The sequence below is a fragment of the Stegodyphus dumicola genome, chromosome 6, assembly GCF_044657685.1.
Source record: "Stegodyphus dumicola isolate Sdum_Otavi_A_Nest chromosome 6, ASM4465768v1".
In the NCBI taxonomy this organism is placed as follows: domain Eukaryota; kingdom Metazoa; phylum Arthropoda; class Arachnida; order Araneae; family Eresidae; genus Stegodyphus; species Stegodyphus dumicola.
The window spans coordinates 89,398,934-89,466,633 of NC_140773.1; the positions used below are offsets into that span (position 1 = coordinate 89,398,934).

A 67,700-nucleotide genomic window follows, 5' to 3' on the forward strand; every position below is an offset into this window, starting at 1 on the left:
TTCCGCTCCGCAGGCGCATATGTCCGTGGTTGTTATGCCATGTCTATTGAAGTAGGTCGGGAATGGGCCGTGTCCCGTAATATAAGCCGTAAGAGGAGCTATTGCAATGTTGCGTTCAGTGCTGACTTTCGGGAGGTAGCTGTATGTACGTCTTCCAGTTGTGCAGTGCGTCCAGTCTTCCTGCCAAAGATTTAGGCCTTGACCCCGTAATAGCCCTTTGAGGTAGGAAGGAGGGGCTGGGATTGTGATTTTTTCAGCTTCTGGATCAGTGGCTGCTTGCTTGGCCAGGCTATCAGCTGCTTCATTCCCCTAATTTTCTGCATGTGCCTTGATCCATGTTAAGGAGAGATGTTTCTGCGGGTTGCGCTGTAAAAGTTGTTGTAATTTGATGATCAAGGGCGAGGTGTGGTTGTGATTATCTAGTGCTAGAAGCGTTGACATACTGTCAGTGAAAATTTTCGCCCGTTCTATATTATTATTGAAAATGTAATCTACCGCGGTTATAATTGCTTGCACCTCCACCTGGAACACACTGTTGTTTAAGTCAAGGCGTCCTTTCCATACATGGATGATTCTGCCTTTGTCATAGTGTGCAAAAGCGCTGCCTACTCCATCTTCCTGCTTAGAGCCGTCGGTGTATATTTGCGTATCCCTTGAAAGTCGCGTCATTGACAGTGGCTGTATCCGTGAGATGTTAATTCTTATTCCTGTGCCTTTACGTGCAGGATGAGTGTGAAGAGTGTTACCTGGGCTTTGAAATTGCAGAGGGCTGTATGTTATGTTGCCAAATGTTGCATCTTTGCGGAGGTATATGAGGGTGGTGTACACTGCCTCTTGTTCTGCCCGTATGTGGAGTGGAATGAGCCCTGCAAGGACTGTCGCTGAGCTGGTGGCTGTGGTGCGGTACACTTTACAGAGATTCAGGGCGAATGGTCGTTGAAGAGACGTAAGATGTTTGATCTTTCGTCCTCCCATCGGTTGGGCCCATACAGCAGCAGCATACAAGACTATTTTTTCAGCTACCACATGGTAGAGGATCTTCTGAATATGATGATTCTGACCCCAGTTTTTACCTTGGAAGGCGCGGGCCTTTCTGGCTATAGCTGATGTTTTGTTTTTTAGTTCTTGGATGTGAGGGATCCAGGTTAGTTTTTTATCCCAGATTACACCTAGGTATTTTAGCGTTTGGACAACCTTTATGTTGGCTCCTTGTAGTTTGATGCAGGGGCGGCGCGTTGGATTCGTGCCTGCTTTGGGTATTATTATTGCTGATGACTTTGCGGTAGAGATTGTAAGCTTTAAGTTGCTGCAGATATTGGCGAGGAGGGAGCAGACTTCGGTGCCGTTTTTCTCAAGCTCCGCAAGAGTGCGACCTTTGACAAGAAGAGTTGCGTCGTCTGCGTAGGCGATGACACTTGTATGTCGTGGCCAGTTTGCATCCAGTACAGAGTTGAATGTTAAATTCCAGAGAATCGGTCCAGCACAAGAGCCTTGGGGACATCCTCTTTCTTGCACTTTGAAGGTAGTGTCGTTGTTGATGGCTATGAGAAGACTACGATTCTCTAGATAACTACTAAAAACGCTGAAGAGGTTGGATGGACACTGTGCGTCTCGGAGGGCCTGTCTTATCGCTGGCCACCAGAGTGTGTCAAACGCACTCTGGAGGTCAATGGATATGAAAGCTGTATGGAAACCTGTGGTGCTATTGCGTTGAATTGTTTCACGAATTTTGCAGAGGGCATGCGTAGTGGACAGACCAGTGCGAAAGCCATACTGCCTGGGGCTGAGATGATTGTTGCTATGGAGATGATATTTTAGTCTGTTAACAATTAATTTCTCGTAAATTTTGCCCAGGGTTGGCAAAAGGCATATCGGGCGAAAAGAGCGCGGGTCTTGCAGGCTTTTATTCTTTTTCAGGAATAGGACATCTTGTCCTTTCTTGAATGCCTGCGGGAATATTTGGTTGTCAAACAGTTGGTTAAAGAATTTGTAGAAGAAGGAGGGACGTGCTTTGTAGGCAACTTTGATGATGCTATAGTCCAAGCCGTCTGGACCGGGGGCCTTTTTCAGGGGTAGGTTTTGGAAAATTTGCTTGACTTCCTTGTCACTAAATGGTATAGCGATGAATCAGCCGTTGTAACAACTGATCTGATAATCGCTCTGTCTTCCCGATCTGTTGTGGCCCTGAGTCGGCCGCTACCATCATAAAGCTGAAATCTGCCACTGTCCACCCATTCTTGCCAGCATCTTCTAAACGCCGCATCGCTTCGACTCATTTGACAAGCGATTCTCCGATTTACTCAACCTGCTTATTTCAATCCAGTGATAAGACCTCTTTCAAACTCTGATAGTTGCTCGTAATGAGCTCGAATCCTACGGCGAGGCATTTTTTCAGTCATTGAAATGTATTCTAAATTGCAATGCAACAGAAATTTTTAACAACAGTTCAAGAACAGCTCTTTATATACATCTGCTGGATGCGCAGTTCCGATGCGCTGGAGATCGCACTATTTACTCAGTCGACACCAAATTTTAATCATTTTCATATTTGGTCAAAACATTTATGCATATGGAATTTCAAAGCAATCGGACGATTCCTTCTTAATGTGAAGATATTTGTTGTTATAAACTGCATATAGATGTTTGAACTAATTTCTACGAGTAATATTCCAGGTGGTTTCAGACTTATTGAAATTTGATATACTTGATGACTTATATCCTAATCAAATCTACTGCCTAGCTGAAAGCTAAATATCTGACCTGCCGTTCTCTCATTTTTTTAATCAACGCATGTGATGTTTAATTAATTAATTTTGTAAGCCCATGTTGTATATTTATGGTACATCGGGTATTTATATGCATTTAAATTAAAACAAATATCAGTGCTTTTGTGACTGAATAACGGATATACGGTTTTGACATACTATTTTTATATTGTTGGCACTATTTTCAATTTTTATTTATTTAGTACATTTTGCATGCTAGTTTTATGTTTATTGATAGTTTATTTTCTTAAGTTTCGAATTTTTGCGCCTGAATATGTTTTTCAGCGCTTATTTCAGGTATAACATCGTAATTATCTTGACTCTGAGCTATCTGACGTTGAAATGGACTATTTCAAATATAACGAGTTACTTGCCATATTAGCTCAGCACTCATGAAGCAAAGCAACGATTTCGATCTCGGTTTCATAAACGTAGCCATTAATTCTCTGCTAATTATTGTCTATTGGAATATTTTTCTTACTATCTAGATTCTATGAAGGTTAGTTTGATCAATGTCGCATTGATAAATTCTTTAATTTTAATAGCTTTAAAAGCAATTAATTTTTGAAAGCAATGCTTTTCTTCTTAAGGAATAAAATGAGTGGTCATTTAACAGCAATGTCAAAACGGAAGAGGGCAGTTTTTGAGAATATTTTTAAATTGCTTTCGTCATTTCCAAGCGAACGATTTGTGACGCAAGTAGACGTCAATCCTCAGGTTTAACAACCAACAACGGAGTTTCATCTAACAGAAGTATTAACTGAATAATGACGGATATTTCTCGGAGGTCAAAGATGGTGTGATTCCGCCTGGGAATATACATTTATTGAACTTCCCGTTTAAGGAAAACCTCCTTGTATAAAAGAAATTTTCGCTTCCAAGTAAGTCACTTTTGAAGTTGACTAGATCTAAAAATGTGCACTGCAGTCTGTGTTTGGGCTTTTTTGCTTCTGTCTTGCGTAACAGTCAACGCTGGCTTGATAGCAGGTGAGTATGAAAATTTTTACACTGTGATTAGCGAATTTTTACACTATGACTATGATTAGTGACTATCAGTCTGAAGACACATAATTTTCGCTTGTTTTCATGTAATTAATTATCTCCTAACTATCTCAAAAATGATTATTTTACCAAAGCAAATACGATAAATGTGATATGTTTGTCATGGCAAATAATTATATAAATAATATTTCGGTCTGTGTTCTGTACAGGAAAAAAAATATTTATCTCAAATTTCAAACAATGTTTTACTATTATCTACAAGCACATCGGTTTCTTTTAGTTTAGGCGATACCAAATGAGAATTTTCTTTTAGAGAATACATAGAATACATAGTATACATATGTAGAATATATAGTCTTTTGAGAATATATATAATAGTATATATCTGAAAGGGTTATGAGTAATAGCCATATAATCAAACTTTGATAAAATGATTTGTTAGAATCTATAATGAGTATATATTGGTATCTCGATACCCAAAAAACCTGAAAAGCATTTCGAAACTGGCAGGCTGAAATTTCTGGCAGGTTGCACTATGCTGCCAAATATTCCAGGCTATATTATATACTATTATTGCTTAAGAGAAATAATTTATTTCACATAATTATTGCTCACTGAAAATTCATCCTCTCATTTATAAAAAAATCAGGGAAGGTGTGATTAATAATTGTTACTAATAAAAGTTAATAATGGCAGAAAATGCATTGCTGATGTCTATAGTCGTCAGCAATAATTTTAAAACTGTTTTTTATTATCCTCAGAGAAGACCGTAGCCCTTTCATGCATGTAAAAGTTTTGCTAATGTTGAATTTTCTTGCTGTGTTATTTTAACACTGATATTTGTATATTAGAAAAAGGTCACTATTTTATTATTAATTTTTTGAATGTTCAAGATCTATTTACGATATTCATTTTTTCTTTAATTAGTCATTTTTTGATTATGGAAACAGCATAAAAGTTTCTACATTTTCCGACACTTGGTTGCTGTTTTAAGAATATATCAATATTTTTAGTCCTTAAAATCAATGAAAACCATTTTTTAGAAGTAGCTGATGTACGGCATCATTTTGAATATCATTAATAAATTTCGTAATAATCTTCATCGTTTACAACGCGGATTATATCTTGATTTGTTGCCCATCTGTCGCACTTCACATCTGGAGACTTTTTATTTCAAGCATGTGCTAAATGCTTATGATCCTTAGTTGCTGGATATTTTCCATTTAAGAAACGTGAATTTTTTAAATGTGGAGAAAGTGTGAATTTTTTCATCGCAATTATCTTTGCTAAAGAGCATTTCATCCGTTAAATGAACGCATAACACATCAAATGAATAATAATTGAGACAAGAACTATTATCGAAAACTGCATAAAGCTGAACTAAGACGTATGGACAGCAGAAACAGCATTTCTGAACGAAAAAGTCACACATGCCTTTGTACAATATCTTTTCTCATTTCCAGCTAATGTGGATGATTTCTGCACCTCGAAACTTCAAGTAGCTTGATAATAAAAGAATCAGATTTCAAGTCTGGAGATCCGTTTGACAATTTCCTACATTTTAACAAAAAGTTGAAAGCAAGAATGAAGTCTCCACTCTACAGAATGGTCATAAAATCCCCTTCAGTACTAAACAAATCAGAAATACGCTTTCATAAAAGGCCTAACAGAACTTAGGTAACTTAAAAAGAAGAGCATATTCAAAATTTCAAAGTAAACACTATCTGTGGGATGTGATTGTAATTAAAAATGCATATAATAAGATTTCTTATCTTTCAGTAGTTTTATGCATATTTGTCCCAATTGCATTATCACGTATTGCAAAGTCACTGAAATGCAATTTAAAAAACAATTGAGCACTTTTTTCGTATTTTTTGATTGATTTTTGGATCATTTTGTCTATATATAAATTAAAAATCGTAGGAAATCTTAAAAAAAAAAAAAAAAAAAAAAAAAAAAAAAAAAAAAAAATATTGTATATTTCGTCACCTTTAATGTCTCAGCTCTTTTTGATCTTCATTCTCCATTTCTTCTTCCTGTAATGCATTGATTGTTTGATTATTTACATTTGATTAATTACTTACATTTAATTTTATAACATGGTTTATTAGTATTTTATTTTATAAGGAAATTTTACTACATGTCCCTAAAGCTTAAAATTCTTAATTTTTGTCTTTTAAAAACCAAAGCCTTTTTCAATGAGGTATTTCACATTTAGTGTTCAACGGATTGCAAATATTTTCAACACTCATTTTACAGATTTCGACGAATATAAATCAGAAAGGGAGCTCAGAAAATACCTCTTTGATGAATATGATAAACTTGTCAGACCTGTTATGATACCTTCCAGAAAGGTCAACGTTTCTGCGGGACTTGCGCTATTGTTTCTACGAGAACTGGTAAAGTTTATTTCGCTATTAATTAAGAACTTTGCATGTTTAGTAAGTTAATAGTACTATGACCTGAACAGTTAGTAATACTATGAACTGAATGCATACAAATTTGACGAAGACGCATAATTTAGATTTGGGAAATGTGCTCCAAAGTACTGATATAAAATCTTTATGTAATTGCTTGTAAATAATTACTTATTTTGCCATATATATTACTTTATTTCAATGTAGTAATTTGTATATGCGATTGTATAAATTCTTATATAGCTGTAAAATATAAAAATACGTTTGGTTCTTTAACAATTAAAATTAATAACGCACGCGAATAAAAGTCATAAAGCTTATAACAGTTCATAAGTATGGTAATATGGTCTTCACACATATGCAAGAAAAATACTATGAGGAGCATCACTTACCATGTTTGCTATGTGTACCCCAGATTTTTGACTTAAATTAGGCTGTGGCCTATTCTTGAGATAGTAATTCTAAAGCAACTTACTGGTATTAATTGTCTTTACACAACTTAGGACTGTAAAAACTGTAATCAAAATTTTCATGTGAAATTAACAGCTGTTGTTTTTATTCTTCATTTGAAATTTTATTGCCAGTATCAGCACCACTCGAGCCACCCATGTTTCTTCGAGTATTTGTTTAATGCGAGACATAATGCCTTGTCTTCTGTTCCTCAGATGATGGGAGGTATACACGTGTTCTTTTAAGTCGTTCTTCATGTTGAAAATAAACGTGACTGAAACTTCTGTTTGTTCTAGTACTAATTTTCATAAAGGCTCAAAAGCAATCAACACGGATCGCCCATGTAATAATGCACCTGTATGCCGAAACCACATTCACCTCTATCAATCCTTCGAATATTGTTCTGTCATCCACACTTGAATCTGAGTTCGTATAGGCGGAAATATTTTTTCAGTAAAGTTTTGCATTTAAAAAAGACGTTAGCTGCAGTTTGTTTCTATCTTCAGGGTATTAAGATAAAACTTTGATATTTTACATTTTGCTGTTTGAATCAGAATTTTTTTAAATCTGTCTCATTGCTTGTAGTATCACTTGCAATATCAAAGAAGATAAGAGTTTTATCTACTTTGCTAGTTGTTTCCAAGTCGTTCCTTTCCTATGTTGAGGGCAATATTTCTCAAAAACGAGTAGTTTCAGTTGCACTTGTTATGAAGTTGCTATGCCATTGAATTTTTTCGCCGAATCACGATTTCATGTCTTTCCACGAAACATTTTGATCAGCCGTAACTACCTTTAAATTCACTTTTGAGAATTTACATATTTTAGGTAATGCTTTGGGCTCCGGTTTTCTCATGTGCAGCGAGTATACGAGCCACTTTTCCTTAGACAGGTCTTCACGAAGGCATCCCTCCTCTTAAGCATATAACCCTCGAGTACTTTGTCGTAATTAAGTAAATCAAACCAAACTAGTCCTTCTGGCTCTGAACCATATCATTTCAACGGACGCAGAAAATCCATTTACCCGATGTAGCGAAGCGGTATCTTAACTTTAAATTAATAAACTTAAGAATACATCACTTTCGAACACAACACAGCGCAAAAGTAAAGCGACAGAGTTACAATTAGCGGTTTTAAGAATGCAAGAACAAAATGCGAGCTACGCATACAATCTGCGCATTGCGAAATGATATCTCACAGACAGGCAGAGAGCTCTGGTGTCCGAAACATTCCGCCCGGCGTTGAAACATCATTTCAAACTAAATAACTTTTACAAAATGAAATTATCATAACAATATTAAATTATGCAAAAATGTATCATTAAAATATTCACAAGAAAACATATTATGAAATTATGAAATGAAACTAAATTGTTCTCAAAACAGATGCACACAAGCCTTGATACAATTCAGGAACTTAATTATAGCTAAAGTAAAGTACAATGTTATAATGCTTTATGGAAAAAAAAAAAAACTTAATCATTGATAGGCAAAACACTAAGTTTGTGAATTGGCCTTTTGAAAACTCCGTTAGCAGTTTTGATCTTCACGATACGCAAAATATTATCTGAGCTAGGAAAAACTTCCAGCAGTCTTCCTAATTTCCATCGTAGCGGGGGTAAATTGTCTTCCTTTATGATAACTAAATCATTAACCTTTAAATTAGGTTGCACTTTCAACCATTTTGAACGTCGTTGCAAATTAGAAATGTATTCATTGGACCATCTTTTCCGAAAGCTTTGAAACATTTTCTCAACAAGCTTCTAGCGTTGCAATATAGGAATTTTTTGATCGTGTAAACTTTCTTCTGGTAAGGCAGTTAGCGGGGTACCAATTAAAAAATGGCCTGGCGTAAGTGTAGAAAATTCTGATGGATCTTCAGGCAGTGGACACAACGGTCGCGAATTTAAACAAGCTTCAATTTGAGCTAGCAATGTCATAAATTCTTCTTGCGTTAGACGTTGTTCACCTATGGTTCGCTTGAGATGTAACTTTGTAGATTTGACTGCAGCTTCCCATAATCCTCCAAAATGTGGCGCTGCGGGAGGATTAAATATCCACTTAATACATTCAGTAGAGCAATATTTATTAACCAATTCATTTTCATTCAAGGAGTTTATTACTCTTTTCAATTCCTTATCTGCAGCAATAAAATTTGTGCCACAATCGCTATGCACTTCTATTGGTTTTCCTCTTCGAGATACAAAGCGCTTCAAAGCGACAATAAATGATTCTGATGTAAGATTACCTACTAATTCAATATGTATAGCTTTTGTAGTAAAACACACGAATACACAAATGTAGCATTTCATTGGTTTTACTCCTCGACCTTGCCTGGGTTTCACTTGAAATGGCCCGGCGTAGTCAATTCCAACTTTGGAGAAAACCTTTGACGGAACGACTCTAGACGATGGTAAATCAGACATTATCTGGGTAGATGTTTTAGCTCGTACACGATGACATTTCACACATTTCCAAATCTGTTGTCTTACAACTGACCTAGCGTAGATTATCCAATATTCTCTTCTAATTACTGATAGCAATAGCAGGGGGCCTGCATGAAGATGGGATACATGAAAATGATTCACTATAATATGTGTTATGTGATGTTTCTTGGGCAACAAAATAGGATATTTTCTGTCCTGCGCGATGTTGGATTGTCTTAATCTTTTTCCAACGCGTATAAGTCCATTCTTATCGATAAACGGGTTCAAAGAAAGGATCTTACTATTTGAGTTTAACGGTTGATTCTTTTTCAGAAGATTATATTCATTAGAAAACTCATCCATTTGAACTACTCTAACAATTGCATTTCTAGCGTATTGCAATTCTTCGGTTTTAAGGTAACCCTTAATCCTTGTTGCGGTAGATTTAGCTGAATTATTCGCAAACCGAAAACACCATGCGATGATTCTTTTAAGTTTCAAGAATGATGAAACTTCATTAAGGACTGGAATTTGCGAAGCGACTGTTCCAATTGAACAAGAAATATTTTTACGTTGTTCCCTTAAAGACTCTTCTGAAAATGTTAAGTTGATAGAGAACGGAATATTATTTGAATTAAGCCAATGAGGACCTGTCCACCACAAGTCATGAGTAGAAATATCTGAAAGCAAAAGACCTCTTGATGCGCAATCAGCTGGATTCTCCTTTCCTTTTATGTGATTCCAATGCGATGAAGGTAAGACTGATTGAATTTCTGAAACGCGGTTAGCTACGAAGGTTTGCCAGCGTGTTGGTTCTGATTGTATCCAGGACAAAACTATCATTGAATCACTCCATGCGTAAATATCGTCAACATGAATTTGCAATGAATTCTGCACAGTTTGAACCAAATGCACTAATAGAACTGCAGAGCAGAGTTCTAAACGAGGAATAGAGATTACTTTCAGGGGAGCTACGCGAGTTTTTGATGTTAGTAGCTGCACCGAAATTGAAGAATGATTTGAAGACTTTAAATAAATCACTGCTGCGTAAGCTTTCTCTGATGCGTCACAGAAACAATGAAGTTCTACATTTGTAGATTTGGGCAATAATACTCTCCTAGGAATATGAATGCATTCAAGATTTGCGATATCTTCTCAATAGATTTTTCCATCTTTGATTGATTTCATCTGGTAAGAGATCATCCCACGAGATTTGTAGTTTCCATATATTTTGAAGCAATATTTTTGCTGCAACTATGAAAGGTGTTAACCAACCAAGTGCATCAAACATTTTCGAAATGAAAGACAAATCATTCTTTTAGTAGAATGCTCTTGTTCTCAAGATTTTCAAAGTGACAAGTAAACTCGTCTTGTGTTGGATACCACTCCAAACCCAATAATTTTATTGATTTAGTATCAAAAATTGTGCATGAAGAATTAGCATTCTGAGCACTCAAAGCAGTTTCCAAAATCGAGCGATCATTTGTACACCATTTATGTAATTGAAAACACCTTTTTTGTGAAAGTTCACTCAGTTGTGAAATTAACTCTACTGCGTCTTCTACTGTGTCTGAACCAAATAGGACATCATCAATATAGCAATTGTGTAATATTATTTCAGCTGCCTTTGGGAATTTAGCTCCTTCGTCAATTGTTAGTTGTTTGAGTACGCGAATAGCCAGGTATGAAGCTGAAGTAGTGCCGTACGTAACTGTGCACAACCTGTAAGTTTTAATCGGCTTCGATGGATCATCTCTCCAAAATATTTTTTGGAAATCGCGGTCTTCATCATGAATTTGAACTTGTCGATACATTTTCAATAAGCCGCTAGTAATGGCTATGGGATAGCATCTAAACCTCAAAATAATAGTAAATAAGTCGTCTTGCACCTTGGGACCAGTCATTAGCGTGTCATTAAGCGATATCCCTGATGTAGGTTTGGCACTAGCATTGAAAACGATGCGTAGTTTTGTGGTAAGACTGGATTCTTTTAGCACGTGATGATGAGGTATATAATAATGAAAATTTACTTTATCTAAATTATCATCGGATAATTCTTCCATGTGTCCAAGTGATAAATATTCGGACATGAAGTCTTTATACTGTTTATATACTTCAGGAGTTTTTATTAATTTTTGTTCTAGACTAAGAAAGTTGCGAAAGGCTGATGGTCTGGAATTACCCAACTCATTTTTTTTAGGCTTGAATGGCAATTTTACTGAGTAACGACCATTTTCACTAGGCACGTGATTTTCCACGAAATGATTTTCACACAATCTTTTCTCTTTAGTTAAAGGTTTCGATGTGGGAATTTGTTCCAAATCCCAAAATGATTTAACTAATTCCTCCGTGTTTAACGTAGTAACTGAAACCTGCTTACGGTTTGGGAATTCAAAATGTGTAGTTCCAGCAATTACCCATCCTAACTTAGAACAACATGCAAATGGAAGATTTTTGCCCCTTTTAATTACCTCGCCATTGATTAAAGTAAGGAATACATTAACTCCAAGTAAAATATCAATTTATCCCTATTCATGAAATGTAGGATCTGCTAAAGTTAAATTTTCGAATCTTTCATATAAATTCAAAGGTAATGTTACACTTGGAATGTTTCCTGTAATTTTGTCTATTATGTAAGCGGACGTTGAAATTCTGTAATTAGTATTAAAATGAGGTGTAAACAACAACTCAACTTCTCCAGTAGTAGTTATATTGAAAGTACCTAAGCATGACACTAATATCTTCGAATCCTTTATGCTCAATCCTAAATTGATAGCTGTTTTACGACGAATGAATGATTTTTCACTACCTGAATATAGTAAACATCTACAATTTATGAATTCATTTTTTGAGTTTTGAACCTTAATTAAAGCAGTACACAAAAGTACATGACTACGTTTACCATTAGCATGAGCTCCAAAATATTTATTTTCATAGTTGTTTGCCCAAACAGTTGGAGAAACCTCACTCAAGTTGTTTTCTGGTTTAATTTGCGATTTCGGAACAAATACTTGTGCTTCCGGTGAAGGGAAGCTAGATGCATTTTTTGGTATGAAATTATTTTCTAAATGCAAAATGCTATGATGATGCTTAAAACAATGCTTGCAGGTATTTACACTCTTACACATTTTAACTTTATGGACATTAGACAAACAATTAAAACAAAGTTTATTAGTCTTAACAAATTCTATTCGTTTTTGCACTGGTAAATTTAAAAAATTAGAACACCTGTATAAAAAATGATCTTCTTTTCAAAATAAGCAGGTAGAATTAGTAATCAGAGAAGTAACCCTATTATACACTGGTTTATCTGATTTATGCGTTTTACTAATTAAAGGTTTACTGTTCTGTAATGTTCTAGCGTAATTCTTCAAAAATTCTATCAAGTCATTCAACTTTGGTATTTCGTCTGTTTTTAATTGACGCTCCCACCACAACTTTGTCGAAACGTCAAGTTTTTGCAAAATAATATACAACAACAAAGTATCACTAAAATGATCTATTCTTTGATCTAATATTTCCAATGAGCGAGTTATTTCGTTTACGTTATCTACTAAACTTAATATCGATGATGCAGATTCCGTTTGTATTTGTGAAACGTTAAGAATTCTTTTAATAAAAGCAAATATCTGTTCTCTCTTATTAGAAAATCTCTCTTCTAGTAAATTCCAAGCAATACTGAAATTTTGATCAGCTATGGGAATTGACTGAATAATACGATAAGCATCATTTTTCAAAGAACTCTTTAAATATTGTAATTTTTGAGCTCCAGAAAGATTTGGATTGTTGCGAACACTAGCGTTAAATAAATATTTAAATGTTATCCATTCAGTTATCATTCTCGCTAAATGTGGGTAAAGATAATTTCGGTAACTTTAAACTTTCAGAGACTGATTCAGGTACGACAGGTTTGTCGCCATTTGCATTTACGACCTTGTAAATTTTTAACTTACGAATAATTTTTAAGTGAACATCCTCAATTTTCTCTAAAATCATCTCTTCTTCCTCAATGAAAGTGTCTATTTTGTCATCATCACAATTTGTATAAATTTCTCTAAATAGAGATTTAAAATCTTCCTTAAAGATTTTACATTTTTCTAAGATTAATTCAGCTTCAGCATTATCTAAGTTATCATAATCTATTCTCTCGATGAATTTAGTTAACTGTGTTTTCAAAATTTTCTTTCGCTTTTTTTCTATATCTGATATTTTGAAAATATTCTAAATTCTCGATTTTACTAATACTTTAATCACAAAAATAGTAGCAATAATGAAATCTCAAATGCAATTAAAATGCGTTAACTATTTCACTCACCTCGAACACTGTATCCATTGCGTAACTCTTGAGAATTCTAAACCGAAATTGCATTATCAACACCAATACGAATACGTAGAATACTTATTCACAAGCGCGGGTTTTTCTCGAAGCTCCGGCGTAGGACGACCAAATAATGTAGCGAAGCGGTATCTTAACTTTAAATTAATAAACCTAAGAATACATCACTGCGAGTGGACTGTAAAATTAACCTTTATTCGGCAGTTTTAACTTTCGAACACAACACAGCGCAAAAGCAAAGCAACAGAGTTACAATTAGCGGTTTTAAGAATGCAAGAACAAAATGCGAGCTACGCATACAATCTGCGCATTGCGAAATAATATCTCACAGACAGGCAGAGAGCTCTGGTGTCCGAAACACCCGAGTTTCAAGGATATAGCGGAAAGAATTTGCCTGCATGTTGATATATTTTGCAGGATTTTCCGAAACAGTTGTGATTTCGTGGTGTTTTCTCAAAAGTGTCCTTTATTTGGAATCATTTTAGTGCATTTTTTAAAATTTACATGAAACTTCTTTCGTATTGCTCACTTTTAATTTTCTTTCTTTAATTATTCATCACCTTGCAGTTATCGACTCATGTTTAAAACGATCTAAACAGGCATTCAACAGCAAGCATTAACTGTCACTTTATTTTGTCTGGAATATTCGATGCTGGTTATATTTCTCCTGCCTGATTCTCCTGTCTCTACTTTCAACCCTCTGCTAAAGCTTAAAATTTTAAATTTCATTTTAGTACATGTTATGAAACTTGAAGCTCTTGGTCATGCCTTCGACCGCAGGTTACATGATTAAAGTTGCATTAGTAAATGAGAAAACAGTCATAAAATATTTTTGATTTTCGAGTTTTTATGTCTTCAGTATAGTAGTCAGTCAGAAGTAGAATCTTTCGTTTGTCAGGCCAACAGGCTTCCTCTTACTTCAACAGCTCTTTTTCAAGCTGTTTCGATGTCATCTATGACTGCGATTAGTTTTACAAGAAAAAGGAAAAAGTTTCATATTTTTTAAACATGCTTTTAACTCACATTTTTAAATTTTTCCATCCACCAAAAGCCTACAACTTTTAATGCTATTCATATAGCCCACACAAGAACTATGATTTGCACTTTTGGACAGTTTTCCGCGGTGGATCTTTAGGGTTTAAATTTCAACATCATTTTTCTTCAGGAAAAGACTGCTGAAAAGACTTTCTTTTTCCTTTTTTTTCTTTGAAAATGTCTCTTCTTTTGCAGTGGTGAGAGACACTAACATTTTTCTTCTATTTTTCGGCCGCAAATTTTTAAACACTCTTATTCTATCGCAGTTTTCGGGGAAAAATACTGTTATCCTTCTTGGGCGTAACCAACCAATCATTTTAGCGTTAAAAGGCAGTCTTTTCAGAGGTTTCAGCAAATTCATTGTGTTTTGCCTGAGGCATTGTCCAACTATCGGCATACTACGGCTTCTGTAAACAGTAAATTATTTCAGAAATACTTCTTCAGCATTCTCATGCCTTTCTCAACTTTTTTCTCATGCCCAAAGTTTTTCTGTGAGTAGAAATTATCGACTCACGATTTTTTCACGCTGTACCAAGTATAGATGTGGATAAATTCTGGATCTGGAAAACTTTCGACAAATGTTCATCTTACCTTTAATGCAGAACACTTTATAGTAAGCCATACGGGAGAATTTTTTACAAAGAAAATTACCACTAATATAGAATAAAAAAGTTGAAAGAAAAACTGAAGATTCGCCCATTTCGAAGAGTTGAAACGGGAATGTAATTTTTCACTAATCTATTCCATATAATGTATAATGAGAACGCACTGATTTTCTCCGATACGTATACCTGCAAAGCAAAGGTGCAACAACCCTAATAATGCATATCCGATTAATTTTGCAAAAGACTTAATGAATGAAAACCTCTCTCATTCAGAAGAAAGCAACTGCAGATGTTTAAAGTGTTTTCACACCTCCAGTGATCAATACTTTATGCAATATTTGTCCTAGGAATAAGCTAATGTATACCCATATGTTTCAAGAATTGGGTGGAGTGTCTGCCTCGCTTAGCCTTTGTTTATAACACAGAAAAAAGTAGAGCTAAAGATAAAACGTAAAGTAACGTAAGGGTGGTTATCCCTTTCTTAATAACTTAAACACCGAAAACTTTAAAGGTTTGTAATTTTTAGTGAAAACTTTTAAAAATTCTGGTAAAAAAATTATGAAAAATGCAAAAATGTTTCAGTCGAAAGTATTAATAAAGTTCTTTATACTCGACTTTTATATGTTTTTTAAGGTTTTTTATAGCCGCTTAAAATTTTATTAAATGTATAGGAAATTGAACAAGATAAAAATGTTCATTCGTTATAAATCATAGACGTCTAAAGTGCGGTCCAAAATTCTTTAAAATGCGGCCCAAGCGCAAATTATGAAAGTATTTAAATTTACACATTTTTATTAAAAAAGTAAATGTTTGAATTTGATTCATATATAATCGATTCGTTGACATTTATTTTAAAATAAAAAGTTAAATAAAAACATCTTAGTATATCATAATGTATTAAAGCCCTCCGCGTACGGCTCCCGCGATTCTCATGGGGTGTGAAATTCGTCTCGTAATACGGGTCGCGTAAAAATAGGGTGCGTATGTTTATTTCTCTTATTTTCAATCTTAGACTTAATCACAGACAATTTCAAGATTTTCTTAAGGTAATGAGCACTGAATTTGCAGATGTTATTTATTATACAGAAATGAGATGGCCCAGTAAGGTGAAAATGCTCAAAAGATTCTACGATTTAAGAACTGAAATAAAAATATTTATGAAAACAAAAGCGAAACCTGCACTGTAAAAAAAAAGTTCGCTCTTTACAGGCAAAAGTTTTGTAAAGTTACAGAAATCAAAAAGTTACACAAAAATTTCCTGTAATGGTAACAGGTTGAAAGCAAACTGTGGCTGGTACAGCTAATTTGCCTGTAACGTTACAGATAATGTTTCAGTAGCCGCGCGGAAGAATCACGTGACTGACTGGAAATTAGCCAATCAGAAGAAAAGTGTTTGAAAGCTAGTTGCAGAAAAAAACATGGCTGAATGCATGTTGGTTGTATAGCGCAGGTAAGTAAGAAAATGTTTACAATTATGTTTGAAATATTTTTTGTTCATTTTATGCAGATTATTCTCATGCACTTTGCACTGTTATATGTAGTGAGTAAGTATTTAAACGTTTAAGCTTTGCGATTAATTAATATCAGTGTTCGTAATGTCTAATGAGTTGAAAGAGTGCAGAATATTTATTCCAAATGCAGATCTAATAGTAGTATTTTGTCATTGTGCATCCGATAAATTACGCCTTAAATTGTCCGTATTATTATTTATAACTAATTATTCCAAAATTTAATCACTGTTGTGGTATTTAATTGAAACGGTAATGTGGTTGTTGAAAACAAAATTAATCATGTTAGCGTTCGTTTGCAATCGTCTGAACAAAGAACGTTTGACATCTTTTTCCCGGCAGGCCTTGCGAGAAAAGTTTATGTAAACATTTAGAATTCTGAATGCAATGTATATATTTTTTGCTTACTAGGTTTAGTTTATTCTTTTTCTAGGATTACCTAATTAATTATACTTGGTTTATAATTCAGTCTAATATGTTTATGTACGAGTGTGTTCTGAAGTAAAATTACAAAAACTTGAACAACGCGGTCGAGAATCTCGTTTATTCTTTAGTGTTATAATATTATTTTTTTCAATGGCATTAATTTCTTACGAAAATGTTATAATTCCAAAATGAAGTAATTATATTGATTAAAAATATGTCGCATCATACTTTTCGTAATGTTTTGTTTTACTAACTAGATGCAACTTAATTATTCCATATATTTTAATATACCAATATCAACAGGGAAAAGATGGAAATGATCTAAAATATTTTTCTAAAAATTCGCTAAACTAGTTATAAAAGAAAACTAAAATTTTGTACATTATTTCCAAAAATATCATTTAATTAATATTTTATAAATTACAAAATTTATTGTATTGTATATATAACTACCATTGCATACTTATAAGTTTTTAAACATTTAATGTAGAATTTATGTTGATTTTATTTTGCCCAATTTTAGTACAGTTTTGAAGTATGATAGTCTTGTTAGCATGAATCTGCTAATACAAATTTAATATATTTCTTGACAAATGTTTCTCTTATTCATGTAATATAATATATAAATCATAAAACAAGTTGGGCCCACCAGCGGCCGAGTGGTAAAGTCGCTGAACACTGGTAGTTCGGTCCGAGGTTCGAATCCCGCGAACGGGCCGGCTGCATGGGTGCCTTCGTGGCCTTCCCCGTGTGTAACGTGTATACGAGCCAGTTTCCCTTAGAAAGTCCTCCACGAAGGCATCCCTCCCCTTAGGCAGAATAGCCCTAGTGTGCTTTGCCGTAATTAAATGCACCACCACCACACCACCATAAAATAAGTCTTCTTAAAAATAAATTATGATTGTGTATGGAATTTAAAACAATTCTGTATCTGTATGTTAGTATTAAAAATAAAATAATAATAAATTTTTAATGAAGCATTGATTTTAGCATTAACAATTGTAAATATATATAATACACACACATGAATAAATGGAAATACAAGTTACTTTTCCTTACAAAGCCGTCCATGAATATATACTTCCCTTTAGACTGATAGCCTTTGCATGCTTTGCCATATTCTATCAATGCAAATATGCAGAAAATTTTACTTTCTTTGAAAGTTAATGCAGGAAATCAAATTCAGTGCATTTGTAAACTACATTAGTTCTCTTATAGCTTGGTATTTAATTGTCCAATGATTTACTAGTCCAAACTAAAGCAGAATTCAGATATTGTTCAAATAAAAGAAAATTAATAAGGTCTGATTGTTAGACGTATATATGAAGATTTATTTTTTTAAATATTATTTTAAGTCAACTCAATTAATTTCAAATTTAAGTAAGTATTCATGCCTTTCAGTAGCATTATTTTTGGAAATCTTAAATTAAATAACTGAATGCAATATTTCTTGTTAATAGAAGAAAAGCAATGTTATGAAAGACTAGCGAAGTGGATTTGCAAGTTCTAATTACGAAAGGTCCCATGCTCTAAGGGGTCAATTTTAAAAATACTTAATTAAAAAATGTATTTAACGTAAAACTTCCAGCTTCACACCATGTGGAATATTAATTCTATATATTTTATCTCATTTTATTGATTAATTTCATAGCATTTCGTGTGACACTAGTAGAAATTATTTATTAAATTTTATGCAGTTTCTGATCTATGTTTTGATTTGGTTATTAATTACGTTAGGTTACATAAGATTTAAAATTATGTAAGGTACAAAAACCTTCTGCATCTATTAATATATGCTGGTGTGAATGAAATTATGCCAGTGAAATTTTTTAAAATCAAAAACAAATTTCTGTGGAAAATTAAAGTTATAAATTCTAAATGCAAACAAAGGAGTGAATTTGAAAGTTATCAAATAAGCCAAAGTGTTGGTAATTTTTGCAGTTTTGCAGAAGAATTTTTATGTTGTGCAGAATGGGAATCTGATGTTTGGTTTTGTTAGTACAGTCAAAAGTCGTTAATCCGGACTCGTCGGGACTTCGGCAATTCCGGATTACAGATCATCAGTTTAAATCTGGTAAGATGGCATGCAGAAATTATAAAATTAAAAATATGAAACCGTAATTTATGAAATAAAGAACAATTATGATCTAAAGTGTATCAAAATTTACAAAAAAAAAAAAAAAAAAAAAAAAAGCTTAATATTTATTTGTTTACTTTATTAAACATTTCTTTCAATGTAAGTTGTTTAAGTTGCTTCATTTTATGTGATAATACTTTCTCTTTAATTCTATAAACAGCCATAATTTCTTCTTCAGTTACAAAGTTCCGCTGTTGAAGTCCTATAATTGCTATGTCGAGAATACCGACTAATTTGTCAATCGAAATTTTTTCGTTTTCAGTAACCTTTCTTCACTGTCGGAAGCGAATTATAATGACGAGGAATTTGATTTAAATCATAAACAAGACGGAGTACATCGAGATGAAATACTACATTTAGTAAGGAATTATAAGCCAAATAAAATAAAAACATCTGCCCTGAAGATAAGGATTGCTGACAGATCAACATCCAATACATTGCGCGCCACGGCGCCCCCCCCCCCCCCCCCCCCGCCGTAGAGCAGCGTGAAATTGATAAACAGCAGATTTCTGAATGGTCAGATAAACAAATGATTATGCCTTTATCCATTTTTTTGCAGCAATTCCACTTTTTGTTTAATGGACTTCGAAACATACTTTCGCTTTGTAGATCCTTTACATATTAGTAAATATATATCGGAAATTCTATTTGACATAATTGAAAGTTCAAGCTTACTTTTATAAAATTGCTCTAACAGGCTTCAAAAAATAATAAGCCGGATCCAATTCGAAGATTAAGGAACAACGCAATCTGTGACATTAACTGAATTAGATAATTTTAGCTTAGCTTATACCGTCCGTTATACATTATAAACGTAAACGCACACGCATATTGGCAGCCGTAAAGGTCTTACGCGCATGCGTCAACGCGACGCATGAGCAGAAAGTTTGTAGCTTTGAGGTCCGGATCATAGATCAAACTGAAGTATTGCAACTTAAACACGTAATTTAGCTTAAAATTTATTTGAACTTAATTTTCTAATTTATTTTGATCATGTATATTTCATGTGTCATAAGTCTTTAAAATGAACTTGATTCTCATCTTATTTATTAACACAAATTTTTTAAAGAAGAAAAAGTCACATTAGTTTTGCTTAGTTGCACACGAAAATTAAAAAAAAAAAAAATATATATATATATATTTGCATAATTATCCCCATTTTAATGCATTTAGAAAATGAATATCCCAAGATTTTAAAATGGATTTATCGACATAATGATATATAGAGAGGAGTTATGTTTACTTGCAGACATTTTTCCTCCTTTTTACTAATATTATAGTATGAAAATCAAGGGGGAAATCAAGCAATAATTTAATTTTGAAGGATATGATTACAGTAAGACCATAACCAATCAAAAATATTCATGAATGAACTACTGGTAACTATCATAGTATTATTATATAAAAGAAACCTACATTCCAATAAGAATGCTTAGTAACATTAACATTTCAGTATCTGATAATAATAATTTTCATTCCTACTTCCCTATACCTTGAATTTCATTCTTATTATTGTCTAATGCTATTCCCTAGACTTCAAAGCATTTAATGCATCTGGAACTGCAATTTGTGCCGTCTTCTACAACATCTAATCACCACTCAGTTTGTACTACCACAAGCAATGATCTTCAGAATTACCGTATTGCGTTGCATATTCCATCCCACCCAGCTTTAGAACCAGATTTTGAAAATTAAAAAAAAATATTTGCATAATTTTCCCCCTTTTAATGCATTTAGAAAATGAATATCCCAAGATTTTAAAATGGATTTATCGACATACTGATTGTTTTCGTCATACTAACAAAGGCAAACTTTTGTACACTAAAGGCCCCGTTGAATCTTTCTCTTCTAACTGTTGAATATTATGTCAGCCTAATACAAAAACTGATCTATGATAGTGAAAGGAAATACCAACTGCCATTCACTGTGCAATTTTGCCATATCAGCTGCATATTCATCTTCTCTAATTATTTATGTATAATCTGAGGCTTAAGGAATTGCAAGAACAACAGTGAGAATGAGAGAAATTCAAATTAGAAAAAAAATGAGATAACTTATTAGATGTTGCAATTATGTGTATTCTTATTGAAATAGAGGTTTCTTTTAAAGAAATAATATTGTAATAGTAGTAGTTTATACATGATTACTTTTCATTTGTTATATTCCTACTGTGACTGTGTCCTTTGGAAATTAAATTATTCGTTTAATTTTTCCCTCTCAATTTTCGGAAGATAAAATTAGTAGGTAGGTAGGTTACGGAGGACTGGAACGCCTGGTGTCTAACAGAGGTAAACAGGCATGTGTTCCAAACCCTCCTCTAACTACGGCAAAAGCTTCTTGGAACCACACGAGGCTGCACCAGGAGATTATTGAGGTTGTCAAAGGGAAGTACATGGCCTTACAAGGGCATTAGTAGGATTGTATTACAGTTTGAAGAGGAAAGCTGTGGTGTTACAGATAGTAGGTAGTTAAACTAAAAATACTTGGATAATAAGACGCATTTAAAAAAAATGCATAGGCAACAATACACAAAGCACAATGCGTAAAATGCATAAACAGAGAGCACAAAAAACAGGTACATACACATAGTCACTTAAGGCACAAAAAGATAAATGGAGTACATGAAGTCACATGAAAGCTGGAGCACAATGTTAGTGTAAGGCAGTTCTGTTGGATATAAATACAAGTACATCTTGAATGATGAATGATGAGTTCATGAATACTCATGTGTGCAGAAGAAGAGTGCGGTTAGATTGCTAAGGCGTTGATTATTGTAGCATCGCTAAGAACATAGATAAAAACACTGATAAAAGGCACGAGGATGTTGTAGCACTAATTATTGGGCAGTGCCCCAGCAATGTGTGCACCGTGAGGCACACAAGCGTTCACTAACACTGCGTAAGAAGATGTTGTTTACATGCTGTTGAAGGGATTACACACGTATTATTATGGAGGCATAACACATCTCTCTAAGGAGATGCTACATATTTGCGAATTGTTAGTATTGCCACTTTAGATTGTGGGCAGGGGAGCTTAAACACACAGTTGTGGTGAAGCCCAGATATTGTAAAATTCACTGGACTAGTCTTAGAGCTTATCGTCAGTACACCATAGCGTCATTTTAGCACGGTAGGCAAAGGTCTGTGCCCAATGCCGCGATGGTATTAATGATGCTGGAGATTGAATTAACCGCTCCTTTATGCGTTATAAGGAACCGGTGATAGGCGTTCCTATTATTTGTAGGTAGCGGAAGATGGTGTGCAGCCGTCAAAGGACATTCAAATACGTAATGGTCTGGTGACCCTTCTGATCCACAGACACAGATATCTGTATTTGAGATGCCGTGGCGATTGTAATAGCTGGGAAACGGGCCGTGACCCGTGATGAAGTAGGTGAGAGGTGCTACGGCGAAGAGTCGATCGGCGGAAACTTTCGGGAGGTAGGTGAAAGTCCGTCTGCCTGTCTCGCATTCGGTCCACTCACGTTGCCATTGGTGCATTCCTTGCTCTCTTAGGAGGCCCTTTAGATAAGAGCAGGGCGCAGGTACGGTGATGGGTTGGGCTGTCGGGTTGGAAATTGCATCTTTGGCCAACGTGTCAGCAGCCTCGTTGCCCTCATTATTCGCATGGGCTTTAACCCAGACTAGATTGAAATGGTAATGAGGGTGTTGCATAAGGAGATGTTGGAGATTGAGTATGAGAGGTGAGACATGATGATGGTTCTCAAGTGCAAGTAAAGTTGAAAGGCTATCGGTATAGATATTTGCTCGTGGGATCTGGCAATCTATGAGATGTTGCACTGCTGCCGTAATTCCCAGTACTTCCGCCTGGAAGATGCTATTGTGAGTGCGAAGTTGTCCTTTCCAGTCGTGTACAGTTTTGCCATTCTCATAGTGCACAAAAGCACTGCCTACACCATTCTCCTGCTTTGAACCGTCTGTGTAGATCTGGTTCCCATTCCGTGGTGCGTGTGTCGAGGTGTGAGTCTGTTGCTTGTCAATTTTGATGTGGGTTCCACTTCCTCTGAGAGCTGGATGAGTATGGGTAGAAGTGGAGGGACGTTCGAACTGGACTGGACTGTAGCTGGTATTTGCGAAAGTTGCATCTTTGCGTAGGTAGATCAATTTAGTAAAAGTTGCCTCCATCTCTGCTTTTATATGCAGTGGTAATATGCCGGCTAGAACTGTTGCTGCACTGGTGGCGGTTGTGCGGTAGGCTTTGCTTAATTGCAGGGCGAAGGGGCGTTATAGCGTTGTAAGTTGCCTGATCTTGCGAGTACCCATTGGCTGCGCCCAGATCACTGCAGCGTATAAAGCTATTTTTTCTACAACTGTGAGGTATAGCACTTTTTGGAAATGGGGGTTTTGGCCCCAGTTGCGACCTTGAAATTGTCTTGCTATGCGGGCGATAATTGACGTCTTGTTTCTGGTTTCCATGATATGCGGAATCCAAGTGAGACCTTGGTCCCATACTACCCCTAAATACTTGAGATTCCGCGCAATTTTGATGTTTCGGCCTAGGAGTTTTATGCATGGACGACGAGTTGGATTTGTACCTCGTCTGGGAATTATTATCGCTGACGATTATTTTATGGAGATCGTGAGCTTTAATTTGTTGCATGCGGTGGTAAATAAGGTGCAGGTCTCTGTGCTGTTGCGTTCCAGTTCTTTCCTGGTGCGTCCTCTTACGAGCAGGGCTACGTCGTCTGCATAAGCAGTGATGTTTGTATGCTGTGGCCAGTTGGTTTCAAGGACTGAATTGAAGGTGAGGTTCCAGAGTGTCGGTCCCGCACAGGACCCCTGCGGACAACCTTTTTCTTGTACCTTGGATGTCGTACCGTCGTTATTTACAAGCTGAATATGGCGGTCGTGGAGGTAGCTGTTGAAGATGTTGAATAGGTTGGAGGGGCAGTGTGCTCCTCTGAGGGCCTGCTTAATTGCTGGCCACCAGAGGGTGTCGAATGCACTCTTTAGGTCTATAGAAATGAAAGCTGTGTGCATGTCGCTGTTTTTATTGCGTAGTATTGTATCCTGAATATTGTAAAGGGCATGTGTCGTGGAAAATCCTGTGCGGAATCCATACTGCCGGGGGCTGAGATGGTTAATTCTGTGCAGGTGGTGCTTGAGCCTGTTAACGAGTTTTTCATAAATCTTGCCTAAAGCAGAGAGGAGGCAGATGGGCCGGTAAGAACTTGGGTCTTGTGGGTTCTTATTCTTTTTAAGAAAGAGAACGACATGTCCTCTTTTGAAGGCTGCTGGAAAGATTTGTTGGTGAAGAAGTTGATTGAAGTAGGTCTTAAAGAAGGAGGGGCGTGCTTTATAAGCTGTATGGATGATTGAATAATCTAAGCCGTCAGGTCCTGGCGCTTTTTTCCGAGGAAGGTGACGGAACAGCTGTTTGATTTCTTTATCGCTAAAGGGTACATCGGGAGGTGTCGCAGGAATGGTGGTTTTATTGCGAACCTTTCGTTGTTCTATCGTGTCCTCTTCTGGGTCATCGTTTGAGAAGACGGTGTCCAGAATGGTGGAAGCTGTGCTCTGCACGATGTTGGTGGTAGAATCCATGGTGGGTTGTGCGTGGATCTGGGCCGGGTTAAAAATCTTATTCGACGAGATTTTGTGTAGGATCCCGTAAGGATTGTTGTTGTTGGTACAGAAGGTGCGCCAGCTGGTGACTTTAGCCATGATGATGTTCTTTTTGTATGCTGCACGCTCTTTACGGTATGTCATGAGTAGGTGTGTCTTTTCTTCTTCGTTAATAGTGGCGCGGAGACGTCGTCGAAGGGCTCTGCATTTTTGCCTTTGCTGCCTCAGCTCTTTGGTCCACCAGCTGACACCCTGTATTTTCTTGGCCACACGGATAGGAAGGTGATTTTTGCATGCTTCGTGTAAGCTTTCTATCAGATGATTCGTGTAGTGCTCCATGCCGTCCGGGCTGCTGAAGTTGTAAATGTACTTTTCTTCTTCTCTGAGTAAGCGAGTGAAGGTGTGGGTAATGGGGCGAATCTTATTGCTTGGTAACTTAAAGCGTCGTAGGATAGTAATGGAGGTGTCGCAGTCTACTTGAAAATGGTCTGAAGCACTTTCCTCGTCTAAGATGGTCCAGTTTTGGATGAAGGATGCTATGCTGCTTGTAGATATGGTGAGATCCGGCCAGCCCTTTCCGTAGGTACTATCGTAGGATGGTGGCGCATTTGGTGCGTTCAATAGCTGCAGGTCTTGGATTGCTAGGAAGTCTTCGAGTTCTTTTCCTTTCATTGTGGTGTCTGCGTAACCCCATATGGAGTTATGCGCATTGAAATCACCACCTAGGAGGAGTGGTGTGAAAGGATACTTTTCCTTGGTTTCCTGTATGTTGACGATGGCGTTGCTGATGTCTTCCGTGGGGGAAGAGTAAACAGAGGCAGCGATGATTTGTATGTTGTTGTAAACGAGTAAAATGGCGATGTAGTCTCTTTTGAGTGTGATAACGAGAGGGGACCAAGAAGGATTGCAACAGGCGATAACTGCTCTGGGGGCTTGATCATTCGTACCTGCTTGTGATTGAAAAATTTTCCAGGCTGTTGGAAGGCTGGCTACACGACGATCTTTACAGTATGGTTCTTGTATGAGAAGGAGGTCCAGGTTGTGGGTGATGACATGCTGGACCAGTTGGGAGGCAGCTGCTTGAGCTCTTTGTAAATTGATCTGACCACAGCGTATTGGTCCATTTGTCTTGGGAGTGTCTGTGATTGCTGTTGTGAGGATATCGTTGCTGAAATTCTGTAAATCATCCATAGGTGGTATTGCATTTAATTCTGCTGATGTACCGTCCATAAGTTGGGCAGGTGACATCGTAGGCTGGGTGGTTGCAGGGTAATTTGCTTTTTGTGCGGTAGTTGTAATCCTCACAGTTGATGCAAGTGGCCTTTTGGGATTTGCAATCTGTGATCTTGTGATTGCCTGAGCAGTATGAGCAATATGCTTTGTTTTTGCATCTGTCTTGGGTATGCCCAAACTCCTGGCAGCGGTAGCAACGACGGGTATTGAAATGTTCAGCGATGCGGTATGCCCGCCAGCCGAGATACAAACTTGATGATTGCATGATTGTGTGGAAAGCTGCGGGTTGGCATTCAAGGATCCACTTGACGCCATTGCCCCTATTTTTAACCTATAGAGGACTTTGGCGTTGCTTTTGGAGATCTTAAATTCTGAGATAATAGCTTGCTCTATTTCCTCCTGAGTGATATTAGGAGGGACGATGTGGATTGCTACCCGTGGGAGTCTAATGATTGGCAATCTCGTTTTAACGATTTCTCGACCCTGTGTACTTTGGAGTGCTTAGGTGAGCTTTTCGAGATCTTCTTTAGTGGCACAGTCGACTGCTAGTCCTTCCTCCTGGATGTTACTGACTGTCGCGATTTTGATGCCCAATAAGGGAAGTGGGAACTGTGCGCTCAGCTTCTCTTTGAGCTCCTTTCTGGTTGTTCTGGTGTCCTCTTTCGGATAAACAAGCAGAGTGTGCTTATAGGATTGTGAGGTCGCTTGAGCGTATGTGCGCGTGATGTTGTAAGTAGGCAGAATAGGTGTGGCAATGGGTGGTGAGGTGGCTAACTCCTGATCTGTGTTAACTTCCGCATCAGTTGTTGAAGGTACGGAGGATAGTCCTCTGATGGCCAAATTTCGGAGAGCTTCCAGAGTTGTTAATTGGTCTCTGAGATCAGCAGGTAACAGGAATCGTTTGTTCCTGATAGTTGTACCAATTGTTTTTGCTTCTTCTCTTCAATAAGTGAGTTTACTTTATCGGAGTAGTTATATTGCACTGATTCGATTAGTATAGCTGTGTCTAAGTTGCTATGGTGCACTGACGTGTCGGCTTCTGGCATGATACACTTGTACGGTTGGAGCTATGTAACACTATGATTACTATGTGAAATGCCGAGGTCTGTAATAAATTTCTGATAAGTAACACAAGTACTGGAGTAAAATTCTAGGGGGACTGTAGATAGAGTATTAAATAAAAAGACCTTTTGGTATCTAACACAAAGAAAATTACTAGCACAGTAAGTCGCAGATAAGCGATGCTAACTAGATAACATTATTTACCATGCTACAGGCATAATTGTGAATGCAGAACAAAAATGTAATTAAAAAAATGGATTACTATGACTATTAAAATCAAAGCAACATTGTAAACAGGTAAATTTAGCTAAACATCAACAACAACAACAACAACAACAAAAAAAAGATACTAAACAATTTGCTAATGCTGGCAATACTCTAGACTGGTAAAAAGTATAAAGCTTACTGAATATAAATAAATTATAGAAATTATAGCTTAAGTAGCTGCTGAATGGGGATAACTACTGAGGAATTGGAAAGCTACAGATGAGGTAGCAGGAGGAATGAAAAAATAATGAGCTTAATTAACTAAGTAGTTAAATATGTTATTGGAAGTTGAGATAGAGGAGGAGGAAAGGGGAAGGGAGATTGGCGTAGAGTTGTTAGCGCATTCGAGGGATCAGAAATTAGAGAAATTGAGATTAAATAATGCAATAAATTAGAATTATATTAGCCGTATGCAGTAAGCTGGCGAATTATTGAAAGTGTTAGTGGGAGTTGAGATAGAGGAGGAGGAAAGGGTAAGGGAATTGATGTGAAATTCGTAAGGAGTTGTTAACGCATTAGAAATTAGAAAAGTAAAAAAAAATAAAAAATAATAAAAAAAATAATAATAAATTATATAATATAATACAATAAATTAGAATTATATTAGCCGTAAATTATATAATACAATAAATTAGAATTATATTAGCCGTGTGCAGTAAGCTGGCAAATTATTGATTATACATTGCAGGAAATTAAGATTATATTAACATGTAAAACACAGTAAATGAGAATTATAATACAAAAATAATGCAGAAGATTAACGTTATGTTAACCGAGGAGCAGAAAACTGGAAATCATAAAGAATATACAACGAAAAGAATAATAAAAGTAAAAAAAAAAAAAAAAAAAAAAAAAAAATTCAATTTCTAGAAAGCACAATAACTGAGCGTTATAATGAGATTATTACTCGGAAGGCACAGTATTTCAAAATTAAAATGATTATACAAGCAGAAAATTAAGATTAAAATTTCCGAGAAACATAATACTCAGTTAATATTCTACGTACTACGCGTTAAAAATGTTACTGAAAACAGTAAGCAGGAAATGTGAGAATCATTATTAAAAATTTAAAATATATATATACAGACAACAAGCAGTATGTTCAAAAATTAGCCATGGGGTGCTAGAAGAAAAGATCTAATAGTTGAGGAAATGCTGCGCTAGAATAAATCAGTCTTGTAACACTGATATAACGTTGAAGAAATATATATGGATGTGCACCAGGTAAAGAACTAGGTCTTGGAAGTAATCAGTAGCGCATGGGAAAATAGTTCTTGCAAAGTTCTTTAGATGGCAGTGCAGAGTTGACTTCCGTAATAGCTCCCAAGTGACCTTACAGGGTAAGGGAATGTAGAGGGGGCTGGACAGTGGACGTTGTACTTAGGCCAGTAGCAAACGCTCCACAGTGAGCGCATGCGCAGACTATATAGTAGCAGAGTGTCTCAGGGACCAACCCTGCGGTGTTATAAAGTGACGCCAACTGACAGAGTCGAAGAGGGTAGAAACGTGAATTAAAAACGATTAAAAAATCATTAAAAGTTAATAAATATTGTTATAATTAGGCTATTGACATAAGTGATATACCAGATGATTGATAATAGGAAGGCCTACCTCCTTATTGTTAAATGAAGGCTGTAGCACCAGGGGTTCCGGAGTAATCCTTTGTAACGATTGAGTAAATGGCTAAAAAGTGATCTTCATTAAAAACTATATAAAATCACACACGCTCGGCACACACTCACAAAAATTGTACGAGAGGAGAGCGAAATGTATCCCCTATTCAACCGTATGACGATTGTGGATGGATTACTTCTAGATTTTACACAATCGATTTATATAAAACAGGTAACAATCGGAACTTCACTCAGTAAAACAATGGAAATTGCGTGGTATCCGTCGCGAGAAACACAATAATTAAAAATGCAATATCTCCGGAACTGCTGAAGTTATCCACTCGATTTTTACACCGAATTAATCCACAGATTATGCACTTTCCGATAATATAACACTTAGGATCCTAGGATGAGTAATTCCGTTGATGACTTTGGCTTACTACGGAGCTCATGCATTTCGCGGCAACAATCTTCTTCGGACGCTTAGCTCTGATAAAATTAGTAAAAATAAGTGGGAATATAGCATCAAGAGCATTAGATATCCCCATTTTCTTGAAGCTGTTCACTATTATTGTTTCATAAATAATAGGCCATGCACCCAAAATCCACTAGCAAATCAGTTAGTAAGATGAAAACGACCACTATGCAGACGAAAAATTTAGGGTAACTTGTTTTGTGAGCGCCTTAAGGAAGACAAACATTACCTAAATCATTAGAACAATTTCAGAATCCTGTTGCTAAAAGAAAGCTAGAGGGAAAATGCTGTCCGAGTCCCAGTGATTCATTTGGACCAATATGTAATATTGTTTTAGAAATTTAAGGTAATAAATATAATATTTTTCGAATGCTAAAACAGTTCGAGAAATTTATTCAAGTTCTGAATTCTGAATATAAGTATACTGTATATTATATTTAATAACTATGGTGGCTTCATTTATGAAAAGATTTGCATATTGGCTGTTTTTGTACAATGAACCTTCTCTAAGCTAGCTATACGTGATTCCTGAAGATTTTGATCTTTAATGATATTGGGCATCTTAGAGAAATTATGTTTACTAATTAGTTATTTTATGAGGAATGCTGGTTAAATTTAAAAAGTGATTGACTGAGGTAGCTTGTAGTAATGAGACGGTTCACTGTAATGCAATTTTTTAAAGTATTTAAGCTGTTCCTGATTACTTAAGATATTATAAAGAAATATGATTAAAAGTGTTATATAAGCACATGTCTAAAACATCTATTAAAATAATGTTTATAAGCTTTTTAAGAGCATGATTATGATTTTAAAAGAAATGTTTTTTTCTTTATTTAGGAGACATGGTTTACAAAGAAGGGGAAAAATCATTCATTTTTCCCAAGCAGTCGAAACGAATTTTTATGAAATGTTTTATTGTGTTATTTTTTAATTAATTCTTTTTTTAAGGTTTTATGTAAAGTTTATGAATTAAGTAATAAATTATTTTTACTTCTGTATTTTAATTAGCATATTATTTGCTTCATAATGTTTCACAATAAAATTATAAATTCAATAAACTTCTTAATTAAAATGCTGTAATATATATAGAGAGAGAGCATAAAGTTTATTTTCTGTTGTCACATGTATATTTCACAATTTTGTATGCAAATCTCGAAATTTATAATAACTAAGAATACTTTTTAGTATCACTTTCTAAATGGTAAATATTAAGCTTAAAGTTTTATTACATATCACGTTTGTAAAAAATTATAGGTAAAATTAAAATGCATTAAATTTTAAGCTAAACTGAAGTATTAATTTTTGAAACAAATTTGTTAAAGGTATAATTGTATTAAGTATCAAAAATTTTAATGGAAGCAAGGCTTTAAAAATTAAGGTCAGTTGGTGAAGTTTTTTGCTTATTCAAAAAGCATGATATTAGGTTTTTAATAAAAGACTTCTATCTGTTAATTCAAAGGAAATTATTTGAAGGTAGGGTAAAAACGTTATGCAGTTGCCATCTATTACTTCAAACAATAGCAGACTATTGACAAACACTGAGTGCAGATAAGAATAAAAAGGTTAGTTGGATGTTGTAATTCAAGCTTATGAACAAAAGTTTGAATTCCTTGTAGTAACAAAATGAAGTTCATTGCTATGTTGAATTCTTTAATTTTACTGAAAATGTCATTTTTTAGAAGGAGAGAATATAATATTTTTGAAACATGAAGAACAGCTGTCCTGAGTTCTTCATAGAAATATTTCACAAAATGTCTTTTATTGTAATAATATGATCATATCAACATGCAACACGTTTACTCATATAAGTTAAATCTAAAGCAACATGTGTCTATTTTAGCTAAAATTACTAAAAAGAAAGTTCTAGAACATATCTTAATAATTGACACTAAAACATGCAAATAAAGCATACTGTTTTTTTTTCAGCTATTTTACAGGCCAAATATAAATTCCAGATGACTTTCCATTATTTTATGTAAAAGATATATACATGTAATTTAATGTAAGGATTAGCATATCAATTTGAACTAAATTATCAAATTAAGCTCAAATCGATTATTAATCAAAATGATATATATACCTACAGATATCATTGCTTTACTCAAAACATATTGATTTCAATGTATTTTGTTATAATAAGCATTATTTTAGACCACAAATCTATTACTTTTATAGACATATCCTTTAGTATTTCATCTATGAAAAATATATTCTACACACATATAATTACTTAATGAGATATTAGAAGGAAATAATCTGAAACCTTTACAGATACAACCATTGGAATTTTACGTAAGAAAAGTATCTTCTACTCACATAATAACGCGCTGTAATAATACAAGCAAATAACCTGTAATGGTTACAGATATATCTGTTGAGATCTTACATGAGAAAAACATGTTCTTTTTACATAATTATTTGATGTAATATTACACGCAAATAATCTGTAACCATTACAGATATATCGTTTGGGATTTTACATGACAAAAATATGTTCTACTTACATAACTATATGCTGTGATATTACAAGAAAAAGATCTGTAACCATTACAGGCAAAACTCTTCTAAAGTTACAAAGAAAACACCTGTTGCTGTTACTCAAATAACCCATGGCATCCCAGTTTCCATGAGTTTTCTTAGTAACCTTACAGATTTTTTTTTACAGTGTGTGACTGAATTTGAAGACGAAGATTGAGTTTTAGATTTAGTTTTCTTAGACTTATTTTAACAGAACATGTGAATGATTTAAATTTGAGACTTCAAATAAAAATCAACTTATTAATAATAAGTTCCAAACAATAACAACGTTTGAAAGAAAGGTAAAATTTTGGCACAATCAAATAAAAGATTTGACACATTTCAGTACTTTGGTTGTACATAAACCTCTGAGTTGCCCAAAATGTAAAATATGCTGCATTAAGGTTTGATTTAATTCAAGAGTTTGAAAGTAGATTTCAAGATTTTCGAAAAAATGAGTATTTCAACATATTTTCTACCCAATTTTCTCTGGATATAAGTAAATTACCTTCAAATCTTTCAAATCTTCAAATGTTTCTTTACTGGACGTTTAGAAAGATTACCTACCCCGCGATAAATATTCTAATTTTCACAATCATGCTTTATCTTCAACTTTTGGTAGTACCTATATTAGTGAACAATTATTTTCAAAAATGAAGCATACAAAAAACAAAAATAGGACAAAGATCACTGACAAACATCTTGAAAATGCATTAAGAATTGCAACCTCGTCTATTGAACCCGATAACAATTTGCTTGTTCAACAAAAGCAAATTCATCCATCTCATTAATTTGAATTTTTTTCGTCTTTCTGAAATCCAAACTAAATGAAACGAAACTTGTACAAAATAATTATAAATATGTACCTATACATATCTAATTCAAGTTAAAAAATAATAAGAAGAAGAAGTTAATTTATTTTAATGAAACAATACAGAGCTAATTTTTATTTCAACTTGTTAAAAAATATTATATGTGTGGTACCGCAAATTTTTTTCTAAGCAATGCGGCCCTCAAATACTTTTTTCTTTGCAATGCGGCCCTCAAACAGTCATAGTTTAGACACCTATGTTATAAATCGTCCTCGTTATAGCGGAATTCGACTGCATTACGAGCCCTTTTTGCTCTAAAAAAATATTATACAAGTCAATGATATAAAGTTTGCATGTTTCGACAGTATGTAAATGTCCTCTGACGTCTAGGCAATCCCTATAATCTCATGAAGAGTCCTCAGGTTTACGCATCTGGAGTTATTCCGCTGTTGAATGCCGAAGATTAAAAAAAAAAGTTTGCATATATGGCTTGTGCCCTAATGGTTAAGTTTGCACGTCTAAAGCTATTCTTTTATTAAATACTGTACAGTTCAGAGAAGAGCAAGTGTGCATATGTACTTTCTACCGATTTTTAAGTTTGCGTATTCACAACTACTCTGTTAAAAAAGAGTTAAAAAAAGTATGCCTGTGTGCTTATTAACCGAGAGATATCCGATATTAAGCTGTGTTTGATCTCCATTTCATGAGCTTAAATCCTCTGTGTTTGCTATTGATATATTTCTATCGCGCCAAACCTACTTTATGTTACGAAAATATTAGTTTGATTTTACTGTATTTTAAAAACTATTCTTGTCATCATGATACTGCATGACATCAAATGTAATGTAAACAATATTTATTTTGTCTAGTCTGCTTTCCATTAAAGAAATAAAATTCTTTTTTTTTTGTAAAATAAATAAATACATTTCTTAATTTGTTTGGAAAAAATATATATAAAAAGTCTTGATCCTTTTTTTTTTCTAGGACGAAACGAATCAACTTATAGTTATAGACAGTTGGATAAAGATGGTAAGTCAAAAATGTTTTATTCCTATTTTTTTCAAAAAATGTCAAGCAAAATATGAAAATGGGTTTCTGAATTGTTCGGGAGTCATGTGTCCCCATGCGTATTATTGTTGTGCAAATAAACTGTTAGCAATTCCAGCAAGCAAATGGAAGATACGTGTTTCGTATCCTAGCACGATACAGTTGATTTTCAGAATTTCTTCTGCGAGAAAAATATAATATTTGCAGTAACACCAAAACTAAAGTATAGTGCACCATAAGTTGTCGGGACTTGAATCTCTTCGACTTAATTCAGGCCCTTTACAAGTAGAGAATATGATAAATTATCGAACTCTAATACCATGTCTCAGTTGAAAAGTATTTGAAGCGTATACAACAACAAATCACATTAAAAAAAAAAAAAAATTAAGCGAAACAGAGTCCCAGTGAATCTCAAGCACAATCGAGTAACTCTTAGAGACTAAGAAAAGATAAAAGAAATGTCCTCTAAACAGATGTGTTTACGGAAGAGATTTTATTGAATTTTTGCGCATTGGAACAGTAACATTTTCCTCACGGATTTCCTCTTATGTCAATAGTCTCCTTCCGATATATATATATACTATAAAATATGTACAGTTTAATGTCCTTTGCAATCTTCCAAACTCTGGTAGACGCTAAGCAAATTATCTAAGCTAAATGTAAAGAAACAACTGAAATTTGGGAAGTATGTAAAAGATCCTTTATTCAAAACTAATAAGAAGGCACACTCTGTGTTTAGAAGCTCAACCAACCACTTATGACGAAATAACTTAAAGTAACCGTAAGTCAGATGTAAAAATTTAAATTCAAATAAGCTAATAGCAGAAGGCTACATAAATCAATTTACTGCGAAGTTGGCTCAAAACTGAACCGGTGTCGATATCAACTATCGGCGATTATAATGCAATACTACAAAGCTTATGTTATGTAACAATCTAGTAACGGGTCCTCGTTAGGCAGAACACGCTCTGTCTTATAATCCAAAAATTCACTATAAATACTTGCGAACTAAATTTGCATTCTGGCGGAAAAATGGAAGGCAGAAGTGACAGTAAATATCCAAAACATAAAATAATTTGTTACTTAACATAAAGGAGACTCACAAATAAAATAAAGATTTTGTCTACTTTACTGAGAAATAACTGTGTTTATCTTTTTTTCTGTTTATATATTTATTGATTTCCACTGGCTTTGGGTAATGAACTTGAGCACGAAGTATCAATGTAAAACTGAAATAAGCAATTATTTGTAGTCCACGAACGAATTAATTCACTTTGCATTCATTCCTATGGAGAAAATTGTTCCAGTTTACGAACATTTCCGTTGACGAATAGACATCAGGAAAGAATTAAATTCGTGAACCAAGGTTTTATTTTAATTACTCATTACTTTTAGAATAAATGTTAAAAATTTTTTAGGAGAAATATATACGTTTACGTGAATTAGGGCATTGAAAAGTTATTAAACGAGATTTAGTATAGAAATTAAGTCTTCTTTGTATAGTTAAAATATTACTTCTATTTTCCAGAGTAAACAATTTATTCCGAAGTGAAAGATACACTGCGAAAAAAAAAAAAAAAAAAAAAAAAAAAAAAAGGGGGGGGGGATTTAAAACACTTAAGGTTTCATATTTTAAATTTCGCCCAAAGGGGTGTTTTTTAATTCTTTCTGTGTTACCTTTATTTATTAAATATCATGTTCTTTGCATTTAAACAATAAAACTCACTTCAACAGCAATGTCGCAAAATAATTTTTAAATGAGCATATCTTTAGAATTTCTGATACACAGTTACGCGCGCTGAAGTTAAAAAGTTGTCCCCCCCCGCCCCGTAGAGTGTTGCCATTGCTCACTTTTAAATCGTTGAGTTTGTTAATCAAAAATTCGTTAAAGTTTTACAAAATAAGGAATCGATAATAAAACTTAACGCGCATTAAATATTGCTAGGCTCGAGGATTTAAAAAAAAAAAAAAAAAAAAAAGCAGTTGTGGCCCTTATACGTTCTCTGAAAAACTACTTTGCTACCCTTCTTGTTTTGGAAAGATATCCTTTGTTGAGAAACTTATAGGGTTATAATTGTGCAGATTCTTCAAGCCATACTAGACTGAGGAGCGAGTTAGCACTTCGTCTGAATTAAATGAAAAAGTTTTACTAAGGTTAAAATAATTTTTTTATTAACTCTTTAAATCTAAGAGAAGGCACAACTTGTGCTTTCAAAATAAAAAGCCGTAACTTCAGGATATTTAAAAATAACATAATTTAAAATTTCAGATTGAAGTTACATAGATGGATGATTATGCAAAAATCTACTTAAGTTGGTTCAAATATTTAAATGGTCGGTATAGCAACCGTATAACAAACTTTTAACGTCGGTATAGCAAAATGGCTAAAGCCAGAATAAACTCTGGCAGAGCTGGCGACAGGTCGCAACAGCGAAACAAGGCTGTCGAAGCTCTCACTTTAAAGCATTCAACATTCTCTACTTAAATACTCTAATGATTTAAAGCATTCAACACTCTCTACTTAAATAATCTAATGATTAATTTGCATACTGGTGAGGACAGCAGAAGTAAAGGTTAAGCCATAATAATTGGTTATTTAACATAAAATCCCTATAACCTACTTTTCAAATCACATGTCTGCCTAACGAAACTATTTACTTAGAATGAACCTTTAAATAACTGGACTCTGATTTTAAAGTTTTCGTGTGAACACTTTTCTAGTGACAGCAATTTTTTAATTTAAATAGTTTAACTGCAGCATAAAAGAGAACAAACCAAAACCCTAACCCGCTACCAATGCTTTTATTACGATTCAATAAACGATGTTTTTTGATTCATTAAACTGCTCGTTTTGCATGCTTTCTTAAGAATGCGGTGTTACTGAGCCGAAGACAAACAGGATAAATATAATTTATATAAAAATATGAGAAAAAAAGATAAATTTCTCAAATTGATGCAGTACTGAGCTGCTATCAAATTTTTACGATTACGTCAAAATGTCTAAGGTGTAGAAGTATCGCTATCGAGCAGTTTTATTTACTGTATTTGACGTTGAATTAATACATATTATATAATACTTAAGCTATTAATCTGAATTGTCTTTTTCAATAGAACTGGAAAGATGAGTATCTCAAATGGGATCCGAGTAACTTTGGGAACGTTAGTGTTCTGCGAATTCCTTCCACTGAAATATGGAGACCAGATCTGTCGATTTACACCGCGTAAGTTTAATCAAATTATACTCCTTCCATTGACAGATATTGTAATTAAGTATTTATAATAGTATCTTTTGACTTGAGATCCCATTGCTCAAAATATTGTCCGTTCAAATTACCTAAGTATATTGCATCAGTTAACATTTCCAAAACATTTAACACCAGCAAGGTTGAAAATCTCAAGTAATAATTAAATGATTCTAAAACTTTATACTTTCGCAGGAAAGATAATTTTCTTTGAAAAATTCATTGTAATCATATAGGAAACAAAATGAAGTTAAATACGAAATACTTCTTTGATAGAAAGACACTTATAATTTTGAAATATTTAAAACTGATACTATGAGTAAGGAAAGGCAATAAAATTACTGACGAAAAGCCACTAGAACAGCGGTTCTCAACCTTTTGACTAATGCGTACCATCTAAACAAAAACTGAAAAACTTTGGTACCACCACTACATTTTACAATGATTATATTTCAATTTCTCAAAAGAAATATTATATATATTTTTTGAGAAATTTATTTTATTTAAATTTACTATTTATTTTTATTCTTTTGAAACAATTTCTTTTGAGAAATATATATCTATATATGTGTGTGTGTGTGTGAGTGTCATAAAAGCATAAGGAAAAGACCGCAACGCTGTCGATGCGTACATAGATCCATAATTGCGATAGCGTAGTATGCTAATATGTTGACTTCATAATATCTAAGGAACTTGGCAGTCGAGGCGATTTAAATTCCATTTTTATTTGCAATTGATATTATGTGGCCACAATTACTTGGCACTCTAGTCATGCCTTTTTACATAACATTTCCATTTTTCACATTATCCCAATAGCAAGCAAGACAGCGAAGCTACATCCTAGCAGGATAGAGAGCGAAGCTGAAGTGCGTATATAGTTATCCAAGATGGAAGCACACGAAGAGAAAAGTTCTGATTTGAGTTAAAATGTTTCAGTTTACAATTATTACGGTATCAGAGCTGCGTAGGACATGCAGAATGGAATGATATAGAAATGACGCAATTCAGAGAAGTTATTACGACTTCCAGAACAGAGAGGGAGAATTAAAGAGTTTACCGTTAGTTTAAATTATAATTTTGATTAAGATATTTTTTATCTTACATATCCCCCCCCCTTCAAAGAGAAAAAGGCTTCTTAGAAAAAAAAATTACAGCAGTAGCAAAAGAAAGAAAATATAACAATAGTAGAAAAAATCATAGAATTTTATATAAATAATTTTTTTAAATAAAAAAATCTTATATGTAATCATTTTTAATAATAAATTCAAATTGAAAATTGTATTGAAATTTAAAAGTCTTCAAGTTCATTTTTCTGTGAAAACACTAAAACTGTGCCAATTGTTTTCCAACAATACTTGGAAGAGTTCACTGTCTTATGAAATCTTTGCATGAATATCATAATCAATATTTGGCAATCCTTAGCTCGAAAAATCTTCGGTAAAAATTGTTGATGTCAATATAGGACCAAAATGTTTTGTTACAGCTTCATGAAATTTGAATTAATTATTAATAAAATAAATAATCCACATTTTCTTAATTGTAAAGCAATGTAAAAATGGAATTTAGAACTTAATACATTGTAATTAAAAAATTCAGTAGAATAACAAAATAAACTTTGATAAAAATGGGCTAATCCTCTAAAATGCAAATTAGCATGACAACTTGCTGATGGCTGTGGGATGCTTAAATACAAAGTTTACATTTATAATTTATAGCCATACAAATCTTCAAACATGAAAAACCAATATGCAAAAATTAAAGACATATTAAATTCTACAATGCCGTACGATAATAATATGAAACATATAATTCTGTGAATAGAAAATAAGAAAAATTTCATAATCACACCCGTTTAAGGAAGGCTTTTAAAGCTTTTCAAATATAAAAAATTCAAACACATCCATTAACATTACAAAATTGCAAAAAATTTCAAGATATTATAATGTATTAATTCAGAAGTCAAACAACAAAAATCAGCGTTATATATTCAAATTTTAATTTTAATAATTTTAATTTTAAATAATTAAATTTGAAAGTATAACGCTGATTTTTGTTGTTTGACTTCTGAATTAGTATTTGTTCGGCGCGTTATTATGTCTTATATTATAGTGTAATTAAATTTTCATTTGAAACATCATTTGAAATAATATATTATTATTACCGAAATTTCTAATTTATATATTTTGTACAAACTGGAAGATCCCACAGCTTTCTCTTAATACGAAAATTTCCATCTTATGGACAAAGCCACAATAACGAATTTGTGTATAAATTTTCATCAATAGTTACGGGATGCCCACGGCAGTTATTTATAAACGCCTCCGTTCCTTGTTTTAAAGGCAACTGGCCTTTTTTAACTGCATTAAAACACTTCATTTATAAAAAAACTAACCGCATTCCATTATATTAAAAATAAAAGTTGTTACAGTCAAAAGTCGTTAATTCGGACACCCATAATCCGGAATGATCTATAATCCGGACCTCAAAACTACAAACTTTCTGCGCATGCGTCGCGTTCACGCATGCGCACGGGCGTTTAAGAGTGCGCGTAAGACTTTTACGTCTGCGAATATGTTTGTGCGCATGCGCGTTTAATGTGTAACGGAGGTATAAGCTAAGCTAAAAATTCAGTTAATGTTGCCGATTGCGTTGTTCCTTAATCTTCGAATTGGATCCGGCTTATTATTTTTTGCAGACTGTTAGAGCAATTTCATAAAAGTAAGCTTGAACTTTCGATTATGTCAAATAGAATTTCCGATATATATTTACTAATATGTAATTTGTATCTACAAAGCGAAAGTATGTTTTGAAATCCGAAATCTGTTTATCAATTTCATGCCGCGGATTGGAAGTTGATCTGTCAGCACTATCCTTATCTTCAGAGCAGATGTTTTATATTTTATTTGGCTTATAATTCCTTACTAAGTGTAGTATTTCGATGTACTCCGTCTTTGATATGATTTAAATCAAGTTCCTCGTCATTATAATTCACTTCCGATAGTGAAGAAAGTGACCCAGAGGTTATTGAAAACGAAAACATTTCGATTGACAAATTAGTCGGTATTCTCAACACAACAATTATAGGACTTGAACAGCGGAACTTTGTAACTAAACAAGAAATTATGTCTGTTTAATAGAATTAAAGAGAAAGTATTATCATATGAAACGAAGCAACTTACATTGAAAGAAATGCTTAATAAAATAAACAAATAAATATTAAGCTTTTTCTTTTTGTAAATTTTGATACCCTTTAGATCATAATTGTTCTTTATTTCATAAATTACGGTTTCATATATTTAATTTTGTAATTTCTGCATGCCATCTTACCAGATTTAAACTGATGATCTATAATCCGGAAAAATCGATAATCCGGAATCGCTGAAGTCCCGACGAGTCCGGATTAACGACTTTTGATTGTATATACGAAAAGAAATAAAAGTGGGAGCCTTCAAAGCTTATCTCAACATCATATGATCCGTAAATTTTAAAATCAGTTAACATAATTCCATACTACTTATGATTCCTATACTACTACTCAAACACTACTTGTTTATCATATTTTATACTAATTATAGCTTTTTCGTTACTTTTGTCACACATACTTACGAAAAATTAAAAAAAAAAATAAATAATGAAAAAGAATTTCACATTTTCTTAAAACAGCACAATCAAATTGCAGAAATTTTAACTAAAATTGAAATTAAAACTATAGAATCCGCAGCAAATTAAATAATTTTGTTCCTGAGTTTGATTCACACGAATGTAACAATTTTTAAGCTGTTGAAAAAGAGGAAGCACAAGTAATATTCTGTCGTACATATACTTAGAGCTGAATAAATTTTCCATTGAGGTCTCAGGCCACTGGTAATGATCCTGTCCGACTAATTGTCATAAAAGCACAAGGAAAAAACAGTGGATGCGTACGTAGATCCATATTGAAGAGAAACATTCCGATTGTGTAGAATACTAATATGTTGACTTCATAATATGTAAGAAACTTCGCAGTCGAGATGATTTTAATTCCATTTTTGACATACAATTGACATATGTGGCCACAATCACTTTGCACTCTAGTCGTGCCTTTTTACAGAACATTTACATTTTTGATATTATTGCAATAGCAAGCAAGACAGCGAAGTTACATCCTAGCCTGGTACAGCGAAGCTGAAGCAAAGAATATATACATAGACTTTCTTTGGCTGAAGTGCGTAGTTCTCCAAGATGGAAACACACGAAGAGAAAAGTTTTGTTTTGAGTTAAAAAGTTTCAGTTTCCAGTTATTACGTCATCAGTGCTGCGTAGGCCATGCAAAATGGAATGATCTAGAAATGACGCACTCAGAAAAGTTATTATGATTTCCAGAAGAGGGAGAATTAAAGAGTTTACCCGTAACTTTAAATTATAATTTTGATTTACATATTTTTTATCTTACATGTGTATATTTGCGCAACCATTTGCACAGCCTGTTGGCTATTTGTATTAAATATGCGCACATAAAAATATTACATTAAAAATTGGTTACCTTTTCAATTACCAAATTTAAGTTCTAATGCTTTAATTCTAAAATTTAGTGCAAAATTTGGGCCTGTTTAAGAGAGATCAGTTTCTTTATGTCTGGTCTTATTTTGCTTAGTTTTAACCGTAAATTAGGATCCACTTTTAATCAGTCCAAAGGGGCTTTGTCCCTGAAAGCCTATTGTTTTCGTTTTGCAATTTTGCCTTGAATCACTATAAATGTCCGTTTCACTTTTCAAACTGTTGCCACCAAATGTTAGAGTCCTGCAATATATTTGAAGAAATTAAACAATGAAAAATATGCATAATTGTATGTATATTTCTCGCATTGTGATAAAACAACGGTACATAGAGCCATCGAATTTTGAATGACGTAATCCTTCTACGAATATGGGCATGTGGAAGACCAAATTTGAAATCTGGAATTTGTTTTATTATCAATTTCATATTTTCTAAAACTTTAACGAATTTTTGAGTAACAAACTCAACGATTTAAAAGCGAGCAATGGCAACACTCTACGGGGAGAAAAAGACCTTTTTATCTCCAGCGCGCGGAACTGTGTATTGGAAATTCTAAAGATAGTATGCTCATTTTAAAATTATTTTGCGACATTGCTATTGAACTGAATTTGATGGTTTAAGTGCAAAAATAATAATTTATATTAATAAGTGCTATTTAATAAATAAAGGTAACCCACAAAACTTTAAAAAACACCCCTTTGGACGTAATTTAAAATCTGAAATCTTTCAGATTTTTTTTTTTTTTTTTTTGGTTTTGTAGTTATTTTTTAAATATAACACGGAAGAAAAGCCTTCTTCACACAAATAGGCTGTGCAAAAAGGCAATAAAAATTCAATAGCTTTATTTGAAATGCTTTTATATTCTTTTTTTTTTTTTTTTTTTTTTTTTTTTTTTGGTTCAGTCATTCTTTTTTTTCGGTTATTTTTTTCGGTGTGTTATTTTGGAAATTTTCAGTTAGAGTTCGATCACAGGAAAGTTCTATCAATTTTTCCTTTTCTTCACAAGATACAATTACAGGTAGGTTTGAACAAAATGGACTTCCAATTCAATTTTCTATTTCATAAAGCCTCAGGAATATAAATATTGAAATTATTTACCAACGAAAAACAATGAGTAGGCTAATTCTTCTCTTATTTTCAAATTATTTTCAGTTAGAAAACTTTCTAAAAATGTTAAAAAGCTTAAAGTATTGGTATCCAGTTCTTTGATTATTAGCTTCAGTTTTTTTATCAATGCATTTATTTTACCTTTAATGGTAAACAAATACTTTGTTATCCTTTATTAAATTCATTTAACTCTGCAAAAATATCAGCTAAATATGCTACACGCGCCAACCATAATTCATTAAATAAACATTTTTGAAACTCAACATTTGAATCACTGAAAAAAACTTGAATTTCCTTTATTTGAGAAATAACACCGGAATGTTTTCCTGTTAAAGCGCGAGCTCCGTCACTGCATACGGCACTGCACTTAGTATATCAAGAAATGCCATTCTTAGGTTATCATGAACAAATTCACAAAATAAATACCCTTCAGCTATTCGTTTGTTTTCTTCGAAACGTATGTAAACTAATAATTGAATAAAGTCCGTTACATCAATAATTTCATCAATTGCAATGCGAAATACTCACTGTGTTTTATTTTTTGAATAAATGTCTTTTTTATTGAATTTGCCATTTCATGAATTCATTGACTTACTGTATAATTTGATAACGAAATATTATTAAGTTCATTAGCCGCTTTTTCGTTGACTACTGTTAAAACGATATCTTTAGCTGCTCATAATATAAAGTTTACCCCTAAAGTGTGAGTCTGCTCTAGTCTCGTCAATTCTTAGGCTTACTACGTAACTAGCTTCCATAGCTTCTTCACTAGAAGTAACAAAACCTTTCATTACTTGTCTACTATTTTTGAGCTCCGAAAATTTCCTCTTAAAATATTCTTCAGATTTATTCCTTAAATTGGCTTGCATTGATTCAAGAAGTCTTTTTAAGAAACGGTGGTTTCATACTTTGATTGGATAATATTTCGCAGCAAACAACACATTGAGTTGAGGGTCCATTTCATCTCTTTTCCAAGTAAATCTAAATGATAAATAACTTTCATTATATTTTCTATAAATAATTTTTCTTAGCTTTTCGATATTCTTACTGCCAGTAGATTGTTCTGGATCCATCATCTGTAAGTCATCACTTTTCCACGTAGTCCATTCTAGGCAGTTTTCCATTTTGAAAATCTAGGTTTGTTTTATTATTTTTTTTTCTAAATCGTTAACTGCACAATATATTACGAGTTTTTCAAAAAAATAAAGGCGACCTTCTCAAATTGCGTAGAAAAGTAAAGGATACAAAGCAACAAGAAAATATAATATGCAGTCAGAGATAGCAAATCGACGTAAAAATTATTCTAGTTGAAAATAGAGCAAGATAATGATGGCGACGTGAAGCGCAGACATGCTAATAAATCGATCTACTCTAAAAGAATTAGTGAGATAATATTATCTTTTTATAGGAACTTATTTTTATTTCTTATACAACATCCATTTCTATTACTACTTTTAAAAACATCATTTATGACATATCTTGTAATTCATAACAAGATTTATCCTTTATGGCTAAAAGAAAATTGAAAATAAAACGGGTTACTTTGCTAAAGTCTGTGAGCGGCTATAGAACTTGAGAAAGGTTCAGATCGCATAAATTTACGAGTGTTAAAGAGAAAACTTAAACAGGATGTTGGGGTATTTAGTTTTTGAATTTAATAGTTATAACTTTCTTTTCATTGGGTACCACTTATTTTCCCCTGCGTACCACCGGTTGAGAATCTCTTCTTTAGAGTTAGAAAGAAGACAAGATTATTTGGGTCCAAATCTGGAATACTGTATTTACCCCTCCAGTTCCTTCCCGTAGCTTAGTAGTTACCAATAATTTATTCACAATTATTCTTTATTTCAAAAGCACAGCAAGAAAATAACAAATAAAAAGTATTTCTAAATAAACTTAACAGTAACTATCAAACTACGAGGGTTGAACTAATGGTATACAGTTGAGATCAAAAATTTTCAAAAGAAAAATGCACCGAAATGTCACAATAAAGCCGTTGTGGTAAAAAATGGGATCCGTAATCTTCCGTGTATTTCACAAATCTTTTGTGGATTGCCATCTCATGCCGCTCCCATCCAAATGATAATAGACTAGCAGCTGCAGCAGTCAGCCTTTAGTCTAATGAGACCCCCTTGTCAACTTCAGATGCTTCTGCCACATATTGATCTGCTGTTGAGGCTTTCTTACAAACTTCAGAGATTTGCATTATAAGATATTTCTCTCGTCTCCTTAACATGTCTTCGTGGTGTAATGATCAGCATGCTTGGCGCGTATTCGAGAGGTCCGATGTTCCAGGCCCGGCGATGACATTACTCATTTTTCACATCTCTTGCTTCAAAATAACCAAATGTCTACAGTGGTGCCCGAACTAAAAAAAGTGCAAATGATGATTCTCCATCACCAGGATTCGGCGATAGGGTTCCCTAATCCGCAGTCTCCCTTTAAAAGGCGGGGTATATAAGGTATTTCTCCAGCTTTTTTAGCATGCCTTCGTGGTATAATGGTCAGCACACTCGACATGTATTCGAGAGGTCCGATGTTCGAGTCCCGGCGAGGGAATTGCTCATCTTTCATGTATCCTGCTTCGAAATAACCTAATGTATCTATAGTATAACCATTATAATTTAGCACAGAAGTACTTACTTTCGAGATTTGCTCTTGTCAAATTGTCCTTGTTGAATTGTTGCAAACCATTATCCGCTGACCGGCCATTTCATTTTAGGACACTTGTGTATTGCAACTCGATCAAAAATATTCTTGGACTACGGATGTTTATTTACTTTGCTTTTTTATTTTATTTTTATTTATTTATTTTTTTGAGATGAGAATATATTGAATATGTTTATTATTATTTATGAAAATACAATGTTTAATTCCAGGGTTCCGGTTGAAAGTGTTTTCCTTGAGCCTTTGACCCAAGCCCTGATATACTATGATGGAACTGTCTTGTGGGTACCACCTGTCACAATTAAAAGTCGTTGCCCTCTCTTCAACCGAGCTCCGAAAAACGCAATAAAGTGCAATATTCGTTTGGGTTCCTGGACATACAGTGAGAATGAAATGGATGTGTACCTGTCATCTCCTGAAGTAAGTTCTACACCAAAAGGTTTTATAATTTTAGACTTTCGTGAACTACCTAATTATGACTACGCATTTTGTCTGACAAGTTTAGAATTGAACGCTTTCAATCAATCCAAATCAAGCTGCAAATAGATAACAGTAACAATAATTGCTAACACAAATCTTATCTTACTTTTTAAATGTTGTTAGCTTATTGCGAAAATTATAAACGGAATTATTGGTTCGATTTTAAAAAAGTATATAATTTCAGTTATTAATTCAAAGACTGAACATTAAAAAGCAATATTTGCACATTCCCAGAATACCGGTATTAAAGCTATTTTCCTGTTTGATCATTTTCTTCAGAACTGATGGATATATTTTGATAAAATTTGGTACATGTTGAAATAACACAAAAAATACAACATGCAACAATCATTGTACACACATATGATAGTGTATAAGGCTTCACCAAAGCGGGAAGAAATTGAAAAGTAAACGGCATATGGTACCCCCTGACAGTCACACAGCTCTCACAATGTGATTTTATGCTGAAAATGAAGCAGTTTACGAGGTTTACTGGAAGTTACGAGGAAGTTACGTCACTTACGAGGTTCACCCGTTCTACAGCAGAGCATTTCCAATATGAAAGGTTTCTAGTAAAGGGTAGACAAAATGAAATTTTTCTCCCAAGAGTGTTCCAAACATTTTCGGAAGGATATACAGATCTGGTAGTCGACTCCATTCAGTTTATATCCTCACTTTTCAGAAAAATCATCCACCATATTAACTTTATGTGGATAACTGTTATCGTTCATTAAAATAAGCTGTATGCCAAATGCATGCCTTAAAAGGCTAACACAAGGCTTTAAGATTTCTCGTGTTTGCAAGAAGACGTGTTGTTTGCATCTCTCTCTCTTTTGTGCACAAGACAGACCATTTAGCATAGTGCAAAAAACATTAGCTTTCGACAAAACATTAGTGGAGGTCCATCTCTCCATAGATAAACCATGATTTAGTTTCATCACAAATTCTCGACGTATCTTCATGTGGAGAGAACTAGAACCAACTATCTTCCCTCCAGAAAAAAAGGAACCAGTATCGCAGCCGAGGTTTTATGGTTTCGGAAGGCATCATGCTAGATGGGCGCAAAGACTTTCATGACTTTGACAGAAGCTGTGTGACTGCTGCGAGGTAAAGGGAAGAAAGCTTATGACCATATGTCTACCTTTTCAAGAATGTTAGTTTTTATGGCTGACAAAGCTCGTCCACATATGATTAACCTGGTGGATGATTTCCTGGAAAGTGATTATATTAACTGGGATAGACAGATCAACAGACCTAAGCCCTTAAGAATATGTCTTTGAGGTCTGTAGTTAGTATTTCATTACCATTCAAAGATCTTAAGTCCAAAGGTAAGTGATGATTTCGCTTCGTTATTAATATACACAAATTTATTTACATATAATACAATGATTATAAACATCATTATTAGGCACATGCCTTTATTATTATAAGACTTAACACCTTCGTTCTTCCATCAAAACTAAAATTAAGTTTTAAAATAACAATAGAGACAAGATGCTCGGAGCTCCACCTAACAATGTGAGCTATCAATTTATAACAAGGTCTTTTCATTGGGTGATCATCATAGCTAGCTTTCAATCTTTAAGAATTCACAAGGATCTGATAATAGCGTTCCTGAAATAGAGAGTGCGACTGCCTTCTACATAGACCCATAAACTTCCTTATTTACAGTATGAACTCATATTGTGAGATCTGTAACCCTGTTAGAGGAACCACATCCCTATCAGCCTTCTTTTTTTGATCTTGCAACTTTTGTTTTAGACTTTCCCGCACTAGTAAGCTTTACGTACTATCATGTGTGTGTATTATGATTATTTTTCTTTCCGATTACTTATATCGTAACAAAATTACTTATCGTAACAAAAATACTTAAAAAATTAGCAACTTATTCAATTTACATCTTCGAGCTGGAGCAGTTTCTATGCAGTTAAATTCTGCTCGGTTATGGCAGCAAATGTTTTCTTGATTATCTGTACTCTACTTTGATTAATTATTAGACAATAACTCTCCTACATGACATATGGCATCACAATATAATGTTTTTATTTAACTTCTTATTTAGTTTTATTATTCTTCTTGTTCAATGTCTTATCTTATTCAGACGAATTTTTACCTGTAATGTGAATATAAGCCAGTTTACATTAGAAAGTCCTCTTCGGAAACCTTTTGCCTGTCTGATAGTCCTCAGACACTCAGATTACTCAGAAGTAAATCTCTCCGCAAAAAACTAAGCATAAATTAAGGCATCACAATTCCACATCAGCATTTTTTCGACATAATTAGCATCACTTCAAGGCAGCACAGCGCAACTTCAATCAACAAATATGAAACTTACTTCACACTAATTATAAAATTTCTCAGAGCTTTATCAGAACTTACTTCAGACTAACTATTAACTTCAACAGATAAATAAACTTTAACAGACTTATGAACTGTGAACTATTATGAATAATGAACTATTTATGAATTATTAACTATTTATCAACTGTGAACTATTATTGCATTTCAACAAACCATCAAAATCCTATTTTATTTATTATGTATATAACCAAAATTTTGTATCTAAATCTTTATTTGTATTCTACATTATGCATTCTATATTCTATGTACGTACCATCAAAATTTCTGTTAATATTTATATGAATTCTGTCAATGTATGTCAAGTATATGTCAAAATTATGTGTACAACAAAATCAAAATTTTTATTGTAATATGAAATTTTAAATAAACATGGGCCCACTGAGTGAGCAATAAAGCTGAAAGTCTTCATGGTGGCACAGCTGCTCACCCAGTGGTTTCCTGTCTGATAGTCCTAATACGCTATGCAATAAAGAAATAACTCAGTTCACTCCAGAAGAAATTTCGTGACCAGAAACTAACTAAAGTTTTATACTGCTAAGTATTCAAATTGCTACACTATGAAGGAAAGCAGTTAGGAGAATCCTATTTATTTTACAAATAAACCACACTGGAAGGATGAAATGATTTAAATTTCAAGTGATTATGAGATATAGAACATACAGAATCAGTACCTTGATTACACACTTCTAGCCGCTGGTTTGAAATCTCAGTTATGAAATGGTGGTTGATTAAAATACTAGATACTAAACTACACGTGAACAGGATGTGCACTCAGTGGCATCACATGCCAGTTTAGATGCTTAGTCGATACGATGATAAAAACTGTAAGCTTCCAACGATCGTTCACCGCTCAAGTGTCTCCGCTCAAGCATACGGTTATCATAATGTAAGAAAACATTTTATTCATCAGAACGAAGATGCCACTCCATTGATGCATCCATGTGTATTGTATACCGTAGAAGACTTTGAAGAGTGGATTTTGAAGCTGTAACATCAAGGGTAGCCAAAGCAATAGTTGCTTTGCCTACAACTCGGGGCGTTGCACACATCGTTGCACCATATATGCTCATGCGGATATCTGGTGATATGCAGCACAGTTCTATGTGATGTGGCTTTTAAATGCGATGTTGACAAGATATCTGTGGTCTTGGGCAATACAAATTTATGTGTATGTCGGCCAATGGAAGCCACTGAGATCCTGCACGTCTGTGTTGCTCATCTGGATACACCGATTGCAAATTGTCATAAAGGTCATTGGACTTTTCCTAAAGCAGGCAGCAAATGTGCGGTTATAATAATTCGCAGTCCCGGCACACTACGATTCTCAGGCGATCAAATTCTAAAACATGCTGATTTGTGTTCTTTTTTCTTACACTAAAAATAACACAACCTCCAGCACAAACACAATAGTGAACGCGATTTCTGAATGGAAAAATCTGCAGTTCAATCAATTTTTCATTTTCTTTATTGTTTCGAGGAATCATTACTCTTGCCAATAACGTATGCATGTATTGAAATGTTAATCAACTCCTTATCTTAACATGTTATACCTTTCAATCATATTTTAAGTTTTAACGCGCTTTTTTCGTAGTATAGCAATTTTGATGATCTGCCGTACACTGAAATTTAGTAACGCACAAAGGTAAAATTTACCAGAAATTTCGTTTGGCTACTCCTTGTAGGTTTGAAAATATAAACTAAAATAAAAGAAAATGTCCAGAAATGTCCAATCCGCTACTTGTGGAATTCAAATCAATACAAGGACATAATCAACGCCGATAAGCTTCGGCTCAAGCACGCTTCCGCCCGTCTAACTAGTTAGTCAGTTTTTAACTAAAAGAATATTTTTGCCACGTCTAACAAGGCAAAACATTAGGATGCACAACTTCAAAAGAATGTTGAGTCGCTGAAAAGTGCTCTCGCGTTCTCAGTTTACTTCTTCCAAACACTGATTTGATTCGCCATTAAATCTTGACTTACCCTGCGTTCTGTGAGGTGAGTAAAAATTAGAAAGAGCAGAAATGAATTAAGATAAAAGTAATTGGTTAATTAAATAAGCTCTGTCGGTAACTTGCATAGCAGAATAATTTAAGCCAGGAGGTTTTGAAGGGGCAAAAATCAAAATAGGTCTAGTACTCTGGAAAGCAAAATACTATATATGTGAAACTAGCTCTCAGCAGTTTCCTTATGCAAACACGACATTTACCTGCTGCAAAATGCTGACACGATAAAAGTAAAAAGCATAAAAAGAGCAAATTAATTGAAAAAAAAATAATAGCTAAGTATCGAGAGCATATATAGTTCGGTGAGTTTCAGGTGAAACTTTGCGTCGTTAAACAGCATTTCCTATACGGGGTGTACCATAAATGTTGCGACAAACTTCTAGGGGAGATAGGGCACATCATAAGGATAAAAAATTGCATAGGAACCTATACCCGGAAATGTCAGGTGTAAGTGGTAGCAGAGGTAGAAGATAGGAAAAGAAACAAGAGTGATTAATTTGAAAATTTATTGGACATGAATACAAATGGTGTACGACAGCTTGAATGTTACAACAGATGCTCGAAGTTTGCAGTATGAAATGCTAAATTTGCCTCACACCGACGGATCATTTGAATGCCGCGAATTATTTGATCTTTCTGGAGTACGATCTTCCCGATTTGCTTGACGATGTCCCACCAAATGTGAGGCGCAACATGTGATTCCAACATGATAGGGCCCCTGCTCATCTTGAACTGGATCACTGGATGTTCGTAGCCATTTGAACAGATCATTTTCGCAGCAATGGATTGGGCGTGGTGAACCAGCTCCCTGGCCCCCATGCTCACCAGATTTATCGAGCCTTGATTTCTTTTTGTGGGAAGCCATTAAAAGTGTCGTGTATCACGATTCTGTTGTGTCTGAAATGGATCTTGTGGCAAGACTCGCCTGCGAAGCTGCTACAATCAAAGAAACTCCCGGTGTATTTGCACATGTCCGGCAATAAATGGCCCGTCGAAGTCAGGCATGTTTGTCGTCTGATGGTGCAAACTTCGAGAATCTGTTATAACATTCAAGCTGTCGTTTAGCATTTGTATTCGTGTGCAATAAATGTTTCAGATTAATCACTCTTGTTTCTTTTCCCATCTCCTAACTTACCCCTGACATTTCCGGGCATGGGTTAATATGCAATTCTTAATCCTTATTTTTAATCCTTCCTTCCCTAGAAGTTTGTCGCAACGTTTACGGTACATCCTGTATACTACTGAATTCGAGAAATTAACGTTCGCTTTTACAGAGCCCTTAATCTTTTAACCCATGCATTTGGCAATTTTTCCTGGGGCGATAACATTAGTTTTCATATTTTAGTCGCTGGTGGCATAACACAATATGCAATTAAAAATAGTGATAAAAAATTGTAGCAATGGAAACTATTGCATTTATACCCATTAAGATGTTTCAAACGATTAAAATGTTTCTGAGCAAAAGAAAAATGATCAGACATTTAAAATGTTAGGGAAAAGTCATCTTTGTGATGTGAGCTTGTGATTTAAGTTGTGTCTGGATTATTCTTACAAATAAAAGCTCTGCATAGTATTCACAAAGAAAAATGTCAGCACTATAAAAGTTAAAAGGACAAATTCACTACTAAGTACTCAAACAATAGTTAACGTAATACTAAATCTGGAACAGACATTATTATTGAGAGTGTTGACAACACAATGGATGGTAATAATATTTTTAGATCAAGCACGTCCTAGATGAGAACTGCACAAGTGTAATGATTAGATATAAGCAAATAAAGACAAATATGCAAAACGTTTAAACTGCCATGATATCAGCAATTCATTTCTTTTAATAATATCAGTTCCATTTAAATGCTTTTTGTAGTCTTTATGTAGCGGTATCTCATTTAAAGTAGCTATTAAGTTCGAAATTATAGATATTGTTACGGAATTTGTATTTAGTTTGCTATTTTTGGTATAACAATCCCCTTGCGATGCAGTACGAGACTTATTTGAAGAGAAAGCTACGCCGGAAAAGTTAAAATACAGGAGCACGCGCATTTAACATTTAATTAATTGATATTTCGTAATTGTAGTCTTTTACTTCCCAGAAACCTCGGGAAAACAGAAATTGCCAGAAGCTTCTCGTGATTGGTTAAAAGGCTTATAAAAGCCAGCGAAAAAAATCTCAGTTTAGTTGTTTACTTAGTTCTTGTTGATTGTAGCGAATTCGCGGTGAGATCGGAACTGCACTTTCTCTGCACTTTGAATTGCGTTCTATTTAACGTTTTAGTAGGTTAAAATATAACTACTATGTGATAGTGTGATATTATACGAATATCTGTGAGGAAAATGTTCAGAATTTTGTTTTATTTCTTGTGATAAGTATAAATTTTATTAATTTTTTTATTAGACTTGTGCATTCAATCTATTACGAACCCGTATGCACGCAACAATATTATTTATTTGAAACGCTAAAAGGGGCAACGTTTGTCTTATAAAATCAGGCAAATATCAACAGAAATTATTGAGTTTTGAAACAGTTTATAGAATAAGGATATCAGTCAAAACTTTGCAAAAGGGATCGCAACAAACAAGAAAACAGATCATTAAATTAGCCATATAGAAGTTTGCCGATAGAACAGACATTCCTGTCAATCATGTTGCTAAAATATATTAAAATCAACTGTTCATTGAACTAAGGGAAATCTGGACTTAAACTCTTATGCCAAAAAGGAAGTGCCAAAATACAAAAAAGGTTAAGAAATTCCAGAAACTTAACTGCTTCAAAATTTGTCAGCAATGAATTCCATTCGAAAATGGAAGGAAATTCATCATAGAAGATATGTCGTAAATTTGACCTTAATGTCAAGTAGAGGCAATCAGTATTATAATTCAATACTCCTTGCTCCCTTCTCTAAAGACAAATTCGCACAGGCGTAAAGGTATGAACGCTATTGGTGAAGAGAGTAATGCTTTTTAAACTAGACTTTGTTTTAGAGAAGAGTAAATTGTTCCTTCATTTATATCCCTGTGCTTTAAAAAAAGGTTTGACTCCTTATTCGGAGCAAAATCATCAAAGCAAAGATATTTTAGTTTGGACGGACTGAGCTATCATGTATTACATGAAAGATATTTCCAATTATTTGAATAACAAGAAAACTGATTTTATGCTAAATCATATAATGGTCCCAATGAATTCCAGGCTAGAGTATGAAAGCGTTTTAGGGCATTATTAAGTGCAAGTACTCCAATATACATCATGAACTTAAAAACTTGATTCAATTTCCTTCGACTATTAAAATTAATTTTTAAAGAAAGAGTGTAAGAGTGCACGAGAAGAGCAACGCCAAATCTTCGTTAGATGGCCAAAAAGTAATCTGTGCAGCAATATAAATATTCACATAAAAAAGAATCAATTGAATAGAATTCCTCAATAAATTTCCATTTCATAAGAATTAAGGCAAAAAAAATAAAAAATATCTTATATTTGTGCCATTCCTATCCGGGACGCTCTTTACTATAAAATTTCATTTTCGACGTGTTTCAAGAGCGATCAATCAGTGTTTAGTTATTTGTGACAGTCTGTGTCAGAATTCGTTGATAACAAAACAAGAAAATAATTATAAATTGCTTAACATCTATGAAAGACAAGAACTATCAAAGAAATACGTCATACGACTATATTGTTGGACAGATAAGGTATGGTACGAAAGTAAAATGGTAACTGATGTACCGCGATTCCAGCTGGACAATAACGAATGATTATGCTTAAGTGTATGGTTTTCTATAAAAAGCATATACTTATGTATTTATCTCATGCCATTAATGCTGTAGTGTGGTACTAAAGATGCTATAAGACATAAAATGGTGAGGTACAGACAAGCGAGCTGGTTTTTATGTTTAGTAATCAAAAATATATTCTACTATGTTACAGCATTAGAGGCATGAAGTAAATGCATAAATTTATGCTTCTTAGAGGCATTATAAGAATATATTAGTGTACATAAATATAAGACTACATGTTTAAAAGATTTCTTGAAGTATGAGCATATTTACGAGTTCATAAGAACTCATAAGTGTTCTTGATGTATATGTGTGAGTTCATAAGAACTCAAAAAAGTTCTTGATATACACATCCTTATGAGGTTTTAGAAATTGTGTTGTCATATGGAATTTTATGGGATACATAATTAAGGATCAGCGCATCGTAGGTTCTCTCATTTTTGTTCTCTCATTCCTAACACTACATAATTTTAAATAGACGTCCTTTAATAGCGCATGAGCCGTTTTGATCTTCTTTTGATTTGAGACAATTTCTCTCCTGGCAGGTGGATGCTACATATTTTGCAGATTGCAACTTCGCATGGAAATTTATGGAAGTTGGTGCTAGTCGAGAGTTTACACACCACCGAACCCATTCAGTAAAAAGAATTACTCGTCTCAGGAGATTTTTATCTGAAAACGGTCAACTTCAGGAAGTTGACAAAAGTTCTACAATAAGTTTATAAACATAAGAAACTCGGTATCGTTAAGGGACACCATAGGGGACAGTTATACCTGCTGACGGCACGATTTAATAGAGGAAAATAGTTGGGTACGTTTGGAATATCTGAATTTATGCTTTTCGATATTCTGTAAATGCTATCTATTGTTGAAGTGGATGACCTGCGGTGTGCTAGGTGTTGTATGATCTTGGACCAAAAATGTTCACTAAGCAGAGCATCTAGTAAATGAGAGGGCGAAAGATAAAATGGAACACCTTGTTGGGTTAGTGTACTGTAAAAAGATATGTCATAAATGTAGAGTAGAGACAAATCAGCTTTATGTTTAGTAATCAGAACTATGTTCTACCACACTACAGCATTAGAGGCTTGAGGTAAATTCGTTTTTAAGACGTTTTTCTGCAGCGTTATAAGAATATAAGGAAGCACATAAAAATAAAGATACAAATTTAAGATTTCTTGATGTGTACATAGTTATGAGCTCAGAAGAATTCTTAAGAATTCTTGATGTATGCATACTTATTAGTTCGCAAGAAATGTGTCATCATATGGGACTTCTAAGGGGTATATAGTTAGCGGATAATACATCAAAGGCATTATTCTATTCGCTAATTAATTCTCTCATTTTCCTACTTGCATATCTTCAAGAAATGATTACTTGAACTATTTGTTGGTAAGCATTGTTCATGTATTACAAACTTTTGCACTCGATTTATCGCAAAAGTACAAACAGTTGATACCGATATCAATGCCAATTACTTCCTTATTCTGTACAATTTATTACAGGAGTTTTCAGGTTTTAAGATTATATATACATATATATGACTTAACTTATGGTATTTTGTCTCATTCATTAAATATTTATGTGGAATATTTTATATTTTTCATAACATTCAAGAATAAACCAAAGATCTTTATCAGGTAGACGTTTCAAACTTCATAGACAGTAATGTGGAGTGGAAGCTCATGGAAGCTCGTGCTAGTCGAGAACCGAAACATTATCCTTGCTGCAAAGAAGCGTACCCGCTCCTGCACTTCAACGTGACTCTGAAAAGACGAAAACCCTTTAGTGAAAACGAATTACTCATGCCAGAAAATTCTGATTTGAATCCAGTAGAACTTGGAAAGACGAAAAAGATTATTGAAACCGATTAAGTACCAGGTACGTAACTTACTTTCTCCATCATTAAAAATACATTGTTTCTTTTAAATTCTTACTTTTAAGTTGCATCTATGATTAAAAAATTATAGGATAGTGATGTTTATTGCCGTTTTTCTTTTAAAATCAGATTGCTATGAGGACTAAATCGACTTCAAAATTCATTTCAAACTTCATAGACACTATCATTAGAAAATCCTCTACGAAAGGACTCCCCTTTAGCAGATAGCCCTTGAGTGTTTTGAGGCAGTCAAAGAAACCTAATCTACAGCGGGTAAAAATCGTTTCCGTGCATTTCATCAATGCCCGTTGTAACGATCCTTAGTTTTGTGGAAACATCAGATTTAAATCAGAAGACTTCCTGGTCTCATGGAACATACCTCGAGTTTCGCTAAATGACTGGAAAGTAATCAAGAGAAACAAAAACTCGCTAAGACCCCCCCCCCGTCCTTGTGACGCAAATGGAAAAGTAAAGGAAGGGGCTTTTGTCTGAGAAATGCCGTAGGTATAAGTCGCATCATGAGACTGTCTGATCCCCAACATACGAAAGCTGTCTTTCTTTTCTGTAACTACGCTGATGTTTCACTTTTTATTTAATCAAGAAATCTTTGTTTAAGTTTAGAATACATATTAAAAAGACCACTGGTCTGATTATTTTCCATCTCGGAAGTTCGTTTACATTACATCGTAAATAAAAGTTTAATTTTTCACAGAAAGTCTTTTGTGAAGGAAATAAAAATTAACAAATTGGTTGCACAATTGCGTATATTATTTACAAATTTTATGAAGAAAAATTATTGAGATAATTAAAGAATTAAATTTAAAGAACTAAAACAAAAAATGTCCCTATTGAGGGACAAAAAAATTCAGTACGGTATTTACATAATTTATAAAAGACTTTTTCATGTTAACCAAGGGGAGGAGGGGTTAAATTTAATGATCAGTAGGCTTTTCTTTGGTCTTTATTACTTCTTTCAAGCGAAGATTCTTTCAAGCCCACGAATTGTTTGTTTGTTTCAAATGAAATGTTGTTCCAAATGTCTTGAACGACACTTTTAGCTCAACTTTGTTCCAAATGTCTTGAATGGCACTCTTCAGCTCAACTTTGTTCCTAATGTCGTACATTTATGCGTTCATGGCCAATTTCTGCCCACAAATGATTATAAGGTGTGGTACTGCACGCTGGGCCGGTATTCCAGAGGTCAGTGGTTCGATTCCCGGCGAAGGCGATTGCTCATTTTTCATCTTGCCTGCTTCCAAAAAAATCCTAATGTCTCTACATGTTCACTGGTATTAAAGCGGAAAGCTGAGGTGACTATGAAGCTTCTTTTTAACATGAATGAGGCACCATGCTTGACAAATCTTGGAAATGAGTTTATGTTCGTTGTCCTGCTGAAACGTAAATCTGGTTGCAAGGGACAATTTTTTTTTGCACTTGTTAAAACGTTTTGCTTTAGAATGCCAAGATACATGTATCTATCCTTAGCTCCTTCCATAAAACGTAAATTATTTGATACCAGTAACCCTAACACACCCTCAAGCCAAGACTCCTCCGCAACCATATTTAGTTTGATAGTTCCACATAAATTCTTAGTTAGCATCTGTTGATTTGATTTTCTCCAGGCCATAACTCGATGATCTCCCCCATGATTACTAAATTTTAATTTATTACTGAAAAGGACCGATTCCCAGAAGGATAAAGGCTTACTTACACGATTCTTCGCAAACTCGAGGCACTTTTCTGTTACAGAGACTTATAAAAGGCTGCTTATGGGCTTATATCGATTGTAACCTGCTTAAAGTCTTCTGTGTCACTTCTATGTTGCCAGCAGTCTATAAATAAGCTGCGAGTTGAGGTGCACTTGCTGATGGATATTACTCATGGTATTTCTTTTCTGCAAGTGGTTTAACTTTGGAGGTTTTCTGAATCGACCTCTATTTTCAAAAGTTTGAAGATGACAGTATCTTCTAATAATATATCGTACTCTTGACTTCAATGTATTAATGATTTTACCAGCTTTTCATAGATAACCCATCATTTCGTAACTGAATCACAACACACGAATAGCTTTAGGAACTTCCACTTTAAGACGATCAGCTAGTTAGCAGCTAGAATTAAATTCAACTATTGCTATCCTTAAAATCCTGTCTTTGTACATTACGGAAACATATTCAGCCTGACATTTCGCAATATCTCTTAAATATTTCAATTAAAACACTTTTAGCGTTTTCTTTAAAAACAGACATTTTATTTTAAACTTATTTTAAAGATTCAGTTAGATGTATTTCAGTAGTTACTGCAGGTATGAAGCAAAGACGAGAAATTATGCTAATGTATCCGTAACTTTAGCTTTCGTAAGGAAATGTTTTTAACCATAGTACGAGGGCATTTCGAAAAGTAAAGATACAATGGCTCGCATTCCTTAAAAAAACATTTATTTAGAAAACGTCAGTTACATCTTATTAACTCGATTATTTATTATTTTTCGACATAATCCCCCCCCCCCGTTATCCAAACATTTGTTAAATCAGTGCACAAGCTTTTGTATCCCACAGTCATAGAAGGTTGCCGCCTGTTGGAACCCAGCGCGCACACAATTTCCTGTACCCTAACTTGACAGTCACAACTTCATAAAGAGTTGTCATTGACACTTCCGGTATGATCTGATGCAATTTTTTAATTTGAGACGTCTATTCGCACGAATTGCTTCCTGTGTTCTCTGAAGAAGGGCATCAGATATCACGGATGGCCGACCTGTTCTTTGTTCGTTCTGAACATCGGCCCTACCTTCTGAGAAATAACGACACCATTTCGTTACATTTTGTCGATTCATAATGTTCCCATAAACAGAAACAATTTCTTTGTGAATATCCGCTGGTCGCTGACCTTTTGCATGAAGAAAACGTATGACGGAGCGCACTTCGCATTTGGCGGGATTCTGAATCGGCGTAGCCATTTTAAACACGACCTACTTCAACCATAATCAACGTTGAAGTGCCGAACGACCGCGAGGAGAAAGCTAACGGTTCAAGGTTAACACCTGTGTTGCCAACTTGCTCACCAAAACTTTTCTTTTCCTCTGGCGTATGGTGTATCTTTACTTTTCGAAATGCCCTCGTATATTAAGTTAGATTTTTTCCAATTCTGTTACTATCCAATCCAGTTACATGAAACCACGGATGATATTGAATAGCATATTAGACCGAGATATTAATGTAGAGTGCGGAAATAGTTTAAAGCTTAGCTATAAGTTAACCGAGGAAAATCTTATGAATGTTACAAAGAAAATACAATGTATATGGGAGTCAAATTGTGTCCATAAAAGTCCCAATGTGGCTTTTATGTTTGTAATCATTGACCTTAGATGTTCTAATTATAAAAATGTTTTAAAAATGCAAATATTTATATTTTAGCATTTTTAATCTAAAAATTCAATTTTGTAAAATTCGGACATCTAATTTCTTATGTACAACCCCTGAACATGATCTCAAACTTTTAATTAAAAAATTATATCTCACTTTATGATGTAGGAAAATGGATACAAGCAAGTATGTTGTGTTTCATGTTTTAGAATATACTGAAGTAGTTAGGAAATTTTAGTACCAGAAACATACATTTTCAATATAAGTAGTATATATGTATAACATATATATGTAATTTGACCTCACGTAGGATCATTATTGTTAAATGCTAATTGAGGATTTTTTCTTGTATAAAAATATTTAAATTTAAATTAAAATGGAAAATTTCAAAATATGTGATTTAAATCGTATTATATTGAAAATAAATCACGTAAAAAGGGAAATGAAATCCCTCTTCAGAAAACTGTGTTAAATCAAAATCATGTGGAAATAAATGCTCATATAAAAACACGAGCAGTTACGTCGAGCTGTTATACTTTATAATTTTTTATGATGTAAAATTTTAAAACTGTACTTTCAGTTTATGAACAGTTAAATTGATGATTATATTAGGATTTTCAAAGAAGGAAACACGTTCCTCGTCGAATTCGAATTCCCGACCTTCATTTTTTATAATTTGATGTGCTTCAAGTTACACCGTGAAGGCGCATAGGATACTAAAACTGTTTGCATTCTTCTCCACTTAAAATGTCGAATGAGAAGGTAGAAGAACCGCAGTCAAATTCAGGTGATTTTGAGTTATCATCCTCCACTTTTTAATTCGGGCACCACTTATAAAGTTTATTCGACTGTTCGAAGAAAGAAATATGAAAAGCAGCGAAGCTTTCGCTGAGATTCAAAGTGTAGGCTTTCCGTCTGCTAGCCGGACATACTTCTAATAATATGACGAAGACGTGCTGTGAAGAAGAAGAAAATTCCTTATAAAATGGGCCAACTAACGGCCTAGCGTTAGTGGTCGCAGGACACTGGTAGTTCGGTTCGAAGTTCGAATCCTGCGAACGGCTTGGTTGCATGGGCGCTTTCGTGGCTTTCCCCATGTGTAACGTGTATTCGAGCCAGTTTCCCTTAGAATGTCCTCCACGAAGGCATCCCTTCTCTTAGGCAGATAGCCTTCGAGGCTTTGCCGTAATTAAATAAACCAAATCCAAACGAACCTTATAAAATGACTGCAAAATTTTGATTCCTTAACCGCTGCCTTGAGTTAATGTGTTTAGTAGTAGTCTATTCAAGTAGTAGTCAAATAAGAATATTTTTAAGTAACGTTATTGTTAATACATTCAATATCTTTGTTTAACTTCTAGGTTCTGATGTATTACAGAAAAGAGGAAATTCTTTGGATTTCTGTCCTCATGGAAAGTGCTGTTCGTGCCTATTTTACCAGAGACTGAAAAATATTATTTGATTAAGAATTAACGCAAATATGCTACAAATAAACTTTAGACACTGAATAATAAAACACTGTTTTATGCAGTATTATCATTATTATTTTTTCATTTAACTATTATATTGCGCTTTGCGGGATTGTAGAAATCTCTGTAACATTTGCATTAGGTGCCAAATGACACTATATTGAAATGAATCAGAGCGCATGCAGCAAGATAACAGCTATGAATATCTCTAAGAATACAGGTAACTTCTCCTTAACTTGTGAAAAATATCGCTGATCACAAAAATCCCAGTGCATCAAACATCGATCGATTCAGAATTACAAGATATGCAATAAAATACGAGATACTGAGATGACTCCGGAATATTGTGGCGCCCGTAGCTGTAAAGAAAAAAGCACAATTCTGAAAAGTTTAAAGAAAAAGATTAGAACTTATTAGTTTTAATTTGAATATGAAATCAATTGTCCGTATTAAAACGAACACTTTTCGTTCTTTTCTGTGGCACACAAAGGTTACACAAAAGACGTTTCAAAAAGACGATTAGTAGCAGACTGTTGATCACTGTTTAATAATTGAATTAAAGAACGCAAAATATCAAAGTGAGATCATTTTTGTAATGTAGCTTCTTTCAATTAAATATGTAAGTTTGGATTTATTCAAAATCGCATGGAGATGATATGAAAAAATACTGGCCTTTATATTCGAATTCAGTTCTGGGTTGCAGCGCTTTTTCTGCAAATTCCTAAAGTGTGCAAACGCTTTTGGAAGACGCTGTAAGTCTCGAAATGGCATTTTGCATCGAATCACTATAAATGGCTGTATCACTTTTTCAAATTGTTATTTTTATCTCCAGCGCGCGAGACTGTCTTTCGGTATTTCTAAAGATATGCTGTTTTTAAATATTTTTAGCTCAAAGGGACGTTAGGGCAAATGCTCTCGAAATGTGTATGTACGTTGTTATAAATTGATTTCTCGCGCCGTTAGGTGGCGCTCCGAGCGTCTTGTCTCTGTTGATATTCTATAACTTAATTTTAGTTTGATGGAAGCTCGAAGGCGTCAAGCCTAATAATAATGTTTGTAACCATTCTATTATATTGTAAATAAACATGTGTGTATTAATAACGAAACGGAATAACCACTTATCTCTGGATTTTAATGCTCTCTGAATGGTAATGAAAATAGTTACTACAAATTGTGGTGCCGAAAGCCGGGAGAACTGGTGCTCTGAAGTAGAACTCTTGAAGGAATTTTCAGTTGCAAGGAAATGCTTTCCGACTAATGTGGAAATGATCGGAGATACATTAAAGTTACACATTTTCTGCGATGTCCCTTGAGCTTACGGTGCAGTAGCGTATCTCAGATTTCAAGAAAGAGAGAACATCAGTACTAGTTTTGGGATGGCTAAAACCAGAATTTCTTCTCTAAAGAACCATACACTACCGAGCTTAGAATTAATGCGTGCCGTGATTAAAGCCAGAATTTCCAATTACCTTAAAGATGAATATAATGAGCAAAGTGAGCAATAGTTTACTTTGGTCAGACTCTTCCGTTACATTGCATTGGATAAAAGAAACGGTGAAGGATTGGAAACCATTTGTATCCAATAGAGTAGCTGAAATAAAGAACTATACCGATTCTCAAAACTGGAATCATTTTAAGGTATCAGTCAACCCAGCCGATATACTCACGAAAGGAAAAAGTGTTTCAAATTTAATGAAAGACGTTAAGTGGTGGCAAGAACCTTCACGGCTAATGTTACCAGATTATTCATCGCCTCGAAGAAGTTTAAGAGAAGTTAATTCAGAAGCCATGAAAATTGAAACGAAAATTACACTGCAGTTTGCATGTAATGTCACACCAATACCAGAACCAGTTCCGATACAGAAAATATAGCAAATTGTCATGATTGTATCGAATTACAGCTTGGATACAACGCTTTATACATAATGCGAGGAAATTTGGAGAGAAGAAAGAAGGTCCCCTAGTAGCTTAAGAACTGTCAGAAGCAGAAATTTATTGGGTGAAAACTATCCAATCAAAGTATTTTGAAGGAGAAAGAAATCAACTACTTAATGATCAGCCAATATCAAGGGTATCGAAACTTATTGAGTCGATCCAGAATTAGTTGAAAACAAAGAAAAGCACTATATTTTATTATGTACATAATAAAATATAGTGCAGTAACAATAGCCATTCATTTTAGAACTAGTTCCTAATTTAAGTACAGAAACGTTCTTACTTGCATTTCGAAGATTCATTTTACGACGCGGAATATATTTTACTATCTACTCCGATAATGCGAAAACATTCAAAAGTGCAAATCTAGAACTGAAGGAAATATGGAAGAAAATTTACCCCCCCCCCCAAGAAGTTAGAGGATTTTTCGGGAAAACTGGAATTCACTTGAAATTTATCATTGAAAAAGGAGCCTGGTGGGGGGCTTTTATGAACATATAGTGAGAACAGTGAAAACATCCCTAAAAAAATAATAATAATTGGGGAGTCATCTCTTTCAACCGAAGAACTCGGAACTGTCTTAACGGAAATAAAAGCTGTGATAAATTCTAGACCGAATACCTATGTGTAGAGTAATTCACAGGAGTTATCTCCTTTAAGTCCTTCTCTAAACGAATTGTTACACCCTGTATCAAACTTAAATCCAGATCTCTTAAAACTTGTACTTAAATTTAGAATTAACCGAATCGCATTTATTGCTGATATTGAGAAGGCATTTCTGCAAATTAGTTTAGTAGAGGCTGATCGTCCTGTTTTACGATTTCTATGGATAGATGATTTGCGAGATAATGTATCTGATATTGAACCAAAACTTCTACGAATGACTAGAGTCCTGTTTGGTATTACTTCCAGTACGTTTCTTTTAGCTGCTGTAATTAAATTCGACTTGAAGCAATATTCCACTATGTATCCAGATACCTGATTGATATTAAATGAACCGACGTACATCGATCAAGTGGAATTTAATTATAGCAGCAAAATCTCTAAATGCAAAAAAAAAAAAAAAAAAAAAAAAAAAAAAAAAAAAAAAAAAAAAGGTCTACTCGGGTGTAATATAAAGTCTGAAAGCTTTCATATTTTTTCTTTCTTTTTTTTCTGCATTTGCATTTCTCTCATCGTAATCGATGTTCTCAAAGTGACCGATGTTACAGCGGTTCGTACATCATTCGCTAGAAGGCTAGGGAAATGCCGCTATTTTCCGCAAAGCGAAATAGTATGCCTGGAATCGAAACTCTCGAGAACCCTGGTCATAATTGATTAATTAGATTATGGGTTAAATTTGGCAATTGGGATTAGCGCTAGTTTTGCAGCAGTCAACAAAATATACTGTTTCACATACCAACCGTAATTAATATATTGTAGCGGATACTTAATCGACAATCACTCAGCGAATGAGATGTTTGCCTGATAGGACATCTAGCCGACACGGACATTTAGCCGATACGGAGATTTAGCTGACAATACATTTGCATGACATGGACATTTAGCCACAGGACCTTCAGCTAACAGCAAGTTTAACCGACATATGTTTAACCGATAGCACATTTAACACCGATAGCACAACCGATAACACACTGATAGCACACACAAGACAACACTTACATGTAGATAAAACATCTGTAGACATAATAGTTTTAATATCCTCTGTACGTATTTATTCTATTAAAGACCATTTCCAGGGTACATAACGATAAGTACTATAATTTTGCTTTTATTCAATGCCATATTTGAATATAGATTTTAACACTATGCAGCGTAGATTTTGAAATCGGTTTCGAAAGCGATCAGATATAGGTTCCTCTATTTCAGAAGGGCTAAAGAAAATTTAAGCAGTGGTAGAAGCGAAACGATTCTGAATGTAAAGCAACTGGGGGAGCAAAGTATAACGAGTGCAGTGTAATATGCCGAGGAAAATAGTCATGAACTGTGAAAAACCTAACATATTAGAATTTTGAAAGCGCTGAAAAATTAATTTCATTCTCTAAAGAGAAAATTTTGTTAGTGTGAAAGGATACAAAGTCCAATTTACTAACAGAAGAAGCTTTACGGATAATTTTTGTAGGTCCAAAATCAAAATTATGACAAAGTATCCAATTGTGATTAGATATCAAAAACCTTTTTATTTCTCCTTTTCGAACATGCTATTTATGTTTCTTGACGAGAAATTTCAACTTTCTTTCACTTTGGCCGATATATGTGAAATAATACTGGCATGATATGCATAAGAATAAAAATCAAAGATGAGGGCTTTATGACATGAATAACGAATTTTACTGATAAGGGAGAATATGACGTCAAAGATGATATGGAGAAGCGAAGTAATTTCATAATTGATTGAAAGATTAAATAGTATTTGTCAATGCAATAACAATTATTTCTAATTGCGAAATATGTTTCATGATGAAAAGAGATACTTCTTAGATTGCTTAGTAAGTAGTGTTATTGAATAGACTTTTTCCACTGTTTTCTAATTTCTGACGCATTTTTCAATATAAATATTTATTAAAAAGTATTCAAGAGATTCATTGATACATTTGCAAGTTGAGAATAAAAATAAGTGTAATATTTATCAAGTTGAGCATTTGGAATAGACTATCCAAAATTATGTAAATGTTCGATTGTAAATGTTTTAATCAAGTTTGGTAAATTTATAATAGTAAGAATAAAATACAGTTATTAAATTTAAACAAACTGTACTTTTTTAACAGTTAATATATCTTTGATCTGTTTGAAGTATCGTAACAGCAACTATTTAAAAAAAAAGATCTGTTTTAGATGCGAAGCGTAATGGATAAAACAGCAAAGTAAAAGAACTCCTGTAAAAAACGTATAAGTATTATTTGAAATTCTTAATTTTTAAACATCCTACTTCAAAGTATTTCTTAATAATTCCGACATATGGTGCGCTATATATTTATCATTGGTAGCACTCGCCTCGAATTTTACAGAATCATGGAAGGCACTGTTTTTATATTTCATTGAAAATTATATATATATAATTTTCAGTCATATCTATATATATATATGTATGACTGCTGAATGTCCTGTCTGCTAAATATCCGTATTAGCTAAATATTCAGTACGCTATATGTCCGTGTCTGCTAAATGTACGTATTGCCTAAATATCCTGTAGGCTAACAGCTGTTGACTAAGTGTCTCATCCGCTCTTCCTTTATTACGACTCCAAGCAGTAAACAAATAAAGGTAATTAGAGCAATATAATTCAATTAAAGCAAAGAAAGCTAATGCGATCTCAGCGTGAATTCGCTACAATCAACAACAAGAATTAAGTAAACAACTGAATCGAGATGTTTGCCTCCAGATTTTATAACCTTTTTAATCCTGCACGAGAACATTCTCATATTTTCTCGATTTTTCTGGATAGAAAAGCGTGCGTTCAATTACGAGATATCTTCTCTACATATAATAAAAGAAAGAGTCTGTCTGTGTGTGTGTGTGTGTGTCTTTCGTTCGCGCTGCGCGTAAGCTGATAGACCCACGGCTACGAAATTTGGTACATAGGTGCATCTAGACAAGAGCCAGTGCACCTCGAAGCTATTTTTTCGAAATTCGAATTAGAATTTTTTTAATTTTATGTTTTGTGCCGAAATCGCGTCATTTTGAAACATAATGGGCTATAGGAAAGTAAGATTTTACTCTACACACTCCATTTTCACATCGTCATGAAACGTAGGCACTTAGCTATTTTACGAAATTAAAATAAATTTCGTGTTTCAATAAATCGATTAAATACGAATTTATTTAACAAAGGGAGCTTAACACCTTTTCAACGGGATTTTTTCTTAAAAAAGTTTATTTTTAAAAATGTACAGTTTATTTTTCTTTGATTTTTGGATACGTTAAACTTTCATCCTTGCGACTGCTTTTACAAAAAGAATTTTGAAAAAATGCTAGTATTTTGTATTTAAATTTTTTTTTAAATGAAGCTTCCGAGTGCACTTCTCACATCTCACATCTTTAAAAATGTGATTTGTGGCAAGAATGTTCCTGTCTTATTGTTGTTGATAGATTTTTTTGATTAAATCTTATCATTTTGAATAGTGTCATTCTTTTAGAAATATGGGTTTGGCAACAATTTTTCATCGTATTTCTTATGTCACTGTTTTTAAGAGATTAGCATATTTCATTGTCATTTATATATATATATATATATATAATACATTTTTATTGATTTTTTTTTTGATAAAGTTGTTCTGCAGAGTAACATTCTGAGCGAAATTTTATGTTTTTTGAGTTACTTTCATGTTACTTTTTGCTTCTTTCACTGTTTGTAAGATATTGAAAAGTTTTGCATGGTTTTTTTTCTTCAACGGAAAGTTGGTTAATTTTTCTATTAGGATAATTAATATTTGTATTAAGGGATATAGCTTATTTCATTGGAATTTTTTCCTCTTGAAAATATAAGATAAAATATCTTTAATTATACTTTGCTTATCAGAATTATTATTATTTTTTTTTTGTATTCTTTTATGTTATTTATTGCTCATCTCACTGTTTTTAAGATATTGAAAAGTTTTGAGTGATTTTTTTTAGGAAACAAAGTTCTTTACCTCTTTTACACCATTTGAGTTCTTAAGATTTTGCAAAGGGAAGATGGTTAATTTATTTATTAGAATAATTAATATTTGTATTAAGGGATATTGCTTATTTCATTGTAATTTTGTTATACGTAATAACTTTTTTTATGAAGTTGTTCTGCAGAGTAAAATTCTACGCAGTTTTTAAATTTAACGTTTGGTGTTCCCTTCAGCCATTTTTCTGGCACATATAAAAGCCAGACGAAGGCTGGCAGCGAAGCTGCTAGTCAATTTATAAAAACGTTAAATGCGCGTGCTCCTGTATTTTAATTTTTCCGGCAAAGTTTTCTCTTCAAATATGTATCGTGCTGCATTGCACGGGAATACGAAACAATTTTAATTACAAATTCTACCAAAAATAGCTAAATAAATAGCTAAATAAAAAACAGCTAAATAAATACAGAATCCGTAACAATGCCCCCTTCTCTAGGAGTGCACTACCGGGCAATACAATCCCTGGGCAGGAGGCCAAACTTACAACCCAGCACAAAAATGCAATAACAAACATTACATTACAATA

The 67,700-nt window shown here is 33.9% G+C and overlaps 1 protein-coding gene across 1 annotated transcript; it reads left to right on the top strand.

The window, feature by feature from the left end:
- Positions 1-3,594: 3,594 nt before the first annotated feature.
- LOC118190684 (acetylcholine receptor subunit alpha-like 2) lies at positions 3,595-60,651 on the top strand. The gene is made up of 7 exons (XM_085818654.1): positions 3,595-3,752; positions 6,027-6,166; positions 33,651-33,695; positions 36,825-36,934; positions 45,478-45,685; positions 55,518-55,758; positions 60,480-60,651. The coding sequence occupies exons 1-6, from the start codon at positions 3,680-3,682 to the stop codon at positions 55,749-55,751; spliced, it is 810 nt and encodes a 269-aa protein (XP_085674780.1). The 5' UTR covers positions 3,595-3,679; the 3' UTR covers positions 55,752-55,758; positions 60,480-60,651.
- Positions 60,652-67,700: the final 7,049 nt, after the last annotated feature.

What these genes read in the sequence shown, in the direction of transcription:
- LOC118190684 (XM_085818654.1), top strand. Translation starts at nt 3,680, where the DNA reads ATGTGCACTGCAGTCTGTGTTTGGGCTTTTTTGCTTCTGTCTTGCGTA. An exon ending in CAACGCTGGCTTGATAGCAG is followed by an intron (nt 3,753 to 6,026) that starts GTGAGTATGAAA and finishes CTCATTTTACAG; the next exon opens with ATTTCGACGAATATAAATCA. An exon ending in TGTACCTGTCATCTCCTGAA is followed by an intron (nt 45,686 to 55,517) that starts GTAAGTTCTACA and finishes GATCTTTATCAG; the next exon opens with GTAGACGTTTCAAACTTCAT.